The sequence below is a fragment of the Mytilus galloprovincialis genome, chromosome 11 (genome assembly GCF_965363235.1).
Source record: "Mytilus galloprovincialis chromosome 11, xbMytGall1.hap1.1, whole genome shotgun sequence".
Classification (NCBI taxonomy): Eukaryota; Metazoa; Mollusca; class Bivalvia; order Mytilida; family Mytilidae; genus Mytilus; species Mytilus galloprovincialis.
The window spans coordinates 80,415,612-80,487,700 of NC_134848.1; the positions used below are offsets into that span (position 1 = coordinate 80,415,612).

At 32.4% G+C, this 72,089-nt stretch overlaps 1 protein-coding gene across 1 annotated transcript; it reads left to right on the forward strand.

Moving 5' to 3' along the window:
- Positions 1-13,649: 13,649 nt before the first annotated feature.
- Positions 13,650-52,599, forward strand: LOC143052880 (uncharacterized). Its single transcript, XM_076226027.1, has 10 exons — positions 13,650-13,735; positions 18,043-19,260; positions 24,307-24,403; positions 25,697-27,200; positions 46,107-46,210; positions 46,853-48,085; positions 49,359-49,398; positions 49,840-50,129; positions 50,535-50,562; positions 51,638-52,599. Exons 4-10 carry the CDS (start codon positions 26,633-26,635, stop codon positions 51,922-51,924), a joined length of 2,550 nt encoding a protein of 849 aa, XP_076082142.1. The 5' UTR covers positions 13,650-13,735; positions 18,043-19,260; positions 24,307-24,403; positions 25,697-26,632; the 3' UTR covers positions 51,925-52,599.
- The last annotated feature ends 19,490 nt before the right edge of the window (positions 52,600-72,089 follow it).

Below are 72,089 nucleotides of genomic sequence, written 5' to 3' on the forward strand. Positions count from 1 at the left end.
ATAATACGGAAGATACTGCACAGAAATAATAAAAAAAATCTGTACAAAATACAAAAAAAAAATATAATAAAAAAATGTAAAAAATATTGCAAAGATTGGAAAGGGAAGCTTTGTTGCTGTGAGAAAAGCATCGGTGAATGTAGGGTTGATGATAATAATTGTGAGGATTCAAGTTTGTACTATGGTATATTGAACTGTTGTTCTTTTATGGGTGATATAGAACTTTTTGACAAGCAAAATTTAAACTACACATTAGAAAACAGAAGGAATTACATTGCCGCATAACAAGTAAGATTGTCTCTAGAAAGCAACATGTGCAATGCAAAGGAACATCCATGAACAAAACATGTAAATGTGAGAAATTTGATGTACCTTGTGGCAGCAAGTGTCACCCGGGTCGAAAGTGCCAGATAGGATTTAGATAGAAACTTAAGTACAGAATTATTTAATTCCAATTGCTTTAATGTTAACCTATTCACTTTATTCATCCTATTGTAATAATAATAATTTTTAATACTGAATACAAGATTTTTTATTAATATTTGTCTACAATAAACCCATATGGTCCAAATGTACGTACGGTCCACATACTCATATGGTCTAGAACAGTTGTTCTATCCGATTGCAATATTATCAGTTATTCATAATATTGTTTTACACAAAAATGTTTTATACACTTACGGTACAACCTGTGCTGTCCTCTGAATTATGTCCACCCTCCTGTATGGTCACCATCAAATGGTGGTCATCTATTGGGATATTCAATCTTGTGATGTCAGCCATTTATTAGGGTCATTAAACATAGGGTTATGTTTTATCTGATTATGTTACCTGTTGAAATCAATAGAGGTTAAAGCTTTCAGCATGCACTTTTCATTGAAATTTACCTGTACAGGTAACTCAGGTTTCTTCTAAAATTGACATTTCACCTTTTCCATGTTTTCTTGAAAAAGTAGATTAGTCTAAGATAAGTTATTAACTAGCATGTGAAAAAAAACATAGAATTTATTCAATAACTGCTTCATGGTTCCTTTAATCATATCATTATCATGATTATAACTTATAATTAATAATAATTAATTTAATGAACAATTGAATACAATGTACATAATGCACAATAACTTTTCATTTATTAAAAATAGTTATTAAATATATTCTATCATTTTTTTTTCACATGCTAGGCAATAACTTATCTTAGACTTTTCGTCATTTCTACTCAATATTATTATTAAGAAGCTGATCGATGAGTGATCGGTGATCGGTGACCCATAGAATCTGTCAAATAAGTCAAACAAGCTATGTGAGAGGTACTGTGACAACGGTCAGCGATCATTCAGTACATTAATTTTATGCACGGACCGGACGGATTCGTATATATTAAGAATTCTTATGCAAACCGAACTCCACAATGTTTACATTCGATGAACGCGGACCTCTACGAAGAGCAATGTTAATAACGTGCACCATGTTTTAGATTTTAATACAAAATATGTTACCGATAACAATCATAATTGTGAGTCTACAAAAGAGAAGACTTTATTGAGAGTTTTAGATTTGAATTGTAAAAGTATATTAACTCTGTGCCTCTTATACATGAGATTGAGAATAAGATTGATATAATGCTTATACAGGAATATTGGCTTTTTGATTGTCAAATACGTCTATTACAAGAACTGCATAAAAACTTCAATGTATCTGGTAAATCGGTTGATATGTATGATCCCATTCCACCAAGTCATATGCCTCGAGGTTACGGAGGAGTGGCTATTCTTTGGAAACGTGAATTAGACGATATAATTACTCCGCTGCATCTAGGAAATGAAAGAATTCAATGTGTAGAAATTAGAGGAAATCCCAATACTATATTTATATCTGTTTACCTGCCATGTAGGGGCTCTAATAACCACTTTACCGAACTCAATGAATGTCTGGACCACCTTCATGAAATTTTCGAAACCTTTAAAAACCCTCATCAATTGATAATAGGTGGAGATCTCAATTAAAACATATACAGTTCAACAAATTCCCAACTAAAACAGCCATATCTAATTTTATGCCAGAACATAAAATTTCAACAGTTGAATGTGGAATTACTTTCATACACCCAAGTGGCCAAGCCATGTCCGCAATAGACTACATTCTATTGCAAGATCACTATAAGGAAAATGTTGTCAAGATTGAAAAAACAGGAAATAAATAGCAACGTCTCTGACCATACACCACTGATGTTGTCATTGACATGTGATATATCCCTGAAGAAGATGAAAGAACATACTAATGCAAAAAGCTCCAAAGTTAACTGGACAAGAATGAATATAAAACTTTGATTAATGATAAATTAGAGAAAATAAAACCTATATCAGAAAAATTGAATTTAGATCAAGCTTTTGATGAACTATACAAAATTCTATCAGATACAATCTCAAAAGTTGCTCCTGGAAAACTAAAGGGTAAGAAAAAGAAGAAACTACCAGTAATGAATTATGACATTTTACAAGATGTGAAAAGAAAGAAAAATGCCTTTTATGTATGGAAACAACATGGTCGACCAAAAGAACCTGGTAACTTCTATCTGAAGGAAAAAAACAATCACCACATCTCAGGAAACTATGTAGAAAAGAGCAAGCGCTAGAAAGGATTAATGCTCGACAACAAATCGTGGATGCTAAATCCAGTGATACAGCATTATTTTATAAACTAATTAGAAAACAGAGGGGGAAATGAGTAAATTTATTGAAGAACTTATAGTAGAAAACGAAACATATCAAACATCTGACAGTGTATTGTTAGGGTGGACAAAACATTTTGGAGATCTTGCCAAAAAATCCAACTATCAGAACTTTGATCAGAATCATTTAGAAGCAGTAGAAGATGAAGCAAAACTAATATTAAAGATATGTAAGGAAAATTATTCACATGAAAAAGTCTCAATCCAAGAATTGAAAAATGCTGTCAAAAAATTAAATACAAATAAAGCTATGGACTATTGTGTAATCACTGCTGGAAATTTCATTTATGCAAACGAAACACTTCTAGAGTATCTTCAACTTCTAATTAACACAAGTTTTGAACACTGCTACATACCACACTTACTCAAAATTTGAACCTTTTTCCCTGTATTCAAAAACAAAGGTGACATAAAGAATGCTAAAAATTACCGTGGGATCACTGTAACGCAAACCTACTCGAAGATCATAGAGATTTTAATCAAAGGAAGAGAAAATAATATTTTGAAACATCAAAACCCACTTCAAGTTTCACGGCAAAATCCACTCCATTGCTTTGTGAACTGTTCATTGAGGAATTCGAAAGAGAAAATAAAGATCCCAAGTTACCAACCTATGTTCCATTACTGGATTGAAAATCTCATTCGATGTTGTAGTCCATAAAAACCTGATACGACGTCTTTTTCAAATTGGATTTTCACAGCAATCTATTCTACTGATCAGCAATTTATATGAAAATGCAACATCCTGTGTAAAATGGGGCAATACAATGTCAAATCGATTATTTAATATTAAACAAGGTGTAAGACAAGGTGGAGCGATTAGCCCTGACCTCTACAAAGTTTATATCAACCCTCTACCACCAATTCTTAGCAATTCAGGACTGGGAGCCAAAATTGGAAATATAAACTGTTGTGCCCCGACCTGTGCAGACGATATTGCCTTGATATCCAACAATCCCTTTGAACTCCAAAAGATGATAAATATAGCAGTGATTTCAGTCAAAGAGAGAGATATCTACTACAGCCTAAAAAAAGTGTAGTCTTGCCAATCAAAACATGTAATAAAATGCTAGATGTTGAACAAGGTTTTTGGAAACTTAAAAATATAGATATGCCCATTGTCTAAGACTCTTCACATATTGGAATAAACAAATCTCAAAAAGACTCTACTAATGCAACCATCACTGAAAATATAAAAAAAAGGCCATAAGATCTATGTACAGTACTATGGGTACATGATTACATGGGGAAAATAGATTAGACCCTGAAATAATAGTCTCCTTATTTAGAACATACATCTTACCATATTCAAATTTAAGATATCCTAGTGTTGAGTAACCCTTCATTTTGATCTTTCTGGCACCTTCCCAGTACTTGTGAATCTGTTTGGTTATAAACCTCTTCCATTCAAATTTTGTTAATGGCTTATCAAGATACTGTTCTAACTCTACGATGACATATTTGCCACATATCTTTTTCAGATCAATAAACCAGCTATTGCCTGAGTAGGTTTTAATTTGAAGTTGTCGTTCCGCTATTCTCCACTTTAAGGACGATCTTTCAGATCTGGTTATATTCCCAAATAGTGTGATAATTTCAATATGGATCTCTGTTTCAAGTTGGAGCAAACCTAATAATATATAGACAGCCGGGTCAGCAAAATTTAGTTTGAGAGATAAAATCTGTTTAATCCAGCTTTTATATTGCTGTTGTATAAGATTTAAATTTTTACCTGATGGTATCAAGACTTCTAGGCCGTAGGTCAAAACTGGTAAGATGTATGGAGACTATTATTTCAGGGTCTAATCTATTTTCCCCATGTAATCCTGTACCCATAATACTGTACATAGATCTTCTGGCCTTTTTTTATATTTTCAGTGATGGTTGCATTAGTAGAGTCTTTTTGAGATTTGTTTATTCCAATATGTGAAGAGTCTTAGACAATGGGCATATCTATATTTTTAAGTTTCCAAAAACCTTGTTCAACATCTAGCATTTTATTACATGTTTTGATTGGCAAGACTACACTTTTTTAGGCTGTAGTAGATATCTCTCTCTTTGACTGAAATCACTGCTATATTTATCATCTTTTGGAGTTCAAAGGGATTGTTGGATATCAAGGCAATATCGTCTGCACAGGTCGGGGCACAACAGTTTATATTTCCAATTTTGGCTCCCAGTCCTGAATTGCTAAGAATTGGTGGTAGAGGGTTGATATAAACTTTGTAGAGGTCAGGGCTAATCGCTCCACCTTGTCTTACACCTTGTTTAATATTAAATAATCGATTTGACATTGTATTGCCCCATTTTACACAGGATGTTGCATTTTCATATAAATTGCTGATCAGTAGAATAGATTGCTGTGAAAATCCAATTTGAAAAAGACGTCGTATCAGGTTTTTATGGACTACAACATCGAATGAGATTTTCAATCCAGTAATGGAACATAGGTTGGTAACTTGGGATCTTTATTTTCTCTTTCGAATTCCTCAATGAACAGTTCACAAGTCTTTATTTAGAATTAAGATAATTTCAGGTTTAAAATTCTCGAACTTTTGTTTTTGTGGAAAAAGAATGCTGCTATTGCCTTATTTTAATACAAACTATCAACCGCCATAAGATTTAGGCACTTTTTGTACATCAGGATTGGTTATTATTCACAAAATAGGTTAAATTTTAGGGAAAAGATTCAAATTTGTTGTACACTTTGCCTAAGATGCAAATATTTCTTCTCATATTTCACATAATGCAATATAAACTGCAATCAGTCATTAAAAATACCTTTTGATAAGTTATTTTGTATCAAATATGAATATTTGAATGATAAATATACAAAAACTTTTGTTTTTGTTGAATAAGAATACAATTATCTCTTCATTTAAATGGAAATCATTGACCACCATTGTTTTTCCTACTTTTTCTAGTTTAGGATTGGTTGCTTTTAATAAAAATAAAATATCATTTGAGAAATTATACTAAAATGTTGTTCACATTGTATAAAATTGTCAAAATTATTCTTCTTTTGGTAAAAAATTATGCTTTTTTATTTGTAATTTATTATTTTAAATGCCTAAAGATAAGTCTTTATTTAGAATTTAGATTATTTCAGGTTTAAAATACTCAAACTTTTGTTTTTGTTAAATAAGAATGCAATTATTGCCATATTTTAATACAAATTATAAACCGCCATAAGATTTCATTACTTTTTGTACATCAGGATTGGTTGTTATTCACAAAATATATTAAATTTCAGAGAAAAGATGCAAAATGTTTGTACGTGTTGCCCTGGGAACAGTATATCTAACGTTATTTTGCATCAATGTGAATATTGGAAGGATAAATATGCATTTATTTTTGTTTTTGTTAAATAAGGATGCAATTTTTTCTTTATTTGAATGGAAACTATAGACCGCCATAGGATTTTTGTACTTTTTATAGTTTTTAAGATTTGTTATTTTTCATTACAGCAACTGAATATCGAAAAAAAATTTGCTATTATGTTCTTTGCATTGTTTAAAATTACCATTTTTTTTCTCTTTTGAAAGATAATGCAGCAATTTTATTTGTAATTTGTTATTTTAATGGCCTCGATTGAGATACGTTTACTCTAAAAGAATTTCAAGATTATAAGGATACAAAACTTAAAACTATTGAAAAATAATACACCAACAGTTTTAAGAACTGCTCATTTATTCATTTTCCAATTTATTCACGGAGAAAAAAAAAATTAAAATCGCAATATGAACACCCTTTCTAGATCTGTCCGGGTTTGAAAATGTACGACATAAATAAAAACGAAAATGACCATTCTGTTACATGTATGATAATATTCAAATTTATATTTGATCTGTATATTTCTTTTCATTTAAATTCATTAAACTTTGCTGAATATTTTAATTAAACAGATGTTGATCAGTTTTAAATTGAACGTTTCTTACTTTACATGGCGCCATTTTAATTAAATAAAACGAAACTACGATTCCGTAATTTGTATTAGTTTATCATGTGACTTAGTAGAGTTCAATCCATCAGAAAGGTCGATCTGTCCTATCAGTCCGATCCGTCCGATCAGTCAATGACATTTACTATAAGTCTGACGGATTGGTGATCGACGTGAATTTGACGCGAACTTGACTGATCGGTGACTGATCGAGGACCGCTGATTGATCGCTAAAACAGTAACGCCTAAGGTTGAAAGTACTGTACCAGTCTTTTTTTTAACAGATAACTTAGTTATACCTACTGTTATTACTTTAACCTCAAGTCTAAGCGTGAAAAACACTACTGGGCTGCCATTGTGTTCTCTGCTCAACATGGACAATGTACATCTATATAGCTAGCATTGTATTTGCTAGCGATATTTCTATTTGAGACATTTTTAAGAACGCAAATAACGTCAATGCAGAATTTAGACTGACAGCTTGAAGATGACAGGCGATTAATACCAGTTCACGCCATTGCTTCAATTTTCGACAAATTTTGCAAATTGTCACCGGTATTCTGCCATTGGTTCATGCCTTGCGTGGGTGTGATTCCCCTTAATTATACCCCCGCTTTGAAAAAGAGGGTATACTGTTTTACCTCTGTCTGTCCGTCAGTCCGTCCGACAGTCCGTCCGTCCAATGAATATTTTTCGTCACATTTTTCTCAGGAACTACAATACAAGGATTTCTGAAATTTTGTTTCAAGGTTTATATAAGTCTTCTTTACCGTGTGATACGTTTTCAGGGTCATCACTTGACAACTTCCTGTTTACTAAACACTTGTATGATTTTACACATGATAGCCAAGTTGAAAATGTTCGTCACATTTTTCTCAGGAACTACAATACAAGGATTTTTGAAATTTGGTTTCAAGGTTTATATGTCTTCTATGCCGTGTGATGCGTTTTCAGGGTCATCACTTGACAACTTCCTGTTTACTTAACACTTGTATGATTGTACACATGTTAGCCAAGTTGAAAATGTTCGTCACATTTTTCTCAGGAACTACAATACAAGGATTTCTGAAATTTGGTTTCAAGGTTTATATAAGTCTTCTATACCGTGTGATGCGTTTTCAGATTCATCACTCAACAACTTCCTGTTTACCGAACACTTGCATATTTTTACACTATTAATTAAATTATCAAATTGCGGCGGGTGTATCATCAGTGAGCAGTAGCTCACAGTGTTACTTGTGTTATTATCAGAAAAAAGTCAGTATTCAACCTTCACAGGACGAAGCCGAGCCTCTCCATTAATCTTGTTGTCTTTTCAAAGAATGATATTGATAGTGCTGTAGTTGCTGTTGGGGTGTTTTTTACTGCTTTATACGACTCGAATTATAAATTGAAGAAATTGCACGACAATTTACTTATACATCGTTTGACTAAAGATTACAGTCGTATTCAGCTTCCGCCACGTGAATCAGTATTTTAACAACACGTTCTACGTGCGATATGGCAAGGCACAGATTTTGTGTTGGCAACTCAATTAATGGCTCACAATGTGCCTTTTGTAGGAAAAGTGTGCAAAATGACAAGCTGGAGCCAGTTTTTTTGAAGGGACAAACGGCTTCAGACATTCTACACGATCTTTTGTGTTCGTATAAGGAGAATAATCATGACAGGAAGCATATGTAAGGAGCAGGTTATCACTTGAACTGATTAGAATTTAGTTGCAAGAACAATATCCAGGTTGTATCGGCCTACATAGCTGATAACACAGATTAATTATCATGAAAATAGTTTTTTGGCATCTTTAGTAACTTTATTTTGATTTTTTCAACGTTTCATATTGTATAGAAACGGTCATGTCTCATTTTTTATATTTTTTATATGACACGCTTGCGCTCATTGCAGTAATGTCGAATGAACATTAGACTGGCAGCGAGCACCAGTTTTGTATTTTTATTGTTGATATTCACCCCACATGTACCAAGTTTTAGAATAGTTTTATTGCTATACAAGAAATTTCTTTAATTTGTGTTCCTAAACACAAGGTTATACAGATAGAAGCCGTATACCTTACAACACAATTATTTTCATTTACCTGTGTTCAAAATGAATGCAAATGGAAGATTTCTTTTTCAAGGGTTGGTGTTTTTCTGAAATTGTTTAACATTTCACAGCAGTATAATACTTTTACTTTTATTATTCATCCCTTATTTTTTTAAATTAATTTTGTATTTACATTGTATCATAAATCATTTTGTTTTCGTTCTGTTTATGTTCATTTGTGTTACCATGTCTTTTGATTAAGTTGAGCCATTTCAGTTGATAATTCATAGTGTGTCTTTCTATGGTGTCATGTTACATTGTTGTTTTAGATAAAGGTGAAGGTTTGGTACAATTGAAACGTTTAAACCCGCTGCAATTGTTTGCACCTATCCTTAGTCAGGAATCTGATGTTCCGTAGTTGTCGTTTGTTGATGTTGTTCTTTAGTGTTTCTCGTTTCTCATTTTTTAAAATATATGTATGACTCGGAGGTGCGATGGGATCGCTGATGTGCGATGGTCACGCTGAAGTGCGATGGTCTACGCCGAAGTGCGATGGTCCTTTCGCTGAAATGCGATGGTTTTGCATTACGTTTGCATGAACAATGTGAAGTTTTCAAATACAACGTTATTAAATCAAATTGCTCCGTGTTAAAGACCTTATTTTGACCTATAATGGTTTACTTTTACAAATTGTGACTTGGATGGAGAGTTTTCTGATTGGCACTCATACCACATCTAATATCTACAAAGGCAGGAGAATAATATTTTGTAGATGAAGGTTTCATACGTACAAAGGAAAGGAAACAGAATGAAACGAACGATTCAAATCCCGAACAGTTTTGATCATTAGAGGTGGGGTTACAAAAATATGTTAAACTAAGTCGAAAACAAACCATCGGAGACAGGCGACTAAAAGATGATCTTGGTCTGCAGATGTGCTAACCAGTGTTTGCGGAAGCATGTATAATGCATGCCGAAAACGTTTTGAAAGACAAGTAAAATGTATTGGTCTTGCTATTAAAGTATATATCACATAATTTTGTGTGAACAACTTAATAATAAACTAAAATTAATTAATAGCAATGCTTTCGTGATTTCAAGTAGCTACATTTTTGTTTTACTCTTGAAATGAAACCTGCTTTTTAAGAAAAAACGCAATCTTAACAATTCTATTTTGCGTATACATATATCATTTTCTGCAATTGGTTAGGCCAAAATAATCCCGAATGGGCCAAACTTGGTGTAGTTGGTGATGCTCAACAGAGAACCCGCTAATCGTTAAACTTTTTTAACATAAAAGGTGTCACGTCTCACTATATATATATGAGTCAAGCATGATTGTAATTAGAAGTTTATATTCCTTAAAAACTGTTACGAAATCAGATAAATAGATAAATGAGTGTTGTAGGCAATTTCTTCGCTATGGCATGACAAGAACAAGTTATTAGTATATTTGACAAAATTAAATGTGTCCTGCTTAGTTAGTACTATAGACGTTACAGTTAGACCCTCGCACTTCAGCGTACACACCAACGCAATTCATCGTATCTAACAACAAGTAAGCGTCACAATGTCACCATCGCACTTCAGTGTGTCAACCCTCGCACTTCAGCGTGAACCATCGTACTTCACTGTGACCATCGCGGTTCCGAGTCCTACATATATAAGACCGTTGGTTTCCCCGTTTGAATGGTTTTAGACTCTTGTATTTTGAGGCCATTTATAGCTTACTGTTTGGTGTGAGCCAAGGCTCCGTGTTGAAGGCCGAACTTTGACCTATAATGGTTTACTTAATTTATAAATTGTGACTTGGATGGATAGTTGTCTCATTGGCACTTATACCTCATCTTTTTATATCTATCATCTGAAAAGTTATCATTTATTTAAACAGTTGACATTCATTTAAAGAAAACTCAGTGACATGCCGAATCCTGGGAAAACTTAAACGAAAGTTAACATGACTGTAAATTTTGTTTGATTTATTAAAAAAAAAATAAACGTTGTTTTGACGTCATTTGCAAATATTGAAAAACATCTAGTATGAACTGAAATGTTGATACACAATACTAATTATATAGTTTACTTCATGGGTTTTTAATTTTGAAACATATCAATGGTTTGTTTCTCCAGATGAAAACAGAAAATCAAGTGATGACCTTCGAAACCTCCAAATTAGTTGTTCGTCCTATCTCTTCTACGGATGTAAAACAGGCAAATGTAACTGCAAAAGATTGAATTTATTGAATAATTCCAGATGTCATGCTTTAATTTCTTTTCTTGTACAAACGAATAGGTTATTCGATCTATTTGGCCTTAATTTTGTTCCAAATATAAGGTATTATATATGCAACTTTTTATCATGATTTCCGTTTGAAAATAGATGGTGGAAGGGTTAAAATTTATTTTTGCTTTTAATGACTGTAAACTGTAAACTTAAAACATTTAAAAATCCGTATTAAAAAATACTTGAAAACAAATATAATATAAATTTCCTTCTAATATGACATTAGTCTTTAGCTTTGGATACAAAACCAAGGTCTTATTCCAATAAAACATGGGCTGCACGCGATTGACGTCACAATTGAAATTGGACCGTCACATGAATTTAGAGCAACGCCAGAGATCAAATTTGACATTTGTGTTGGTGTTCCTCGCTATGAAATTAAACAAAAAACATTATAAAAAGTAAGTTTAAATATGTCTGTTTTTTTTATTGTTAAACTTTCGATTTTCTATAACGTTTTTGGTTCTTCAAATCAAAATGACGACATATATGTCCACTTCGAATCACAAAAGTTCAACATATTCCTATTATAAATGATTTTTTTTTTCATCATGCAATGCTAACGCTCGGTATTGAGATATTGATAAATGTAATGCCTACCCATGTTAAAATGAGAAAAGACTATGGCATGACAGAAAATTTCTTGATTAATAATGTATACGCTGTATGATATCTACTTAGAAAAATATAAACAAACAAAAAAGTAAAAAACAAATAGTAAGCAAAAAGGACACGACAAAATGCCAAAATCAAAAATTATATTTGCACAAGTAATAACACGTATGATGGCATCATATAAATAATTACTTGTACAACGTTTATATACAAGAAACAACCTGTACAAAATAATAAAATGTACACAACACTGCCTGGTCAAAATGCTCAAAATGTAATAAAGAACCACAACTTCACCTTTTATGGCATTAATGTATAACGGTTGTCCCTATTCATGGGAATATTCTTACAACTACGGTGTTAGCCCGGATGATTGTTTAATCTTTTTGTAAGTTTGCCGCCAAATGAAGTCAATCTAGTCCGCATTTCTTTTTTGGTCTCTCCAATGTAGAATTCGTCACAATTTAAACATATTAAAGACTAAATGAAGATTGAAATCTTGCGAGGCATATCTTTTCTAACATGTTTAACAGTGAAATTATTTAAAAACTTGTGTTTAGCTTGCCTAACCTCTTTAAAATTAACATAAGGAGCGGTTGGCAAATTGAACATTAGTAAAATTGTGTACGCAAATTACAAAGATCCATTGCTATATCACTGTAGTTTTTTACACTTAAATGCAATTATAAATTACTTAGACAGTTGAAACTCTAATTTGGATCCATGCAACTTATTTGAGAAGTATTTCATAAGCACATGCTTTATAGGTTTGATTAGGCGAGAATATTGTTAAAACACATTATTTTGAATATTCATCCAGGATTTGAAAGCGGCATGCCAATGTTTCTTTTATTTGTGGTTGATTATCCCTTCTGTTGCAAAAACTATAGTTTAAATGATTTTTTTTTAGTTTTTTTTAAGCGAAAACTGATATAATGTATTCTCATTTCCTTACTCTTTATCACATTATAAATTGGAGATAAACAATACACTTTGTTAATTTGATGCTTCCAACGTATGATATAAAACATGCCTGTGTCGAAGCATTGACTAATGTGTAGATTTGAAAGACTTTAATATTCATTGATTAAAAAGGTCTGATACAAAAATTGTTTTACGTATGGCCTATGCTAAGTCAGAGATACTATTTTTAAATATCTAACTTTATATTGCAGACAAAACAGAAATGGTAAAAATGATGGAACACCAGGCAATAAGTACAGAATCACCAGCTAAGAAAAAACCATCAATGATTGAAGAAAAAAAAGATAAGACAAACATAGTATTTGTTTCAGACAAAATGCATTATGAAACTAAATCTAAATTGAAGGTAGAAAACAAAAAAGATATCCAAGCCAATAAACAAATGTCCAAATTATCAAACCAGACACACGAGATGAATAAAATGATAATTGAAGAAATGGATAAAATATTTTCGGAAGTGAAAAAAAGAAAAGACGATGTATCATCTGACGATTTGGTAGAATGTGGTATTTGGGATTTTGCTGGTCAGAAGGACTACTATGTAACACATCAGACATTTTTAACGCCAAAAGCAATATACATTGTTGTTGCAGATTTGGAAAAAAATATTGAATCCAGAAAACACGATGAGAACTTTGATGAAATTGGAGGTGATCAACCTGTTAACAGTGAACCTATAAATATAGATATTAGCACTTATTAGAAAATTAGTAAAGATTTTTTCGTCGCATGTTTGCCATAACACTCCACCTATAGTGAAAATTGGGGAGGGTAATCAGGATGACATATCATTCGTACGATTGCCTCTGTTAGATATTCAATTTGACAACTGTTATAATGGGTTATAGGAAAGTTCAATTTAAGGAACGTCAATCTATTGATTACATACTGGGATGTTTTTAAATACCTATACACAAACTTGAAAGTTAATAATGATTTCCAGAATATTTTCTGAATTTAGTAGCCGAGCGTATAATGCACACCATAATTTGAACGTAGAACATACGTTATTTTCTATCTTTCAGAATACATTGATTTTTGGTTTGACAGTATTCACTGCCTCTGTGAAGATGTCCCAGCTGAAGAGAAATTAAATCCTCCAGTGATATTGGTTTGCACTGGTACCGACAAATATGCAACTGAGGTAAACAATTCTCAGATGACTAATATGTCTTATTTATGTGTGTATATGTTGCATTATAACTTTCTTTTATATGTATTTCTTGAAATTATTCCATGGGTCCATATATTTAAGATTTTTTCCGTTTTTTTCAAATGTTTCAGTGGATTATTTGTCCTTTATTTAGGTTTCCTGAATACAATGTTAACTATATACACGTACGTGCTATTAGTCAAAATTTTGCAGTTAATATACATTTTAAAACTTAAATAGAAGTAATGGTACAGCGCTATTCGAATGTTTGTCCGAAAGCTTTATTTTAGAGCCTAGGTGGTCGTGTGGTCAGGCTATTTGGTGCCACGGTATCTCAGTAGAATGAGTTCGAAATCCAGAGAGAGAATTATTGTAACTGCATCATGCATTTATTTGTAGAATCCTTTACAAAAGATAATTCAGCTGATCTGTAACATATATCATGTACTGTGTTACGATGCTATATTTAAACTGACAAGGAAAGGTAACAACCGGCCACCGAAAGCTTTATTTTTCAGCCTAGGTGGTCTAGTGGTCTATCAGCTCAGGCATAATGCAAGGCGCATTGGTACCACGATATCTCAGAAGCATGAGTTCGAATTCCGGCTGGAAAAGAACAAAACAATTGCGAAAGCAAATCTACAGATCTAACATTATCGGTCTGATGTTAAGACGAATACTATATATAAATAAAATGTATTTTCAGCGTTGGATCATCATCACTGCTGCTGATCCGATGGGTAAATCTATTGTAGTGTCATCACTGGTTCAGACGTACTTTTAAAATTAGGATTTCTGTTACTGCATCATACGTTAGTTTGTAGGATCCTTTACAATAGATAATTCAGCTGATCTGTAACCATTCATCTTCTTGCCTTATATATTATATACTGTGTAACGACTCTAGATTAAAAAGACTAGAAAAGGTAACATCCGGCCACATTAAGCTTTATTTTAGAACTTAGGTGGTCGGGTGGTCTAGAGCGGGGAATAGTGCAAGGCGATATGGTGCCACACTATCTCAGTAGCATGAGTTCGACTCCCGGCGAGGGAAGAACATCAAATTTTCGAAAGATTTTACAGGAGTAGATTACCTTAGTCGTATTTGGCACAACCTTTTTGGAATTATGGGTTCTCAATATTCTTCAACGTTGTACTCGTTTGGCTTTATAACTATTTTGATCTGAGCGTCACTAATGAGCCCTATGTAGACGAAACACGCGAAAGGCGAATTAAATTATAATCAGGTACTTTTGATAGCTATTTACATTTTTGGGCTGATGTAAAGAGGTATAACCTAGGTGGCCGAGTGATCTAGCGTGTCGGATACAATGCTAGGCGATATGATGTCACTATATCTCTGTAGCAAGAGTTCAATGCCCGACGAGGGCAGAACAAAAAAATTGCGTCAGCAAATTTACAGATCTAACATTATTGGACTGATGTGTAGACGAATTATATATACAGAATGTACACAGCCTTGTATCACCATCACTGCTGGTGATCCGATAAATAAATCTGTTGTAGAGTTGTCACTGGTTCAGAAATAATTATACATATATACAATAGATGATTTAGCTGATCTGTAACAATTCCATTCGCATGCCTTATATATCATGTACTGTACTACAACGCTCGATTAAAACTGACAAGGAAAGGTAACACCTGGCTACCGAAAACTTATTCAATTATAAGCCTAGGTGGTCGATTGGTCTAGCGCATCGGATACAGTGCAAATCGATTTGGTGCCCCGATATTCCAGTAACAGGAGTTCGAATACCGGCTAGGGAAGAAAAAAAAAATTGCGAAAGCAAATTTACAGATCTAACATTGTCGGGCTGATGTTTAGACGAATTATATATATATATATATTTAATATATACAAGTCTAAATTGAAAACTACGTTCAATCCTATGATTGCTTTGGATAAAAACCAATTTTTATACGTGTGCATGTGAATCAAATTTCGTTGTAGAAGGATCTTAATACAGATCAAACAACATTTTCGAAAAGACCAAAAAAGTGAAAAAGAATATTTAAACAAAACGTATTTGACTAACAGGTCGAACAACTGATGTTCTTAAACCCTGCTGACTGCCATTGGCGATTGCAAAATAAAATTGATCACGAGATGTAACAAAATGGATCCTAATATCAATTTAATACTAAACAGAAAACAATAAACTTGTGGCCAAGATGTTATGCCACAAACAGAAGGTGTCAATATTTTTTTGTACACCAGATCTAGATGTAGACAATATATGTCTCTTCAGTGATATAAGGGATCGAAACGGTATTTGGAAGGCCATATCATTTACCCTCAATTCCAGATAGACTCTTGAATTTTAAGAGTCAATATAGGATGAACGGATCATATAAACTGGAGGGAAAATATGATAACAGCCCAAACGAAAAAATATAAACGAGTATGAATTGAAAACTAGGTTCAAACCTATGATTTCGTTGGAAAAAAACCGCAATTTTTATACGTTTGCATGTAAAACAAATTTCGTTGTAGAAGGGTCTAAATACAGCACAAACGACATTTTCCAAAAGACCAAAAAAGTGAAAAAGTATATTTAAACAAAACGCATTTGACTATCAGGTCGAACAACGGATATTCTTAAACCCTGCTGATTGCCATTGGCGATTGCAAAATAAAATTGATCACGAGATGTAACAAAATGGATCTTATTATAAATTTAATACTAAACAGAAAACGATAAACTTGTGGCTAAGATGTTATGCCAAAAAAAAAAAGGTGTCAATATTTGGTTGTACACCAGATCAAGATTTCGACAATATATGTCTCTTCAGTGATGTTAGGGATCGATATGTAACATAATGGATCTCTATTTTAATTTAATACAAAGTAGATAAAAACAAACTTTGTAATCCACAACATGAGATGCTAAGTTTTTACACACGATCCGGATTTCGACAATTAATGTATTTGGAATGCCATTTGATGAACCTCAATTTAGGAAAGACTCTTGAACTTTAAAGAGTTAAAGTAGAATGAACGGATTATATAAGAGGGAAAATATAATACAAGTTCAAACGAAATAAATTTAAACCAGTCTAAATTGAAAACAACGTTCAAACCTATGTAAAACACCAAAAGAGTGAAAAAATATTTTTTAACAAAACGCATTTTAACTAACAAGTCGAACAACTGATGTTCTTAAACCCTGCCGACTGCCATGTATGCTTGCCAAATAAATGGATAACAAGGTGTAACAAATTGGATCTCTATATTAATTCAATACCAAGTAGAAAACAACAAACGTGCGGCAAAGATGGCAAACCACAACATCAGGTGCTTTAAATTTTACACCATATCCGGATTTCGACTATTAATGTCTCTTCAGTGATGTTAGGGATCGAAAACGGATCAACAGATAATATAAACCGGAGGAAAAATATATAATACAAGCCCAAACAAACTTAATATAAAACAGTCTAAATTGAAAACAACGTTCAAACCTATGATTGCGTTGGATAAAAACCGCATTTATTTTACGTGTGCATGTAACAAATGTTGTTGTGGAGGGTTCTAAATACAGCATGGATTTAGAATGCTTATGTGTTTGGTTTATTATTCTTTCAAGTTCCGTAAGCATGACATAAACAAACAATGTACACATGCACTATTGCATTTAACAATTTTGAATCATGACGACTGTCACATTCACACTAGAATATGCATACTCTATCGTAACTCATGCCAGTATTTGCGTTATTTTGGAAAACACTCGTATTGGGCGAGTACTGCATATCCATGATGTCTATTTCTTTTTCCTGACAGTCTTCACATACGTAGTTTGTTCTTACTGTTCTCTTATAATCTATCTTTGTTCTCATAGCTGACTCACATAACTGAAAACAAATCCAGCAATGTGTACCTACGAGTGCTTATATAGAGCTATATATGTCATTAACAATCACTCCGTAGATTGATTTTTCCTGTTGTTTTTTTTATTTAAACAGACTTAAGAGTTTTATGTAATGTCTTTGATGGACCGTTGTTCTGTTTATTCGTCGTTTCTTGTTTTTTATTAGTCATGCTGAATTGTTATTTTCCCCTAGAGTTTTGGTTGACCTCAAGGTGCTTTACGTGTTACTTATCATTACGTACTGAAACCTATTGATAGGGGATATACTTCACTTATAATTATTTCGATAGGCAACGAAAAAAAAAACAATTTGTAAAACAATTCTATTTCGTTATGGTAAAACATTAGAATAGCATGTAATGCATTGATATCAACTAACAATTTCACATAATATTATTGCAGGATGAAAGAAAAAAGAGGGAAGATAAATATAGAGACCAATTTACAAATATTATTGGAAATCACCCAAAGAGTAGACATAAAAGACACATATGCTTTATTTCGAACAGAAATGTGGTTGAAAAAGACCTACAGAGTTTAAAAGATAAAATAGCAAACATTGCAAGCGAAATGAACTATTTCGTCGAAAGACTTCCTACAAAGTGGATTCAACTGGAAAATGCACTTACAGTTTTAAAGAATTTAAAGATAAACATTTATTCATGGGAGGATTTTTATAATATAGCCAGAGAAAATTCCATTGAACAAAAAGGAGAACTCAATACATTCCTGAGGTACCAACACAACATTGGTAACATTATTTTTTTCAATGAAATATCTGACTATATCATTTTACAGCCACATTGGTTGGTAAAGTGTTTCAGATGCCTTGTATGTGATGAACATACTGACAAAAGAACAGATGAATTACTAACTTCCACTGATTTTCGAAAATTGAGAAATACTGGGGAGTTGTCGGAGAAACTAATTGATAAACTTTTTCAAAAGGAACCTAGCTTAGATTTTGGAACTTACAAAGATCATTTAGTTAAAGTGATGAACAAATTTGACATTATAATTAAACCAAAATTCAACAACAGGGATAACTGTCCGATATCAGAGTCATATTATATGCCATGCATGATTTCAGAATCAACTGACCTTGATTCCATAAAGAAAACTTTCATCGTAGAAAGACCCCATTGTATACCTACACCTTGGTTGGTATTTGAATTTACCTTTCTGCCATTGTCATATTTCAATCGTATTTATTTCCATTACATACGAAATTATAAATTATGTGAAGTCAGTAGAGAAAGGCTAGCTATTTATAGCGGTAAAGCGGTGTTCTGGTTAGACAAAACAGAGCTAAATAGGTTAATAATCTGTTTTTCACAAAATGCTATATCCATACAGATATGGAAATGGGATGTTGTAGAGGACAGTTCATACACACATGTTATCAAAGAACTTTGTAATATAATTGAATCGTTAGACAAGAATATATCGTACGAAGTAAAAGCAAAATGCAGTGCTGGGAATCACTCCACACATCTCGGTAGAATAAGCGATACAGAACTTAACGACCAAAGTAAAAACGGAAATTACCTATGTAAGGAGCACAATCGAAAGCACAAAACTGAAGATATAAAGACAACCTGGTTTAAAAATGCTATAACCGTAAGTAATGGTGTTTGAAAAGTGAATTAAAACTTTAAGTTGTCATCAAGATAAGTTCTACAAATATGTCAGTATGACTGCGATTGTCAGTGACATTAAAATATATATATATTCCAGTAACGATCATGATGATATTTGATAAATATTCCGTATCAACTTCACAAATAATACAAGATGGTCTTGAAGTATAGATTTTGCGTACTGACGTTTGTTATCATCTTAATTACTTATTATAGTATTCTTTTATATGTCTTTTTTAGATATTCATTTGAAGTGACTCTGTGGTTATGTAAAACCACATACTTTGAACGGCAAAATTATTTCATTTATTGATATTACTTTTACTTAAGGATCTTGACATACTATGAATGACAAAACTATTTTATTCAATAAGACTACTTTTTCTGTTTAGTCTGTTTTTTATGATATACATTTGACGTGAAACTGTACTTATGTATCCCGTCATACTTTGAACCACACCATTGTTTTATTTATTATTATTACTTTTACTGTTAAATCTGGTTTTTGTTATAACTACTTTACGTGAGTCTGCATTTATGTATGCCGTCATACCACAAAATTATTTTTATGTCTACCTGTGCGAATTTCAAACGCGCAATTTTACACCAGTAATGAAAACCTTCTATCATTTATGGGTAGACTTTACATAGATAAATTCAGCCGTATTTGACGTGAAACTGTACTTAAGTATCCCGTCATACTTTGAACCACACCATTATTTTATTTATTATTTTTACTGTAAGTCTTTTTTTGTTATATCTACTTTACGTGAGTCTGCATTTATGTATGCCGTCATACGACAAAATTATTTTTATGTCTACCTGTGCGAATTTCTAACGCGCAATTTTACACCAGTAATGAAAACCTTCTTTCATTTATGGGTAGACTTTACATAGATAAATTCAGCCGTATAGGAAAAGCAAAATGAGAATGTTGAATTTGATGTATGCCTTTTTGTGCTACTTTGTTACATTTGTTGTTTATGTAGTGATATTAAGATGATAACACAATATTGACTGTTGTACCCCTATTTTTGACATTTTTACTCTTTGAGTATGTTTGTTTTGTTCATGCATCGTTGACAATGTAATGGAATTTGATGCGACTGTCATACAAGTGAGAGGTTTAGCTAGCTATAAAACCAGGTTCAATCCACCATTTTCTACATTGGAAAATGCCTGTACCAAGTCAGGAATATGACAGTTGTTATCCATTCGTTTGATGTGCTTGGACTTTTGATTTTGCCTTTTGATTTTTGATTTTCCTTTTTGAATTTTCCTCGGAGTTCAGTATTTTTGTGTTTTTACATTTAACTAAATAAAATATGGTTGAAAATACAGGCTAGTGATATATAATGTAATGTAATGTGTAAACCGTGCGATTCATTTCTTTACATATTTTATGAACACTTTAACATTGATGAGGACTAGTTATTGATCAGTGTTTTTGTGACGTTTCTTATACATCATATCCCTTTTTTTCAACGTTGTACAATATTGATACTGAATCAGTCTGCAATTGTAATGCAGTCCTAATCGTTATAAATATTTTCAATTCTATTTCTTGGAAGTGAACAATTCGACGTCATTGAATCCGTATTCATGTGAACTTCAATTTAATTCCTTGGAAAGTTATTCAAAGGAAACGAATGTCAACATTGAAAGTGAAAAGGTGAATCATTTGATTGACCGATTCGATCCACCAAAATTGCATTCCTATACAGGCAAAAACGATGATATACATGCATTTTAATCTATAATATGAAATCAAGCAGACCCTGTAAACTCTAATTGTACGAGTTTTTTACTCTATTTATATCTTTATTTATGTTTATATCGCGTATATGGTCATCAGATTTGTTCGGGGTCAACTCGATAAATAATTAGATGGCGTCTAGACTAAAATACACACGAGCACAATACAAATACTATTTTCATCCCCAAACTTGAAACTAATGTAATTTCTTTCATCCACATTGATGTCCACAATTGAATGAAATTAGTTTCATTGTAACTCATAGTAGCGCAAAATATTTTTAGATTTTTGTACAACACAGTTCGAACAATAGTATATTACGTTTGACTTCATTTGACCTCCAAAACCATGTCTCCGACTTGTCCTATTGTATTTCATTCTCTCATATAACCTTCAGTGAAGCGTGTAACCTAAATTCATAAGAGATCACTAGATGTAATTGGGTATAACATTTGTTCTAATGACGTAATTTGACATCTTTGTTGTAAAAGCTATAATGATATGAGCGTCACTGGTGAGTCTTGTGTAGATGAAACGCGCGTCTGGCGTACTAAATTACAATCCTGTTACCTTTGATAACTATTTACCCCACTGGGTCGATGCCACTGCTGGTGGACGTTTCGTCCCCGAGGGTATCACCAGCCTAGTAGTCGGCACTTCGGTGTTGAAAAGAATATCAATTATGTATTCATTTTTATAAATTTCATGTTAACTAAACTTTCATTTTTTTGAAAAACTAATGATTTTCTAATCCCAGGAATAGATTACCTTACCAGTATTTGGCACAACTTTTTGGAATTTTGACTCCTCAATGCTTTTCAACTTTGTACTTGTTTGTCGTTATACAAATTTTGATATGAACGTCACTGATGAGTCTTGTTAAGACGAATCGGGCGTATGGATTACTAAATTGTAATCCTGACACTTTTGATAACTAACTACTATAACACCGAGATCATTTCTGAAATTTCAGAATTGTTCAAGCGTTGTTGTGCTAGGTTTTATTGTATAAATTTAAAGATTGATATAGGTACAACAACATAGATTGACATGATCCACTTGAAATCATAATGATACTGATGAAGGATATTTGTCATCCGAACTAGTTAAAGATACTTACATTTATTGTTTCTTTTTTAGATATGTGTGTTATTTTGTACACTTTTTAGGCGTTTATATTATACAATATATATATTCAAGGTACTTAGAGTAATTATAAATATATAAAATATATATTTATAATTACTCTAAGTATCTTGAATATATATATTGTATAATAACGTCTGAGTCAGTGTCAACTCTACAACAGATTTATCCATTGGATCACCAGCAATGATGGTGATACATGGCTATGTACATCATGTATATACAACTCGTCTGAACATCAACCCAACAATGTTAGATCTGTAAATTTGCTTTCTCAAACTTTTTGTTCTTCCCTCGCCGGATTTCGACAATAAATGTCTCTTAAGTGATGTTAGGGATCGAAACGGTATTTGGAAGGCCATATATTTTACCCTCAACTTAAGATAAACGCTTGAAATTTAAGAGTCAATATAGGATGAACGGATCATATAAACCGGAGGGAAAATATGATACAAGCACAAAGGAAAAAACATAAACAAGTTTAAATTGAAAACTACGATTAACCTATGATTGCGTTGGATAAAAACCGCAATTTTTATACGTGTGCATGTAAAACAAATTTCGTTGTTGAAGATTCTAAATAGAAAACAAACAACATTGTCCAAAAGACAAAAAATGAGAAAAACGTATATTTAAACAAAACGCATTTGACTAACAGGTCGAACAACTGATGTTCTTAAACCCTGCTGACTGCCATTGGCGATAGCCAAATAAAAAAAGATTACAATATGTAACAAAATGGATCTTAATATCAATGTAATACTAAACAGAAAACAATAAACGTGTGGCCAAGATGTTCTGCCACAAACATAAGGTGTCAATATTTTTTGGTACACCAGATCCGGATTTCGACAATAAATGTCTCTTCAATGATGTTAGGGATCGAAACGGTATTTGGAAGGCCATATAATTTACCCTCAATTTAAGATTAACTCTTGAATTTTAAGAGTCAATATAGGATAAACGGATCATATAAACCGGAGGGGAAATATGATACAAGCCCAAACGAAAAAATATAAACAAGTTTAAATTGAAAACTACGATTAACCTATGATTGCGTTGGATAAAAACCGCAATTTTTATATTAGTGCAAGTAAAACAAATTTCGTTGTAGAAGGGTCTAAATACAACACAAACAACATTGTCCAAAAGACAAAAAAAAGTGAAAAAGTATATTTAAACAAAACGCATTTGACTAACAGGTATATTGAAACTCAGTATGTTGTTACTTTTTGTTCATAATACTGAACCGTCACTGAGAATCGGTGGTTTGATTTATACGGATGGTTTGTAGTACAAAACTAGCAAGCATTAACCCAATATAGCATTACTATATTTATGATGTTTGCACTTTATTATGAAATTTATATAGCTGCATCATAAATGAGATAAAAATGACTAAAACATGTTGTATGCACCGATCTTGAATACAAGCATGTCCATTTTTCTTCCAAAATAGTGAACCGTCACTACATATAAGTAGTGTGTATAAAAAAGTATTGCCATCATGATCCAACACTCACCATTTGTGTACTTATTAATGAGTAGATAACGGTAGCTTGTATCATTTGGGCCAATAAACTGACTGACTAACCGACGAAAGTTTGTATCGGTTGCTTGAGTGTTTAATGATTGTTTACAGTTCAATCGCAAATATTGCATGCATATTCTGCGCGAGTTGATTTTGTCGGATGTCCGAGGTATCAGTTTTTCGTTAAGTATTACTCTGCCGCCCTTGAAGCGAAGGTTCAATAGTATATAACACCTTATATATTCGGGAACTATGCAACGCGGTAACTCTGTGGTAGACTATCAGTCCTCGAAGGTATCATCAGCCACGTAACCCTAACTTATGTACATGTTTCAAAATAAGTTATTAGAAATCTTTCAAAAATTAACGTTAATAAATTCTTATACTATAAAGAGAGTAAGTTTTCAAAAGTTGATATATTATTTTTGTTATTTATTTATGACCTTTTTTGGAAGTATTTCTTTTCGAACTGTTTCGGTTCTTATATACCCTTGCCTTTCAAATATTCAATTTTCAACATTCCTGATGAAAGCGTTTAAAGACTCGCTTTGGACGTGTGGTGTTCATTTATTTTTTATGCTTATACATTACAGAAAAATACTGAATACCCTTGGCTGGTTGATGCTGACGAATTCCAACGAATGCTTTCACAAGGAACCTTTGTATCTTACGAGAACCGTTTGAGTCTAGGTACTTCAGTTATCAAAGACAAATTAGGGAGCTACCATTTGATTTTTATGGGGGGAGGGGGGGGGGGGGGGGGCGGCTAGGATGAAATTAAAAAAAAAATAGACAGGACAGGAGTTTTGAGTAGAAAAAGGCAGGATGAGACAATTGCCAAAAAAAAAAAAGTCAGGACGACAATTTAGGTAAAAAAAAGTCAGAATAAACTAAAAAAAAAGGCAGGACCGTACAGAGTGAAAAATAAAAAAGGCAGGACAGAGATTACAGCTAACAACATTGCAGGACAAATTTTTTTATCCTAGCCCCCCCCCCCTCCCCATAAAAATCAAAGGGTAGCTCCCTTATATTATATATATGCACATATGTACGTAGCGATTATAAAGGAATATACAACAAGAACAAAATACAAAACTACAAACATTTCGTAGATGCAAATGTTTCTTGCAATGGAGCAACAGTTATTTGTGTATATCAGATAAATTGTATGTTCTAAACTAGACAACATTATTTTCAATTTTCTAACAAAAAAATTCACAGCTTGGACATTACATGTTGATTTCCAGAAAACCAGTATTTGTTTTGGCTGAAAACTGATGTCCTCTTAGAAATGACAGGCAATAAGAGTAGACCGGTGTTCTATACGTATTAATGTTTTCTTAATATTGAAATGAAGCTGAACAAGACAGCATACCCGCTAATGCACTGCAACCTGTGCGACGACAGGGTTGTTATCGGTGCCTACTTTGTAGGCACCACCCATCGAGGAAATTCATTAAATGTAGTCAAATTTTCACAATAAAATAAAAAAAAATCACATCTAGTATTTTGAAGAGCGCATAAAATATGTATACTGTATACAAACACCCCGAAACAGCATTTAACTATCAGAGTCTAGTTTAATAAACACAGTAGCAGCTGCCTAATTTTAAAAAAAGTTGTAGAATTATAGAACCTTATGGTAGCAAAAAAGGGAAATTGGATATTGATTACGCTTCTTAGAAATTGACGGTAAAAATCCGCAGGAATGCACATGCAACATAATTACGGAAGGAAAATCTTCTGAGATTGTGTACTTATATAATAACAATACACTGTATATGTAACCCTAAGAATGTCCACCTGTATGAAACCCTCAAGTAATACTGAATGTGAGTGTGTTGATTTATCATTTCGAGTATTGCTTTCAATTATAATATGAGTTATGTTGTATAGAAATAGCGTATTCAAAAACTACATTCTTATAAACAAGTATTTTATTTCTTAAATAAGTTGTTTAATTAGTCGTGATTTTTACTATAGGTGGCACCTGTAAGGCAGGAAAGAGTACCCTTGCAAGTGTGCTTATTGGTAAGCCAATTCCATTACAATGGAACTCTACAGACGGACTTGTCATGTATTACGGCAGGAATGGCATTGATATTGACAAGAAGAACATGGTTCCAATTACAGAGGGTATGTTTGAGAAAACGTTACATATTAGGTATTGTTTCTTGTTGTAAACTCAAAGTGCACGCTGTTTTCAGTTGGATTGACTTAATTGTTCAGTTTAGTATTTTAAAATGTTGGCTGTTTTTGCGCAATGGATTGAGTAGAATTACATGTAGTTCAGTAAAAATAAAACAAATAATATCAACATGTGATCTATACGTCTAATTAGTTTAGTATGAAACGACCCTAAATAAGAATTGCAAATGCGACCTAAATTTTCAAGATACATAACCAAAGCACAAAATTATACACATATTTTCTTCCTGATATATACATGATATAGACTGCAATTGAAACAAAATGAACCTCTCAATTCGAAAAAGGAGAGGATATCGTGTCAATCGATTTTTAGATGGTGTTTAGAGAGAACTTTATTTGGCGTTACGACTGTTTTAAATATTTAATTAGAGTTTCGCTGATTAGTCTTCATATGTAAATTAAACGCGAGTGTTGTGTGATTGTTTACCCCAGGAATATTTAACTTAACTTTATTTGACAAAACTTTTCAGAATTCATGTTTCTCAATGCTATTTGACTCCGAATTTAACTTTCTTGATACGGAGTCACTGTTTTGTCTTTTCGGACAAAGCACGCAGTTAACGAACGCGATTATGGCCTAGTATCATAGATACTATTTATATTTACGGTTAAGGAGGATACTTGGTGGATTGAAGTGTTAAGTGTTCTTGTTAAAGTAGTTTATTGGTATATTGATACATCACTATATGTATATTTTAGTATTTATAAATGTCTGTTCTTATATATTATATACAAGGGGATATGGACCATGAGGTTGTGGCAAAAATTCTTAGAGGAAAACCACATGTTTATGATAAATCAGACTGCATATCAGAAGAGCAAACGACAGATAATGCCATTGGAAACATTCCAAAAAATCAAACGGACAACAACACATTCGAATCATCGACCAAATCTATGTCCTTAATGGATACACTCACCAAAACATCAACTGGCGAGCTTCAAAATCACACTAAAGGTTCAATGAATAAGTCAGATCAAAAACATGAGAGAGAAATAATGTCTGCCAAATACTCATCTCCAGGATTGGTTAATATGGAAATGTTAGATTTCCAGCAGCTGAAACTTCAATCAGATATTTTGGATACAGTTAAGAAAGGAAATTATAGCATCGACATAGTACCATCTGACTTGATTGATTTTGGTGGACAAAAATCATATGATATGACCCATCAACTGTTCATACAAAGCAAGGGGTCATTTTTGCTGATGTTTGATGGTAGATTTGGTTTGCATAATCAGTTGAACGAATATCCAGAGGGAGTTACTGCTGCGTGTAAGTACAATTAAAACAATAGAGTATGCCGGGTATATTTTATCCACAAGACAAATATTTTCTACATTTAAGGTGGCTCGGGACTATTCGACTGCGCATAATTTCACGCATGAATTGCAAAAGTATTTGTCGTAAATTCGACATAATTTTTCTAAATATTTTGATTGATTAGAAATGTTAAATCATTGTTGTTATGTGACTAAAAGAATATTTTCGTTATTATCCGTATTTTTTAAAGGGTCAAAGTGACATTTCACCCATTTTCACCAATTTCTCGCCGAAATTTGGGTTTTAAGGCAAAATATTTTTTTTTGCTTATCGGTGACCTATGTTTTTTATTGGCTCATTCTTTGAAGCTATATTCCAGCTTTTCATATTGCAGTTTTGGACCAATTGTCATAGAACGTTTTTTTGATATTCCGATAAAAATATGTCAACACCTCCATTTTCCCTATCATTTCATTGAAAAATGGTCCCTTTAACATACCTGTTTAAAAGTAAAATTTTGAGCTTAAATGGTCCGTGACCCCCTATTTTTTTTCGACCAATTTGATTCATTTTGTTTAAAGAATAAAATAACCAAAAATACGGCACTTCTGATAGAAACTTCGAATAGGCCCGAGCCACCTTAAGAAGAACGAAAAAAAAAACAGTTCTTAAATATCGTACGTTCAAAGTGCTTGTCTGTATTGACCTTAATCATAAACGCAAAAACAAAAACAACAACTGGACAGTGAAGAATGTATCAGCTTGTATATTTTTTTTTTTTTGGTTTTAGATTGCCTAAAACGATCAGAACATGCGTTTGTCGGCGTTTCAACGGACAGACAATTTATAAATGCGTACCGATATGATCCTTGCAAATACTTCATAATAGTGTTGTTATCGACTACTGTTGTAATTTAAAAAAAAAATATTACAAAAACAAGGCAAAACGACAGAAAATTTACATGTAGGTATACTGTGGGATAACTTTAAATCTGAAGTTCGGAACAGCAGTCTAGATTTTTGCAAACGAAAAGCAAGAGATAAAATTCAAACTTATAAAAGCGACCTTAATAAGCTAAATACTAAATTAGACCAAAGTGAAAGTACTAATAATTCTGAACTACTTGCGCAAATAAATAATATATCCTACCATTTAGATCCAATATACCTTGAAAAATCTAAAGGAGCTAAAATAAGGGTCAAGAGCGAAATGGATAGAAGAAAGTGAAAAAAATACTGTTTTTTTTTCTTGAATTTAGACAAATCAAGACAAATAGATAAAACAATAATAGAACTGTATGACAATAAAGGCAATATTATAACAGACCAAATAGAAATTTTAAAGGAGGAAGTAAAATATTATGAAAAACTATATAAATCATCAAATCCAGATAAATTACCTACTAAAAAGTATATTCAAAATACTAAAAAAGAAAAAAAAAACACTCTCAGATAAAGATAGTTATAGTTTAGAAGGGCTAGTGACATCATAAGAAATTACAGAAGCAGTGTTTAAAATGAAACTAAATAAAGTACCAGGTTTAGATGGACTTAATGTAGAATTCTATAGAAAATTTTGTCCCCAAATTCAACAGATACTAACCAAAGTATCTAATGAGTCATATAACAAGAACAGTTTGACAAATTTGCAAAAAAAAATGGGCAAGTTCATTGATCCTTAAAAAGAATGATCTAAAGTCTCTGGATAACTATAGGCCAATAACTTTATTAAATGTAGATGTTAAAATTCTTGCTTATACACTTGCACAAATACTAAAAAAAGTTCTATCCAATATTATCAATGCCGACCAAAAGGGCTATGTAAAAAATAGATACATTGGTTTTAATATAAGACAAATACAATATGTCATTGACTATGCTGAAAACTTCAATGTAGATGGAGCAATTTTATTTCTAGATTTTTCAAAAGCTTTTGATTCATATGAATGGTTTTTCATGATACAAACATTAAACAAAATTGAATTTAAAAAAGATTGTATGCACTGGTATATCAGGGTGGATTGTAAATATTGGGTGGATATCAAACCCCTTTCAGATCAGTCATGGAATTCGACAAGGATGTATGTTGTCCGCTTTGATTTTTATACTAGCGGTGAAGATACAAGCATGCATAATTAGATCTTAGAAAAATATCAAAGGGTTACAAATTAAATTAAATGGAAAAGACTGTAATAAAATAATATGTCAATTGGCTGGCGACACAACCTTATTTTTAAAATCCAAAAAACGAAATATCTTTAGTCATGAACTTAATAGAAACATTTGGCTCATTATCAGGATCAAAATTAAATAGAACTACATTGAAGGCTTTTGGCTAGGCAGACTTAAACATACTAAAGATAATTTCGAAAAAATCAATTTGACGAAAGAACCTATAATTAGTTTGGGCATTTATTTTGGCTATAATGAAGAAAACTGTGAAAAACTTAATTGTCAAAAACAAGCTAATAAAATTGAAAAAAATATAAACATGTGGTCAAAAAGAAAGCTAAGCATGCTAGGAAGAATAACTGTAGTCAAGTTTCTAATACTGCCAAATATAACATATATAGCAAGCAATATAATATTACCAAAAGATTTTATACAAAACATTAAAACTATGATATATAACTATATATGGAATGGGAAAAGAGATATGATTAAAAGAGATACTTTGTCGCAAAACTTTACGGAAGGGGGATTAAAAAATGATTTGTATACTAGATACTTATTTTTCATTGATTCAACTAAAATGGATAAAACAATTATTGTCTGAAGAAAATGATGATCAACATTGGAAAATAATTCCAAAATATTTTTTGAATAAGTTAGGAGATAATTTTTTAATATTCAAGATGAATATAACCAAATTATAAATATTATTGAAAACAAATATTATAAAACAAATCCCAGAGTTTTATCTGCAGTTAATAAAGACTTGAAAAGAAGAAAAGGAAAAAAAATGTTTTGGGAAATAAGGAAACAAATAATATGGGGCAATACATATATTAACATCAACAATAAATGTTAACTTTTTAACAACTGGATACAAAGCAACATTCTGGTTATAAATGATAGACACTCGTGATACAGAGGCACGATTGTCTCACGAATACCAGATTTCGCATGATGCGCACACAACATTGATTGCCTGTCGTACGACAGTGGTTTGTTCGTCGTGCAACATATTTTTGTTTTAATTAGAAGAATACATTTAATTCGGCAGGAATGAATGTTTGGAAAAACACATCGTCTGCCATTTAAAGAGAATGACTATTCCAGAACGATAACACTTGGCCCTGCTGAACAGGCGCCTTGCCGGACTCCAACAAGAGCAAACTATTGTCCTGTAAGCGATGATTCGAGCCCGTGAGAAGTACTGTAAACCAACTTATTTTTGCAGATATGTTATTTTGCGTTTAGCTAATTCTAGTCCACTACGCGACGATTTAATATCGCGATTTTTAAACGTACTTGATGTAGTTAAAACATAAAAGATTCTTTTTTTACATATTCGCGGCGATTAATTTTCGCGTTATTTATTCACTCGCGAAAGTCGGGAAAATAAATCGCTCGCGAAAGTTGGTTGGTTTACAGTATGTGTGTTAGGCCATGGATCGAATTGCGTCTGATGTTTGGGCAGTATAGTACACTGATGCAAGAGTTTGAGCGGGAATCTGCCAGTGATTTCGTTGGATCCATGCGGATGGATTCTGGCATGTTTCAAGAGCTTTTGCTGATAGTCGCCCCTCGCATCAGTAATGGTCGATTGCGAGGCTGCCACAACCCTCTTGAGCCTGAACTGAAGCTGGCCATGACCCTGCGCTATATGGCCACAGGAAACAGTTACCGCAGCCTAGAATACTTCTCCGTGCCCCCCACAACAACATCGCAGGGGTCGTTCCAGAGGTTGTGCAGGCCATCGTTGATGAATATCTTAGCAAAACGATGCAGACCCAAAGCAAACCAGATGTATGGCGCCAAGTAGTTGACATATTCTGAGCGCTTTGGAATTATCACCATTGCTGTGGGGCCATCGATGGCAAATATGTGCACGTGGCTATCAAGGTATCAAAGAACACCAGAACCAAACACTGCACGGGCTTCTTTTGTATAGTCCTGGTTAGAGTGACCGACGGTTACTACAAATTTCTGTGGGCAGACGTTGGCGTAGAGGGATCTGCATCGGATGTCGGCATTTTCAACAACTGCCCACTAAGAGGTGACCTTAAAGAAAAACGAATTGGCTTTTTCGAGCCTGAATTTCTTCCTGGTGATGACCACAATATCCCATACTTTCTCGTTGGGGACGACGCGTTTCCATTTCGGCCCTGGATGATGAAGCAGTACGGGAGAAGGGTGCTTGACCATGACCAACCGTTTATATAAGTACAGAACCTTAAGGGCCCGCCGAGTCGTGGAAAACGCATTTGGAATCCTGGTTCACCGTTGTCGTTTTCTACTCACCACCATTCAGTTGTTACCAAGAAGTGCACAGAAGGTCACATGTGGATGCATAGTGTTGCATAACCTTACACGTGATAGTTATCCCGGTCTCCACTCGCTTGATCTTGAACAAGATTATGGGTATGTAAATATCATTTCGGATGCATGGCGTTTTGATGCATGAAAGTAACATGGTGATCGGGCCTCACGTGACAAAAGAAGGGAAACAGATTCGTGTTTATTTGAAAAACGTTTATAACAGTTAGCAAGTAAGACTTCCATGGCAGACTACTATAATCTGAACTATGAAATGTTAACTGTACTTGTCAACTTTGAACTTATTACCGTATTTGATTGTATTCGAAAACTTACATGTTTGCAATACATTAAATATTTTGATATCTTTAGAAAGAGTTTTATGTCTTTGATATGAAGAATAATGATCAACAATGCCGATTGCTAATGATTCATTTACACTGTGGTGCCTACAACACCTGTTACAAAAAGGGACCGTTTAATATAACGGTTTTAAATGCAAGAATAGACAACCGAATCGCAAGTCAAACAGAAGGACAACAAAAAACTAAAGACAAACCCAGAAACAACAAAGAGTCAACAACAAAAACAATAGACACTCAATACTGAAAACAAAGACAAAAATCATAAAAACGAACCTCAGGAGTTCCAGACGTGTGAGCAGATTCTGAAATGTACAAAACACCCGCTGTTCAAGTTCTACAAGTTGGCAATTATTCGTAAAACTGTAGCAGATAAATTTGATATGCATTGTATCAATGCGATTTCTGTGAAAATAGCAGTAAAAAAGCCTACCAAGACACCAGGCGAGTTATATTTAGGCTCTTTGGAGGCCTGTTGATGTAACATACATGATGTTTAAAAAAAAAATGTTCACAATTTAATGAAACTTTTTTTATAAGAAACAATTACATGTATTATTATTAATTACTAAAAACAGGGAACTCATACTACAGAGGGGTGCGGTCCTAACCTTGACAAAAGTTAAATTAGAGCAGACGTGTTGACTGCTTTCTAAGTTAACTTAATAGTTTTTAAGCAAGCAAGTTAACTTCGTCGTTGGTAGACCAGACCTACGGTCTGCTTTTTTAGGACCGCTGCAGACCAATCGACAGGTCTGCTCAAGACCAGACCTGATGACAAGTCTGCTTAGGACTGGTCTGCTCCAGACCAGACCTGCGGACAAGTCTGCTTTTGACCAGTCCTGAGGACAGGTCTGCCCCAGACCAGACCTGTGGACAGGTCTGCTTCTGACCAGACCTGTTGACAAGTCTGCTATTGGCCAGACCTGAGGACAGGTCTGCTTATGACAGATTATTGTGTTTAAGAGTTGTCATATCAGACTTCAGCTTTAATTAAAATATGTCAACAACATTCGAATTGTTTTTCCCCAGACAGCAAATTTCTTTACTCGTTTAGACTCTACTAGTCTAAGATATTATACATATCAACAAAATTCCTGTTTTTTATTCTATATATTCTTATAAAATACATAAATCAATGGCTATACATCACATAGAGCTATCATAAAGGAAATGAGAGTTTTTCTTTTTTTTTTTATTATAATGCGGATAGAAAGGTTATCCAACAAAGGTTATAACAACAATTTTTCGTTCGCATAAATTTGGGGTGCCAGAATGTCCTCCTTTTATTCAAAATATTGATACGTAACTTCTTCCGATGCGGAAGAAGTTACGTATCAATATTTTGAATAAAAGGAGGACATTCTGGCACCCCAAATTTATGCGAACAAAAAATTGTTGTTATTGTATTGCAATATTGCTGTCCATTGTATTATACATTGAATTCTGACATAAAAATATGGCTGATTTACTATGTGGGTATACATGGTATATAGATTTACAAAGTAAAGTGCACATGGTCAGTTTTAGTTGATGCAGTAAAATAATTTTATTGTCCAAGTCAGCATGAGATATCAAAACTACGGAAATTTTGTTACCTATATCAATATTTTGAATAAAAGGAGGAGATGCTGGCACCCTCAATTTATGCGAACAAAAATTTGTTGTTATTGTTTTGCATTATTGCTGTCCATTGTATTATACATTGAGTCCTGACATAAAAACATATGGCTGATTTACTATGCAGGTAAATATATTTACAAATTAAAGTTCACGTGTGGTCAGTTTTGGTGGACGCGGTCAAATAATTTTGTTGTATAAGTCAGCATGAGATATTAAACTACTGAAATTTTGTTAGGTATCAATATTTTGAATAAAATGAGGATATAATGGCACCCTAAATTTATGCAAACAAAAATGTGTTGTTATTGTATTGCAATATTGCTGTCTATTGATTATAAATTGAATCCTCACATAAAAGATATGGCTGATTTACTATGCTGGTATATAGATTTACAAATTAAGGTGCATATATGGTCAGTTTTGGTGGACACAGTCAAATAATTTTGTTGTTCAAGTCAGCATGAGGTATCAAAACTACTGAAACTTTGTTACGTATCAATATTTTGAATAAAAGGAGAACATGCTGGCACCATTAATTTATGCAAACAATTTTTTTTTTGTTATCGTATTGCAATATTGCTGTCCATTGTATTATACATTGAATCCTAGCATAACAAATATGGCTGATTTACAATACTGGTATATAGATTTACGAATTAAGGTGCACATATGGTCAGTATTGGTGAAGACAGTCAAATAATGTTGTTGTACAAGTCAGCATGGGGTATCAAAACTACTGAAATTTTGTTACGTGTCAATATTTTGAATAAAAGGAGGACATGCTGGCACCCTAAATTTATGCAAACAAAAATTTGTTATTATTGAATTGCAATATTGCTGTCTACTGTATTATATATTGAATCCTGACATAAAAGATATGACTGATTTACTATGGTGGTATATAGATTTACAAATTAAGGTGCATATATGGTCAGTTTTGGTGGACACGGTCAAATAATTTTGTTGTACAAGTCAGCATGAGGTATCAAAACTACTGAAATTTTGTTACGTATTAATATTTTGAATAAAAGGACATGATGGCACCTTTAATTTATGCGAACAAAAATTTGTTGTTATTGTATAGCAATATTGCTGTCCATTGTATTATACATTGAATTCTAACATAAAAAATATGGCTGATTTACTATACTGGTAAATAGATTTACAAATTAAAGTTCACATATGGTCAGTTTTAGTTGATGTACATTTAGTCAAATAATTGTGTTGTACAAGTCAGCATGAGGTATCAAAACTACTGACATTTTGTTACGTATCAACATTTTTTAATAAAAGGAGGACATGCTGGCACCCTTAATTTATACGAAACAAAAATTTGAAAAAAAGATTGCTGATTTACTATGCGGGTATATAGATTTACAAATGAAATTGCACAAATGGTCAGTTTTGGTAAACGCGGTCAAATAATTTTGTTGCACAAGTCAGCAAGAGGTATCAAAACTACTAAAATTTGGTTACATATCAAAATTTTGAATAAAAGTAGGACATGCTTGCACCCTAAATTTATACGAACAAAAAATTGTTGTTATGTATTGCTGTCCATTGTATTATACATTGAATCCTGACATAACAAATATGACTGATTTACTATGAGGGTATATACATTTACAAATTAAAGTGCATATATGGTCAGTTCTGGTCAATGCGGTCAAACAATTTTGTTGTACAAGTCAGCATGAGGTATCAAAACTACTGAAATGTTGTTACGTATCAATATTTTGAATACAAGGAGGATATGCTGGCACCCTAAATTTATGCGAACACAAATTTGTAGTCATGTGTTAAAGTTATGCTTTAATTTTGTATAGTAAATTCTATCCTGAAATTAAAATATTGCTGATAGCGGCTACATAGATCAAGGACATATAACTAACAAGGACGTATAACTAACATCTAAAATACGTCCTTTCATAGATATAGATATAAATAAATTTGATAGGTATTAGAACATATATTCAGTGCCCGTTATCATTGTTATCAAGATCGTTTTTAATATATAGATTTGCAGATCACAGATAAATTTGTGTTACAAGCAACGTTTAAATGCGTACTTTATTTTCAAATATTTATATTAAATCCTGTTTATATAACGGAAGTATTAATTTTACTTTGTTTATACTACGAAACACAGATATTAAAAAATATTTTAAAAAAATCGATGTAGAGCGGTCCTGGTTACAAGTTAACTTAGTGTTGAGCAGACCAGTCAAAAGTTAATTTAAGGACAGGTCTGGTTGCGATCGGATTTGTCAAAGCAAAAGTTAACTTATGCTAACTTTGTGGCTAGACTGGTTTCGAAGTTAACTTATGTTAACTTTACGACAGGACTGGTTTCGAAGTTAACTTATGTTAACTTTACGGCAGGAGTGGTTCGAAGTTATTTTATATCAATAGCGGACCTGTTTCGAAGTTAACTTTTTGGCAGACATAAAAACAGTCCTAGGACCAAGTCCGCTTTTTGAGTGAACTAGATTTTGGTCCTAGGTCTGGTCAGAGCAGTCCTAAATCCGGTCACAGGTTAACTTTGACCAGTCCAAATGACTGGTTATCAAGTTAACTTGCTGTACAGGTTAGGACTGCACCCATCTGTAGATTTAAATCTTATTCACACATAGAAACATATTCAAATATATTATAGCTCACACTCCCAGTTCCGCCGAAGAGGAAAGTATTGCCTGACTATGTATTAATACTGATATGCTATGAAACACTGTCTTTTATTCAATATCACCCTGTCTATGCATCGGCCTATCCTGTGAGAATGGAGAGTCTACCATGATGTTAATAAAGGAGCTGATGTTGAGCGAGGAATCTCATGATGAGGTCACGCTGCTTGGGTGTGCGCCAAGACTGGATAATGTTGATGACGTACTGTTATGTTGGTGTTGAGCTGCCTGGTCTCACGGTATCGTATGCTCGAACACAATGGGAATGTGTGATTCTTATTGCAAGGTGGACGTGAAACACGGGGTGCCCTGACTCATCTGCAACACAATTTATTATGAATTAGTATGTAATAAAATTCATACAAAAACATCCAGACCATACAGGCGCGTGGTCCAACCAAATAAGTATACCAAAAATTATCAAGATCACATACTTATGGTCCAAATGTTGTCGGGGACATTTATATAACAAATATATATATAAATAAACAAGTCTAAATTTAAAACATATACATAATTACGTTAAACCTCAGACTTATAAATTTGAGGCATTTAACTTAAAATAATATTTAAATTATTGAAGTAATTGAATAAAAAATAAAGCTCACTATGGACGACTGCAGCAGTATAGGGCCTGGGGCCATATTTGTGTAGAACGGCCAGCTAATGTCGTGCTGTGGGTACTGCTGTTTATACTGATGCTGAGGTTGTGCCATCTGCATCTGATGAATGAAACACTGTGACTGGATCTGCTTGGGGTCCCCTCCCCTTTCTGCCATTCCTAAATAGTGGTTCATGAGAGTGCTAACGAGTCCATTTGGAATCGCTGAAAGAGATTGAACGGAAGTCTACGAGCACTGATTGAGAGGGACTCACCCCATATGGCTGCATGATCCCTCTGTTGTGTCAAAGCAGCCAGGAAGTCTTGCATCTGTAAAATGTATACTACCTCTTTGTGCATGTTAGCCGTTTCAGGTGCTGTTTTCCTGAGGTCCTCTGACAGTGCGGGATCTAGCGTCGACTTGGCAACCTTGCTGTTGCTAGCCTGAACCTTCGTGAAAAAACAAGGTGCCTTGCCGTTCCCAAAAGCCATTGTCTGGATATCCGCACTGTCTCTGTGAGAACTCTATTGAAGCCCCGTCATCATCGTCTTCCAGGACTTCTATCTCCTCTTCTTCGTCATCTCCCCCTTCTTGTACTGTTGACACACCCTGTAACAAAGACAAAAAGCAATGTATTGAATGGAGCATGGAAGATAATAAGAAATGAACAGAAAGGACATTTAATATTTTGTTTTACATATAACGAAATCGAGAGAAAATGGCGAGGTAGTATTGCACTCACATTTAGTCATTCATTCTTGTAAATACTCACCCTGTCGAATGATGTCCTTGTACCTATGATATAATTTAGTAATAACGTGAAACAAGAATTATGCTTGTAAGTTTGATGTCATGGTTTGTCATGTTTTTTATTTAAGTTTAGATAACTGTCAAATATAATTTTGATATTCGAAAAATCACGCAACTAGCGTTGCTATAGTGAAAAAAAGTCGGTGACCCTCAATGATTTCATCATATATCTTCCTCAAATAATAAAATACCTTCACACCAAATTTTGATAAAAAATCACTGATAGAACTGAATAATCTGTTTGGTCTTTCAAATACATTTAATATTTTAAACACATTATCTTACCATAAACAGAAATAGCCATTTTGGTGTTTGATGACACAGTACAACACTGTCGCATTTCAAAATGTGAGACCAAAGGCTGCAAAACTTGTGCTATTTTAATTACAAATGCTGAATTCACTAGCACTTTGACCAAGAAGTCATATTTTACCAGAAGTTACGATGATCTGAATTGTAAATCGATAAATGTCGTCTACGGATTAGAATGCATCCTTTGCGGATTGGTATACGTCGGTGAAACGAAAGGAAGGCTTAACAAACGTATGTGCGGTCATAGATCAGACATTAACCTTAATGCTAACGACATTCTATACCAGCATTTCAATCAGCCCGATCATTCCATCGTTTCTATGACAGTTCGCATTATCGAAAAGATATACCATAGCTCTAACAATCCTAATCTTTCAACGACTCTCCGTAAACAAAAAGAAGACTACTGGATTAGACAATTGGGAACTGCAACACCTTATGGCTGCAATGACAAAATTGATGGTATAGGTATTATATCTAGTCCTGCGTGTAACTCGGTGAATGTGATGAATATTTTCAACTCGACTCCTCGACGTAGACGCAGTCATGGTCATCGTCATTATACATCACCTTCTCTGCATGATGTCTCTATTAATGACTTGCTATCATTCATACAAAAGCCGTTAGGTATTCATCACATTCGCACGAAACTTTATTCATTACCCCTTTCAAAACTTCATTCTCTGTTCAATTTATGTTTGGAATCCACTGTTACAAACCCTCATTCAAACCAATACAAACTGGAAGCTATAATTTCGGATATTGCAAGTCACAGACTTTTTAAGCCAGTTCGCATTGGAAAAGATGAAAAAGAGAAAAGATTTTTTCTTAATCTTTCCTTTGCCAACAAAGGTCTTGATGGCGTCAACCTAAGCAATATCCTTCATCATAAATTAGTGCAATCGAAAATACCTCCTTATTTCAAAGACCAGTCTGTACCAATAATTTCTTATACCTATACCAAACCTATTGCAACTAAAATTTTCAATTACATACAAACGCGTTTTGCAGGATCTCGATAATGACGACTTCAAGTCTAAACCTCCTGATTGCACTTGTGCTAGTTCCAAATTCACATATAATCCTGCTGGACACGTTATTACCGGTGACCTTAACATTGTTAATAACACTTCTCTACTACGAAATGTGTTATCGAAAGGTCCCAAATATCGTGAGCCTAAATCCATCAATTGGAAATACAACTTTAAAATTTTGATGGATTCAGTCGAGAATTATGCCAGGCAATGGGCTAAGCGCGAGAAGGAAGACGTAGACACTCTTTCCGAATGGATTAAGGCAGTGAGGTCGTTGATACAAATCAGAATTAAGAAACTGAATGGGTTCATCAATGCCCATGCTACGTCAATTTTTAAAGACCCAAATGTTGCAAAACACCTATCCGACCTCCATGACAAATATATTGTTGTCCCCGCAGATAAAGCCCCAAATAACATCGTTTTTGTGTGTAAAAGTCACTACATCAACTGCTTGATAAACGAATTAGGTATTGACAATTCACTTGGAAACTCAACATATACCCTCACGACACTTACCAAAGAGGAAATCCTGGATAATCATAGGTCTGTTCTATGTTCCTTTGGAATTTCAACCAAAGATGAAGAACTGGATCTTCCATCACTGTATTGGATACCTAAACTACATAAGTGTCCTTACAAACAACGGTATATTGCTGGGTCTTCCAAGTGCTCCACGAAACCTCTTTCTAAATTATTAACATCTATTTTATCAGCAATCAAAGACGGGCTTCAAAGTTATTGTGAAACTGCCTATTCTAGAGGTGGCGTTAATCAGATGTGGATACTTAAAAATTCAAAAGAACTTTTAGAGTACATACAATCTAACTCTCTTTCATCTTGTAACAGTATTAAAACATTTGACTTTTCTACTCTGTACACAAGTATTCCACATTCCAAACTAAAAGACAAATTGAAAGAGTTGATATTAGTTTGATTCATAAAAAAGAATGGCCAACGTAGATACAAGTATCTTGTCTTATTGAGGGATAAATCCTACTTTGTAAAAAATCACTCTGATTCAAACAAAAAATTCTCTGAAACTGATATTATCAAGATGCTTGATTTCTTGATTGACAACATATGTGTTACGTTCGGAGGACGTGCTTTTCAACAGACTGTCGGCATTCCAATGGGAACAAACTGTTCCCCTCTACTCGCCAACTTGTTTCTTTATTATTATGAGGCTGACTTCATGCAGGAACTTCTTAGGAAGAAAGATAAGAAGTTAGCAATATCCTTTAACTCTACTTTCCGCTATAAAGATGGTGTTCTTTCACTAAACAATTCAAAATTTGGTGACTATGTGGAACGCATCTATCCAATCGAACTAGAGATAAAGGATACTACATATACAGTTAAGTCGGCTTCATATCTTGACTTGCATCTAGAAATTGACAATGAGGGTCTGTTGAAAACAAACCTTTACGACAAAAGAGACGATTTCAGCTTTCCAATTGTGAGGGACTTTCCATCTCTAAGTAGCAACATTCCAGCAGCACCTGCATACGGGGTATATATCTCCCAATTGATACGATATTCCCGTGCTTGCATTTCCTATCATGATTTTCTTGATAGAGGTTTGCTGCTTACAAGGAAGCTATTAAACCAAGAGTTCCAAATGGTGAAGTTGAAATCATCCCTTCGTAAATTTTACGGACGCCATCACGAGTTGGTTGACCGTTATGGAATAACCGTTTCACAAATGATATCGGATATGTTCCTTACGTCGTAACTACAATCCCCTTCCCTTTCATGAATATGACCTACCGAATTAGACTATTTACCGGATTTGTAATCACATAAGCAACACGACGGGTGCCTCATGTGGAGCAGGATCTGCTTACCCTTCCGGAGCACCTGAGATCACCCCTAGTTTTTGGTGGGGTTCGTGTTGTTTATTCTTTAGTTTTCTATGTTGTGTCGTGTGTACTATTGTTTTTCTTTTTTTCTTTTTCATTTTTAGCCATGGCGTTATCAGTTTGTTTTAGATTTATGAGTTTGACTGTCCCTTTGGTATCTTTCGTCCCTCTTTTATGAATCTCGTGCGTTTAGAAAGCAAAACATTCGATCTTATTTATATCCATAGTAAGCGTCACAAGAAGAGTTAAAACGACCGAAACATATTGTATTTGCTTGTGGTGAAGCTAACAGACACTTTCCTAATGTAAAGACAGATATGTCTGAGATCTAACATTCGAATATGTAAAAAAAATACGGGGAAGAAAAAAGAGACAAAACATTTCTATAAGGGAGTTTTTTTAAAGAATAATATTTGTTTGCAATGCACTACTACAATATATGATTTTACTTTTCTGTTTCCAATTATTGTTTAATGTACCCATGAACAAACCTGTGCTAAAAATTTGCATTTGCAATGTCATATTTGCTACATGCATTAAATTAGAAAAAAAAAAATTAAAAATAGAATGTTTAAGACCAACACAGATATTGTCAAAAAACAATTAAATCATAACACTTATTCCTTTCGAGACTAAACAGCCTATTCATTTCTACCAATGAGTTTTCCTTAAAATTTTGAGAGAAGGTATTTTATGATTTGAGGAACAAAATATGATGAAAAAAATTCGGGGTCACCGACTTTGTTTTGTCAATATAGCAACCTCAGTCTCGTGTTTTCCGGAATATTAACAAAATATTTACTTGTTATCTAAACTCTTTAAAAAATCCTTTATATCAAACCCACAAGCATAAATCTTGTTTCACGTTAAAACGTAGATTTGTATCTATCAAATACAGGTTCAAGAGTTTAAGACTCATATTGTTTTGATCTTATAAAAATATGATTTACTTCATTCCCGCCAAAAATAAAATGTAAAAATGAAAAATGTTTCAAGTACTAAAAAAAATCTACCAGTGATTTCTTCATAAAAATTTCAAAAAGGATAGTGCTATGTGTATTCTTCAAAATTAAGCAAACACAGTGTATGTCACCGACCTTTCAAAAAAGTTATGAATAATTTTCATGTTTTTTTCGTGTTCGTTTTGAAGAAAAGAGTTGTCTTTTTTTCAGAATATTACATCTGACGTCATAGTACAAACTTTCCTTGCTGGGGCACTATTCAAAACAAAATCGCAAATAAAACGTTTGAAACCAAAATTTAAATTTCCAAGAATAACAACTATATTCACCTACTTTATTATCCGGTAATACAAGAGATTAAATGCATCTATCAGTATCAGATATTATGATGTTGTTGCAGCACAATATTTACCTTGAGAAACACCATCCGTCGGAATGGAAAATTGTTTGAATTAACCTTAAGCGCTGCTTTTGTGAGGAAAGTCTGTTTTTGTCCTCTGTCCCTCATTAGAAAAATTATGGATAGTAAAAAAAGAAATGAAAAATGGCACTGGCTAACTTGCAGAGTATTTGACTATATCAGACTAGATATATGTTTTTTTCCGAGTCAATTTCAGAAGTTTGCCGTAACGAACTTATTCACGATTTTTGACAGACGGACACACAAAAGCATGGTTGGATTTATACCATTATTTCTCTCAACTAAGACGAACGTATAGAAATTATTCCATCTAGTTTGTGAATTCATTATTTCTGAATATTTAAGATTAAGGAAATTAAAATTATAGGTATAATATATGAATTAAAGTTTTTGGATCTAAAACGTTATACATATATCATAGAATACAATCCCCGTTATTATACCCTCACGTGTTTCGAATAAGCCAGATTAGTAAATATAAATACAAAAAGTTTATAATTCAAAAATTAATTTAGAAATAATCCCGTTGAAAACTACAAAGAAAGATTTCTCAAACAGGATAGAATAGTATCAATCTAAATTGCTCAATTTGAAAATTGAAACAAAGAATAGGTTGTTGTCGGCATTGAACATCGAAATTTGTTTTCAATCCTTCCGGTCATAGTTGTAGGTAAACGAAAGGGAGAGGTGTTATGTTGGATATTATTCTTGGAGCAATTATTTTTGTCATAAGTTAAGTTTACAACAATTTTGTTTTTAACACAGAAAATTTTGATTATAATTCACATTCGCTGAGAATTAATTTCATTAATATGTTTTGCCTTACAGCTAATTTCCTAATGCATGTAGGGTAAAACTTTGGCTGGCTTCCTTGCTTTGTTAGTATTAAGTTTTATTCGAGTTTTGTAATTAAGATTGACACCTTCATATATAGGTATGTCAACCTGTATATATGATATTTAAATTCAATTGGACGTTATCAAAATATAAGTATACAAAATATACAAACAAAACTAGCAAGCTTACCAAAGTGTTCATATATATACATTAGGAAATTAGCTGTAAGATTCATAAAATCAGGCGAAATGTTTATCATTTCTCCTTCAGACAATTTGAAATGAAACAAATGACAAACGACAATGACCCTTTGCCACTGTTGGTGAAGATTTATATCCACGAGGGTATCACCAGGCCAGTAGTCAGCACTTTTTGTGCTGACATGTTATCATTGATATACAGTTGGGTGCAGACCAAGCATTACATAAAGTAAACGCAAGTTAACGCGGCGTGCACATTTTTCGTTAGTTAACTATAAATTGCGCGTTTACTAGTAAACGCCCGTTTACTTCATTTACGTTAACGCGGTCAAAACGGAAATTTCTAATGTCTACTCGAGTAAACGCGCGTTTACTATGTGTCCGTTTAGTCAGTAGTAAACGTCCGTTTACTTCAGATTTCACAAGTTTAATTTTACGTGCACGTAAAGTAAACGGGCGTTTACTACAGATTTCTCAATTGTATTTTTATGCGCACTTGAAAGTAAACAGGCGTTTACTTTTCGCGTTAACTAATTGTGTATATTATAAAATAATCGCCGTGTGCATTTGTACATTTATTTATGTTGTTAAAATGACTTAATATTTTACGTATATGGGTTTTGAACCCTAACATTAAAAAACACTTTTTATTAGAAATATAAACATTTATTAATTGCAAAAATAGTCAGTTCCAAAAATTTTCAACAGCGGATTTTCTATTTTTTCTGTTCAAAATTTACATGTACAAATATCGACTCACAGTTAAACCGGCATATTTAAAAATAAATATGCCAAAATTAAATATTCCAAAACTTAATATCCTCTCACGAATGTAAACTGAAAGTCTTGTAGGTTTTACAGTTCCAGGAAGAATTTCCATTTTGTTCTTATATGCAATGATTAATTTTCAATAAATTAATTAAAGAGGTCTAATTTCATTAAATGCAATTGCCAATATGTTGATCGAAAATGGACAGATGGATATTTTAATGTACCTTATCATGTAATATATTAGGTCAGTGTATCCAGGATACGAGGACAATCTGCGTTAACGCGCGTTTACAACAAACAGTAAACGGGCGATTACTTTTTTTAAAAGATAGAAGACACGCCTTTTTCGCGTTAACGCGAAGTAAACGCGAAAGTAAACGCCCGTTTACTCTTTACAAGATTAGAAGACGCGCGGTTCTCGCGTTAACGCGGAGGTAAACGCGAAAGTAAACGCCCGTTTACTATTGATGTCTACTAAAATTTCGGAGTTAACGCAGAGTTAACGTGACGTTTACATGAAGTGCACGCGAGTAAACGCCGCGTTCACTTTTTAGGCCCGTTTACATGTAATGCTTGGTCTGCACCCAACTGTAGTTATATTTATAAATTAACTGATTATAAAATTTTAAATTTTTTAAAAAACTAAGGCATTTCTACCTCAGGCATAGATTACCTTAGCTGTATTTGGCAAAACTTTTAGGAATTTAGGTCCTTAATGCTCTTCAACTTCGTATTTTATTTGGCCTTTTGATTTTTGTTGGATTCGAACGTCACTGGTGAGTCTTTTGTAGACGAAACGCGCGTCTGGCGTAAATACAAAATTTAGTCCTGGTATCTATGATGAGTTGATTTGTCTTAATTTTATTTTTACTATTAGATTTTGTCAAATAAGTAGTATAGATAAATATTAACTTCATTGGAAGATCGGATATTATTTTACAAGAATCATTAACATCCGTTACATGCATATGTTGCCAGTATGTCAAAGCTTCTAGGAACAATTGTTAATCGGCCTGACTTTCTGAATACTCAACTTTTGAAAATTGACATTAAAATAGAATAATCATATCATAAGGTACATGTGTACTAAGTTTTTTTTTTTTAAGTTGATAAGACTTCAACTTCATCAAAGACTACCTTGACCGAAAACTTGAATCTGAAACGGGACGGACGGACGAATGAACGGACGCACAGACCAGAAAACATAATGCCAATAAATTGGGCATGAAAATAACGTTCACCTATCTAGTTAACCTGTACACAATCGGCGCAAATGAAAGACAAAATCTACGCAAATGAAATAATAAAAAAAACCCAGATCGGCGCAAATGCCAAAACTCGAGATCAAAATTTATGTATCATTATTTTTATTAGAATGAAGGTTAAATATAATGTAGTATCTTTTGTGGCCATTTGTGCTAAATTTCAACAAGATATCAGCGTGACGCTTAATTCCTATTTTCTTGAATACCGTAATTTTTTTAAAGCGTACACCCTGTTTGAATCCGTGAAAAACGCGAAATAGAACGTTATAATTTGACGGTTTTTTGTTGTTGCTAGAAACAACGTCATAGAGTTTTTATGTCACTACCAAGTTGCGTTAGTTGATGCGCATAAACAATAGGCTGTTTGGTCTTTAATGATTAAATGGTGTTAAGTCGTCAATACTTATAAATTTCCAATCGTTGTAATGTTTTCTATTTTACATTATTAATTTTGCTATTTTATAAAATGATATATATTTATCCTTAGATATTACGTAGAGTATATTATAATTTGGTTTTGAATCCAATTCCAACAAATGGTGATACAGCTTTTTTTATTATTCTACTTGGTTACATTTAAACCTATTGAAAAGTAACAATTTGATTGACTTTTGAGAAAACGTGGACAATATACATAATATAGCAATTGTGAATTTTGTAAATCATACAAAAACATACTTACTTTTTTCAGCTATACTTAAACACTGGGTTGATTCAATTTTGACGTACACTGCAGATACGGATGACATTATGCCAATGATTTTGTTTGCAGCAACACATAGGGATATGTGCGGGGTAGATATATATTAAACAAGAGAGACACCAGGCACAGCTCATATTTGATATATATATTGAAAGAATAGGTCCAACTTGTGTCATAGATCAAAATAACAAACGTAGATACAACTATCTCTGGATAGGGAAAGAACGTCATAATTTTATTTAAAAAAAATACTTTACATTATCAAGATGCTCTATGTCTTGATTAACATCATATTTGTTACATTTTAAACCCATGATTTAGACAGAAAATATATATTGTCATGGTCCTTAGAGCTACGGTTAAAGGTAAGGTTATATAGTAGAAATAATACTGTCATTGACTGACTATTCGTTATGGTATATATATTTAACATCTGATGGAAGATATGTCTTATTGTCGTATTCCAAATCACGTGTTAATTTTTGAAATGTGAACTCACCAATCGAGACACATTACACATGTATGAACACCATTAATGATTAATATCCCGTTTAACTTCTGTCTTCAAACACCACAATAACGAATTAACGCACTGATTTCTAAAACCTAATAAATATTCAATGAAATTAATCAGTCATGTCGTTCTCTCAAGTTAAAACGTTCTTCCAAGTCACATTAAAGAGCCAATGCCTTTCCATTATCTAATATTTAAAATCAGTAGTTCCAATTTTTAGGGAGATACAACAAAGATGAAGGAATGCTTTCTAGCAGATATCAAAGAAATGTTTTCCAGTCACGAGAAAAAGAATCAAATACATCTGGAGACGATATACTTTATTAACGGGGTAGATAAAAACGATGTCGAAATACAAAGAATGACTGATCAAATTGTCATTTTTGCGATGAGGCAGACATCTTGGGGTCAAAGAAGAACCATGCTATGGGTTCCTTTAGAGCTACAAATCTCCAACATGAAACGGAAGAACCTTTACATCTTAACAAAGGAAAACCTCCAACAAGTTAATGAGCTTAATGCAGACCTAGCTTTGAATGACCATCAAATGGATGACTTTCTTTTAGTTCAGCACTCACTCGGTAAGCTGATGTATTACAACCTTCCTGGATTGGACAAGTTCATCATAATCCATCCTCCTGCATTGGTGAATATACTTAGGTCCTTCGTGACAGACGAACAATTTTGGCCGTCAGATACGGATCTGAGATACATACTTGAAACAATGACCAAAACGGGAAGAATCTTCAAGAGAGATCTTTTAAAGATTTGGAAACAACCCAAATTCAATCAGTATATGCAAGAAGATGCAATCAAAGAATTCGTCTTAAAGCTTCTTGTCCACTTGGACATACTTATAGTTCCTAAGGCGTTTAAACAATCGTCTACAGATGTGTACCTCGTACCATGCTTGATCAAAGCAATACGACCGGATTTCAACAACCTGGGAAGTCAAAGAGATAAAACGATTTGCCTGCAATACATTCTATCTGATAGTTCGATACCTAGTGCACTAGCTTACAAAGTTATTGGAGCTGCAGTTATCGCTTGGCCATTAAAGGAGGAAAATAACAAACCGTGTCTTTATCACAAGGCTGCAGTGTTGAACGTAAGTGAAGATGATGAACTCCGAATCTGGGTAGACGACAATCGCGTGAATGTATATATGACAAACAAGAAATCATTACTTTATATCTCACCTGATGTTGCAGCAAGCATACAAGAATGTTTGACCAAGAATATTGAATCATCTTTATTATTTTACCATAACAGCTTCGGTAATAAAATCAAACCAACAAATGTTTTAGAACTGTACTCGTTTACAGTAGGCATCCCATGTGGCAACGACGTTTGCTTTACGTCTCTAGAAAAGATCAAAAATGAAAAGAGCTGGAAATGTGACAAGGACAATATACATGACACAAAATATTTATTGTACTGGATCTTTGATAAGGTAAGATAATTTAAATGTATAACTGTTATACACACTTTATTTGCTTGTATTAAAAAAAAAACAAAAACAAACAAACATTTGCTATTGTATCAAACTCGTAAAGGTGTCGACAATTATTCAGAACATCAGTTAAGGTGGCTCGGGCCTATTCGAAGTTTCTATCAGAAGTGCCGTATTTTTTGCTATTTTAATCTTAATAGAGAGTGAATCAATTTGGTCGAAAAACAATAGGGGTCAAGGAACATTTAAGCTCAAAATTTGACTTTTAAAGAGGTATAAAAGGGACATTTTTGCAATGAAATAATAGTGACAATAGAGGTGTTGACATATTTTATCGAAATATAAAAAAACCGTTTTATGACACTTGGTCCAAAACTGTAATATAGAAAGCTTTAAAAAGAATGAGCAAATAAAACACATAGGTCGCCGATAAGGAAAAACAAATATTTGGCCTTAAACCCGAAATTTTGGCGGGAAAATGATGAAATTAGGTAAAATGCCATTTTGAGTCTTTCGCAGATACACATAATTACGATAATAAATTGTTAGGGACAAAAGTATATTAATTACATTTTTTAAAACAATCAAAAATTTTACAAAATGATAGTGAATTTACAACAACTTTTCGTGCGCATGCGTGAAATTATGCGCAGTCGAATAGTCTCGAGCAACCTTAACCTTGTGATAATACATAGAAGGGATATGTATAATGATGTCACGCGTTGTCCATTGAATTAACACATGATTAAGAAATTAAAAAAAAGGACACAACAACCAAATATTTAGTTTCAACCTAAATTTGTTCATAAGTTTATTTTAGAAATTTGCGTTTTTATTCACTGAATATGTACATATTGACAATAAGCATGCTAAGGCTAAAAATACTTGCGTTTTGTGCATACATTCATATTGTTATTAACCTTATACTATCTGTCATCAACTTCGAGTAATCAGGAGTCTGTTTTTCAGTTTTTGTCGTTGGTTCGTAGCTGTCATAAATGTTTTTTTTTCTTCTAAAATTGTATTTGTTATAGATAAATCCATTAAAAAAAGGCCTTTTGATAACTGACTACATGGTTTGGATTTTCCTTTATGATTGTTTGTACTCGCATCCTTTGTTATTTTGCTTTTTGTTATACTTTAAAGCTTTTGATTTTGCCATTTGATTATTGACTTTGAACTTTGAATTTTTCTCGGCGTCTGGTATTGGCGTTGTTTTATTTTTTTGTATTCTTCGTTAAATCTAATTCACATATCTTATGTATGCTCACAGAATCAACAGATGTGTGACGTTGGTGAAGATGGATGTACAGGTAACTTAAACAAGTACAGATATATGTATGTGTTTGCGTTTAAAGAGCTATGCAACTTTTTTATAAATTTGTTTAAAAAAGAAGTCAATACGAATGTAGACAATAATTAATGAATAAAGGAATACATATCAATTGAAACAACAATTGAATACAATTTGTATAACAGAGATACATTTGTAACTATTGTTAAAATGGATAGTATATGCTACATAGATATTTGGTAGTACAAAAAGAATATTCCAAATTTTAATTTAAAACAAATATCTCTCAGTAGTTTATTATGTTCCGTGTATTTAATCATCACAATTGTGAATTATTGATTTTTGTGTCATCATATCCCACTTGTCTTTTAAATAGGTTTTTATCCATGATTATTTTTACTTGCTTTTACTAATGAATGACTAGTGTAAGTACTTAAACCAATGCAAATACTTTTTGTAGGTCTCAGTAGCGACGATTTGGGAACAGAGCCAAGTGATAAACATCTGGTAAGACTGTGTAGTCAGATTGGAATACATAGCTTTAAACAGTTTTTCGTACGATTGGGAATGACACCAAGGCAATGGGAGAACACTGAAGATATGTATTGCAGTCACAGTCGTGAAGGAATAATGTCAATGGCATTAGGTAAATGGAAAGAGTCTAAACTTTCAAACCAGGAGAAACCTACATTGAATGACCTAGCAGAAGCCTTGACTGCAGCGAATTTGAATACCCATTTTATTTGCCAGGTACATACTATTTTGAAGATTGGTTACTCATATCGTCACATTGTTTGACTAAATCAAGTTTAACTAATTTAATACTGAACTTGTTTTTCTATGTTTCATGTAGCAACCAATTCAGGTTAACGTGTGATTCCAGTGTATTTGGATATGTGAGAATTACTTGTTGATCCTGAACAACAGCTGATATTAAGATGTAAGACTAATATGTCATTGCCATCTAATGACTTGTCACAAAAGTCTTTTTGAACATAAGTCATTACGACAGGAACAGTTCAGATGCAGTAAATTTGTGATGATTGCCTTAATGAACTGAAGTGGTGTCTAATTACTTGAAAATGAAAAAAATAAAAAAATAAATTGCGAGATCTTCTTATAATTTGATTTTATAATAAGTTTCTACTGTTTCAGGTTTTCAGAGAGAACACGAAGTTGTTTGGTAAGAACAATCACGATTTAAGTCAAATATTGACACACTCACATTTACTTTAATACATTAATCCTTAAAGAAAGGCAACAGAGGAATACCGGTGTTGTCATAAATCGATTGGAGAAAACAAATCCGGCTAAGAAAATGTCACCTAATAACTAATAGGAGAAAAAAACAACCAAACAGCAGGAACACTTAAGTGCAACAAAAACAAACGACAACATCCATAGCAACGGACTTATTGAAAAAAAAATGCCATATTTCTGACTTGGTACATGAACTTTTTAGAAAAAATGAGGGGTTTGAACTTGGTCATATGACTAGCCAAAACACCCTGCTCTATGACAATGTTAAAAATCATCGCGAAATAAAACCAACACTAAACAGAAATACAGCGCAAACACAAGAACATTCATCTCATAGAAACGCAAAATCTAATGATATACATGTCATAGTCGACACAACATGCAAAATGCAACAACAACGAACATAGTTCATCAATGACAAACATCACAGGCTATAAAAAACCTTAATGCGCGTACGCAACAAATATGTTAAGATTACTTGTTCAAAGAATATTTAAGGCAGTAATGTTATTGTAAGGCAATGTTATTGCTAAGATACCAATGTATACGATAAGCAACTCAACTAAAGAGGTTTTTCTGCGGTTTGTTAGTTGAATGTTTAATCCAATCGTGTCCGTCTTCTTTTATAAATGAACACATGGTGTTAACTACACATTAAAGTACCCACATTTTGTTATCATGTGATTTGAAACCTAAAATCTTATCAAATAATGAATAATATATGAGATTTATGCTATCGAGAGTAAAAAACATATACATTCGATCCTATGAAATCTCAAGATATTGTAATATTGATTTACGAGTTTCTAATTCGTCTTTTTCAAGTGACGCTGATCAAAATTGTGGAGATGACATACGATTGTGACGCATACAGATAATGTGATTGAGTTTTAATAAATCGCTTTAATGTAAATATATCATTTTGAGTCATATGGCCATTTAGAATAAAAATATATATTTATATGCACATGCGTTCATTAAAACAAATATTCTATTAGACATTGCAGATTTAAAACTACAGGAACCCCCAAGTGACGACGTTTTGAAGACGTTATCAAACCAAATAGGAAATTGTGCATTACAGTTAGGAATAGAACTAGGTATTAGTTTCTATGAAGTTGAGAAAAGTGTTGTCAAGTTTCCAAAAGATTTATCTGGTTTGATAGAAGATATATTGAAGAAATGGAAAGCAACCTCAAAAATAAAGACAACCCATAGTCTGATGATGGCACTTTTACGAGTAGATGGAGGTGGAGTACAGTACTTACACAAAATTACAAAATGACATGCTCAATGAATGTTCCATATCAGTAGGATGTGAAACAATTCGTCGACTTGGGCGTGTTTGCTGACTGTATAGGAGCTACCTTATGTTTGACTGTATTGATAACGGGACACTGATTTTGGAACATTCATTAAAGAAATGTATATGATTGTATAGTCCTAACAATGACACAATCATTATAGACTATTGATTATCAGCCTTCCAAATATTTTCCATACTTCGCGAATCCCTTTGCAACTTACTTCTAAAGTATAATTCAATAACATTAAGATTTTTACAATTTTCAGGATTTTTTTGTTCTGAATTATTATTGAAATATTAATAATCTGTTTTTGTAGCATTCTATTAAAAAGTCGGAAGTCGTTACTTTTAAAGTTATAATATTTAAGGCACCATTTTAATCAAATTTTGTAAGTATTGTCCGAAAAGGAAAACCCCCCCCAAAAAAAAAAAAAATTTGTACCTAAAGTATTTTATCCAAAAACAAACATGCATGTGCGAATCACAGAATTCCACTTCGGAAGACGTCAGTGGGACATGATATCGAAAAATCAATTAATTACGGAGGCTCCAGGGTACAAACATTTCAACAAAAATTAAAACATTGTTTTGTTCATTACACACTTTATTTATAACATTGTTTGCTGTTACTCTATTACATGTTACAAAAATAAACCAAAAAACAATCAATTCGTTTTTGCCAGAATGACGTTTAAATTGTTAATATCATTGACAAAGCTCCAAATTATCATCCTTTGGTGCAAACATGCCATTATTTTTGCATTAAATCTTAATTTTGTCTTTTTTTACTCATCGGTGACCTATAATTTTTTAATATTTTTAAATAAGCTGTATTGTAACTAAACAAATTTCAAATTCACGCAATTTCTGTAATTCGGTTATTTTTTTTGTATTTCCATATTACCTCTTGTTCTCCTATTTGACAGTTCCTTAAAAAAATACATGATTTTTTCGAAGGCAAATTATGAGTTTAAATGAAAAGTGACCCCATTTTAAAGAAATTATTCTATTAAGTATATGATAAAGTTAATTTAAAGAAACAAATACCGGAATCTTATATTTAAAAAAAATAGATTTATACCCTCGAGCCCCCTTAAGCATATGATTTTGTTAATTCATTTTCTTTTCGTGATATGACCATCTTTAATCATTTTCTCTCTCTGAACTAAGTCCCAATTTCTACGCTAAGATCAAGTTTATGTCCAATTATAGCAAGTTACAATTATGTCATTGATTAAAATAATTTTTTTTTAAAGTTCATATACAAATATGCTTTTTTAATTGAATTGAATATATTTGACATGAGATGCCAAGTCGATAGACAATTAACCCTGTTATGATTTTTTGTACATATTAAATGGTAAATGGCTGATTTGAAACATTTTTTTCTCTATGAGACTAAGTATACAGACGTCTTAAATGTTTACTGTACATAAGCCATGTCTTTTGTGTAAATAGATATAAGCAGCTTGATTCAGTATATTTTCAGTATCATTTGACATTTAAAAATAAAAAAAAAAAAGATGATAGCATTTTAGTAATACGTAAAATAAAGTATAGTTATATATATATATAATATTTTGATGAACTGTTTTTATCTAAAACATAAATAATAATAAAAAGAAGAGTCCATTAAACGAATATTTGAGATGAAAAGTTAGAACTTATATAAATATATTTTTTAACACCATACATACAACCAATACTTAACATATAACGTTACAAAAAGATACAATAAAAAAAAAAGATGTAATGGGGACCATACAGTGTTAAATATGTAGGGTTCGACATCTCTTTGACCATGATTCATCTGCATGTGTATGATGTAAATTTTCGACTTTACTGAAGTTTATAGGATGCCATCATTATATTTGAAGTTATTGTTTTAGAAGATCGATAAACATATTTTTTTACATTAAAAGTGTTGGTACTTTGTATGTCTTTTTTTATTTTACAATCAATACCATAAAATGTCAGGTTAACATTGACTGTCAGATCTCACAAACCTGACATTTTATGGTCATTATTTTTTCATCTAATTGCACCAATGTATTAAAAGAAGTAGGAATTCCGAAATGTGATTGAATGTTCTAAATCGTAGTGTATTTCTGATATATGATTGTACAGACTCAAAAATTTCTTTGTTTTGCTGAAATGAAAGGTCACCGTCACCAGCCAAAACAATATTTATCTTGCTTCGTTGATAAAAGGGCACTTAAAAATAGTGAATACTATCCTCAACAGGATGACCACAGCTGCATGCAGGACTTAATAAGGTTTAAATCTGCATTTGAATAACTGCACAATATTTCTCAACTGTGTATCAATGATATTAAGATATCACCATAAATAAAATATGAAGTGCGTACTGTGAATAAATACTCAGTTTACTATTATTTACAGCAAGGTATCACATAAAATACCACGCTAGCAATTAGAGTGACAGTGTTTGGTAGTCTGAAGGAGACAACATCAAAAATTTGATAAGGCAAAACTTTTGTTGTACTCAATCTTACTAAAGTTTTCTTTATTATATTTAATAGATATGTATCAGAGATACGAGAATGCAGTTTTCCTTTTTATATCACACCTGCTCATCAATGATGGGATAATGTCTACTTAGAGAATTTAACCATAGACCATGTGTACCCGGGTTTGTTTTTTTGTTCATTTATTGTCCTACTTAATGACTAGTCTAAGTGTTGTATTGTATTTGTAAATGTGTGTGGAAATGATTCATGTCCACCGATGTCCAGATTTTGCGCGAGAAAATATTTTAAGAAGATACGCCTCTACTGGACAGAAGAATTTGTCGTTTTGTTGTGGAGAATTGAAATTATTATCAAAGAGTACAAAACTGGCTCTTTTTTGTAGATAAAACTAGATAGCTCACATGGTTTAAATCAAGTAAGACCACCCTCCAATTGTCTGGCTTCAAATCTGATTGAAAAAACTACGATGTATTGCCATCAGACCTTTTACATTAAAGGGTTCAACGTGCATTATGTCGTGTTCATACCCTGTAATAGACAATAAAGAAATATCGATACGTGCAAGGGAAATAATCGCACACGATGGCAATACATAGAACAAATACAAATTAACAATGGTCAGGACTTTTATTCCTATTTTTAATCTTGATAGTCGCTAGAAGGTCTTCAACAATGAAGGAATCAATAATACTAGTACCATAAAACAGGATCATGATGGTCCCTAGCAGTAGACTTAAGCAGTACTCAAGTATAATACTGCACTGTCACTTTATTTAAATCAAGTCCTAAAAAAATCACCAAAGTCTAAACACAATACAAGAAAAGAACAGAACATACATATCCCGTATTAATGATTATGAGAACAACGATGTTTTCTGTATCCTGCATATAGGTCTTGCTATGTTGTGCCTAAAACCTAAAAGTCGTAAATTACAATGAGTCTATGTTTTATCTTTGAGACAAGAAGATTGTCGAAAAAAGTAGCGTTTCAATTTAAGAAAGAGTCCTAAAAACGCTCAGAATGCACGATATTGAGTTATTTTTCACATAGCTTCTGGGTGCCTTGAGCGGACACCAGGCCCCTCGCCGAAAGTCACAGGACAAAAAGTCACGGCCAAAAATTCACAGAAAAAAAGCCACAGGACAAAAAGTCACAATTTAGTTTTTAGATTACTTTTCTTTGAACAAAAAACACTTATTTGAAAATATTATTTTGGTATGTTTCTTAAAGTTTTATATGTGAAGCAACTTTGTAATTATTTTTTTCCAATAAATATCAGTCATGATCAAATAATTGATATGAAAACAAAATGTCAAAGTATCTTGGTACACAAATGGCTTAATTTTGTCATTAAACATATCCTTTGCATGATTACAATTTAATACATTTTCATTTATCAAGGTTTATGAGCAATTTCCTTGACTTAAAAATGAAATATGTCATAAAAACTTTTTGTCCTGTGACTTTTTGTGACTTTATGTCATGTGACTTTTTGTCCTGTGACTTTCTATCCGTTTATCTTTTATAGCTGACTATGCAGTATTGGCTTTGCTCATTGTTGACGGCCGTACGATGACCTATAGTTGGCTTTGAGCGTTCCTGATGAAGGTAATCCAGAAATCCGCTTTGGACGCAATAAATTATTAAACGTGTTGTTTTCCATTTTTTGTTAATTCCTGTGTCATTTTCGTCTCCTGTGGACAGTTGTGTCATTGGCAATCATACAATATTTTCTTTTTTATATTAGATATTTTATGTATGTCATTGGATATTTTCCGAGTATCATAATCCAGTCCAGCTAATAAGTAGTGTGAAACTAGCACTAATAATCTATATTATTTACGTGTCTGAATTTTTTTAAAAAGAAACAAAACTCTAGAACAGACCTTTTATGAACGTCAGGTTGGGACTTTATCGTTTGTGTGGATTTGGGATTTACACGTAGTTAGCTCTTCACTTTTCGGGGTTCGAGGAAAAACATATTTAGAAAACACTGTTGAGGAACACAAATACAAAAAATAATTCAAATTAATATTTGCAACTCTTAAAAAATTTCAAAACCAGCTTATTTTTTTTTATTTCATCATGTTGAATAACTTAAAAATGGGGGTATGTACACGACTTCACAAATGTAATCTAAAATTCAACTACGTTACTAAATACTCTGGTCAAGACTTTTAACATTGAAACAATGCGAGATATATTTTTTAATTATTTTTTTTTTATCAAAATCGAATACTGGGAGCTATTTGAAGTTTATTCATAGGATCTCAATTTTAATATAGGCGTGGTTATCCATCACTTTTATCAAATCAACTGTCCCTAATAATAAAGATTGGCGTGCAATTGTGTCTGTGTCAAGTTAGATAAATATTTTCATATTTCTAGACGTACATATGTCGGGGTTGAGGCTATTTCATTCGATAGTACATTTTTGTAGTAGATAAATTCTATCTATAACTGAAAAAAGAGGTATTAAATCGTAAAGGCAGTCCCATTTTAATTTTTTGACAGTCCCTTTGGTATCTTTCGTCCCTCTTTAATGTGAAGAATAGAACATATTGAGCTTTCTGTATGTTTTGTATATTGTATAGAATTTACCATTGGAATCAAAAGTAATATGTAAGTGTTTATGACAGGAGACAATTCTACTACTTGATTTTGAGGTTCTATTTTAATATCATCTGGAGAAGAATTACAGACGAATAGCATAGTTATTGTCTTGTTACGATCAAAATCAATAGACCAATCCTCAGACCATGCTAACATTTGTTCTAAATCGCTATTTAAGACATCCTCAGTTGTGTAAGGACTATTACTTGAAAAAGAAAGGGATGTTTAATCAGCACACAATCGAGTTAGACTTATCAAATTACCAGCTATGTCATATACATGAATAAGGAATAGTAGGGAACCTAATACAAAGCCTTGTAGAACTCCTGCATTAGTATTCTGAAACAAAAACGCTTTTTGTATATTTAAAATATAACTAATTAAGTGATTAAATACATTTTTAAATACAGCCGTTTTCAAATACTTTGCCCACTGCTGATAATAATGAGATTGGTCTATAATTGAAAATCAGTGATTTGTCTCTGGTTATGAAAATAAATATATGCTCAACGTCAACTCATTTTAAAGAAGTTTTGAAAATAAAATGGTTAAATGCATTTATTTTTTTACATAAAGCACAAATAAATTTACATACATTATCAGATCAAAATATTTTAAAAACCCCATTCCAGAGATACCGTGTATATTCGACTGAATATGCCATATCGATAAATTTACATTTGTACTTGTTACGTAACAAGATCTGTGTCCAGGTAAAATGATCCTTCAGGTGGTGTGTATTCTAAATTGTTTATCGCCTTCCATTATACATATGACGATGACATTTAACTTTAGAACCATTTTGTTACGCAAAGAAAAACATTTTTTTTTATAAATAATATTCTGTTCAAAAATCATTTCAAGGTACATTTATTGTAAACTGATAAGCATAACGTCTTCGCAATTTCTAGTTCAGATCAAGGGACACAGATGTCAGAATGTATAAGAACACACTAAATTCTTAAACAATATATTATAAAATGGACACCACATTTTGACCGGTACGTCTAAACACTGCTAAGGACTCCTTAGTGCACTAAGGACTACACAAAGCCACTAAGGACTAGAAGGAGTGATGTTATGTGTATTATTTTTATATATTATGTTAGAGATTGATATTTAATGCATAAATATAAAATTTTATAGAAAAATAATCATAAATAAACGAGATATAAAACATTATTTAGACACATGCCAAATGACATAACAACAGATTAAATAAGCATAATCTTTTTTTATTTTAAGTAATAAACAATTGTATCGAAACTATTTATGATTAAAAATGATTAATAGGTAAAATACTTTTGTTTTTGTTAATATATTTCTTTCCCGAGAAAGTTATTTGCCATAGGTGCACGACTTAGATGTGCGCCAACTAAATGACTAATAATTTAAGAGTCTGGTCAGCTTGTTATGTAAGAGATACGAAGACCAACTGAATGAATATATTTATAAGTGTTTTGTTGAAAAAATCATTTCCCGATGTTTAGTCAGATTACGTTTCATTTTTAAATATATAAAAGAGACATGATGTGTAAACAATATTTTTTGTAATCTGATTATTTAAACCTAAATATATCACGTGAAAAAAATGAATAAGCCTATACTTTGTTATATGTTGAAGGCCTAAAATATATTGCTCAAACGCTTTCTTCATATGATATTTTTTTTGAAAATGAACCACAGCAAACGCAATTATGAGATAGTCTCTGCCCAAAGAGGTCATATATGTTATATTAGTGTGGTTGCATGTAGTACAAATGTATTATCTTATTGGTTTCGTTTTGTCCAGGAATACTTTGCTTAACGTCTTAATAAATAAAAATAAATATTGCAAGACTAGAAACAAAATAAAGTGTTCCAGCTCCATATATACCTGTCTATAGTTCGAAGGCATGTCCGTCGTCGCTTGTCACCACATTAAAACACGGCTGCAAGAAATAGTAAACAGTAAAGAGATACGAGTACAAAACACATTATAGATAATGTATCCGACCACCGGAACAATAAAATTGGTTCCAACGACAAACAACGCTTCAAAATATTAGATTCAATTTTCGGTTCTACCGGACTTATCACAGCCCAAGATCAAGATGAGTTTAATGAAACAGCAAGAAATACACACTTGAGAAAATACTTCTTCATAAATAAAATTTCAACAACAATTAATTTAGTATCCAACTTTACCAAACTTGTCGATTAAACACAACAGATAGCAGGATTCCTGTGTAATCAGTTATGTCATTTGACACGTGTCAAACGGTTCATCGATTTTCGGCATATTAAAGAAAAACAAGCACGTGTCTAAATAAAAGTTGAATATCTCGTTTATTTATGACTATTTTTCTATAAAATTTGAAATTCAAGCATTAAATATCAATTTCTACCATAATATGAAAAGAAATTACATGTAACAGCACCCCATCTAGTCCTTAGTGGCATGTTATCAGTCCTTAGTGCACTAAGGACTACTTAGCAGTGTTTAGACACACCCCATTTTGACTAGTGTACTGATAGATTTTCTTGTGTATTTTCCATGTTCTGGAAACTTCAACAGCCCATCAACAATACTTACATTAAAGAAAAAAAAAATCAAAACAGATACATGACATAAAGTAATAACATTAGTTTACAAATACGTAGCGCATTTAACAAAGCAACATTTGAACGTATTATTGCAACCTTCTTTCAATTGTAATTGTATGTTTATGTATATTTAATGTTACCCAATAAGGAGTTCTTCTAATAGATAAAAATTAGTTAAATGGGTATTTTGGGTGAAAATACATGTATCACAGGTGCTATCTACATGTCCAATATACGGAAATGACACGGCTGGGTATTATAAAGTTACTGAAGGAAAATAAATGTCAGATGCATATCCCCGGACGAAGAATTAACTGGTTTGTCAAAACGATTAGGTGTAATTTGTACAAATTACCATCATATTGAAAAGGGTTGAATCGCGCCCATCTTTAATTTTTTTCTTATAATATGAATTACGCCAATAAATGGAACTTAATTGTGCCGTATTTATCTCGAAACGATTAACATATTTACACGTACATGTAACATTAGAATACTGACTTCAACTGTTAAATTACTTCATAATTACTAAAGATATGATTATAAAATTTGAAATTATGTACTTTTAGAAAGTCTCCTTCTATAAGCCATGTGGTTTTGTGTCAATTCTATCATTCCATCAGTTCCTTAGTGCAATATTTTGTTCTAAGTGCAGTAAGGAGGCCCTTTGTGGTATTTCTACTTGTACCTGTAAGTAACGGATAAGACCTCCTCAGTGCACTAAGAACAAACATTTCCAAACAAGTCTAACATTTGCGCAATTAAATGAGTGTTTTATTGGCGCAAATGAATGGAACAGTTTTTAAAATAAAGTGATGCAAAAAAAAAAAAAAAAGAATTGGCGTAATTTAGTTGTGGCGCAAATTAATTCTTCTTCAGTGAAACTGGATATCGGCCTTCAAAACACGTTGTGTACACAAACAAACCAGCAGTACTCATTTTTTACGCAGTCTAGTCTGAGAATAAAAGTTTTTGGCAATTTGTGTAGGAATTTAATTTTAGAATTTAATGAATAAGTGAAAAGATCGTTAGAAGCCTTAAGTGAATCGGAAAATGAGATATTATCCACAATTTGAAAAGGACATTTAAAATAAAAAAAATTAAAGGAAAAAGTTTATGGCGTCGATAAAAAATTGCATAGAGGCAAGTGATATTTGTAAAATGTCAAGTCTTTCACTAACAACCATTTGTAGTACTGATTATTCCGATCTTTCAAATATGTGTAAAATAATAAAAAAAAAATATTATATTTAGTCTCTTTCATATATACAATTGCAGTACTATGTTTATAAATACTGCAGATTTGTCTATGATCATTAATTCTATGCATAATGTCCAGTGGCAAGTATTTCATGTATTTGTACAAAGAACAAATAAACACATTTTAGAATATAATTGATTGGTTATTCAAGGTAAATGATTTGCTTTATAAGAGGTGAAACTTGGCCAGAAGCTTACCTCTAATGTAAAGAAATATAAAAAAGGTAGAGTTATTTTTTAATTCTGTATTTTACTCATACATGCACTTTTTACCGTTAAAATTACAGTTTTAACACAGAATTAATTAGTATTAATTTGCGCCACAACTAAATTACGCCAATTCTTTTTTTTTTTTTTTTTGCATCACTTTATTTTAAAAACTTTACCATTCATTTGCGCCAATAAAACACTCATTTAATTGCGCAAATGTTAGACTTGTTTGGAAATGTTTGTTCTTAGTGCACTGAGGAGGTCTTGTCCGTTACTTACAGGTACAAGTAGAAATACCACAAAGGGCCTCCTTACTGCACTTAGAACAAAATATTGCACTAAGGAACTGATTACGATAAGACGTGTCACGGTACTTGTTTATCCAAAATTCATGTATTTGGTTTTGATGTTATATATATATGTTATATTTGTTATTCTCGTGGGATTTTGTCTATGTGTGTTACATTTTAGTGTTATGTCGTTGTTCTCCTCTTATATTTAATGCGTTTCCCTCGGTTTTAGTTTGTTACCCCGATTTTGCTTTTTGTCCATGGATTTATGAGTTTTGAACAGCGGTATACTACTGTTGCCTTTATTTAACACAAACAGCAGGAATCACAAGCGACGCTGGTTCCATATATGTCTACAACGAATTTTTATATATCCCTGGCAATTTACGGTTTATATCAGACTCTGACATTGAGGGGAACAAAAGCCATGGATGTCTTGTCTTTTTTTTTAAATACATTTAGATATAAAACGTGTATCTCATATAAAGCCTCATTTATAGAACATTATATAAAATTAATTGTGTCAAGGAAATATTTGGATCAGAGAAATATTTGGTGGAGGAGAGATAGAGACAAAGAGAAAGACTTATATCACGGTATTTGGTCTCACGTTATTCATGTCAAAATGTGATGGGAGGAAACGTTTCCCCTTTGTTTTATAAACATTCCATAATGATATTACTTGGAGATTTAATCTAATCCAAAATAACAATTGTTTTTTTTATCCTGCATCTTTTTATATTAAATCATTTGAACTCAAAATAATAGTTAAAAAAACATTCTGAAATAAAAAAAAATAACTCTAACATATCTCAGACGCTTAACAAAACGATATACCATACGTTTGATGAAACGCTAAACGATATCACATACCATACGATAAAACCATACCATGTACCGTACGACAAATAACACGCTTAACGATACCATGAATCATACGATATACAAAACCCTAAACGGTGACATTTACCATTCGATGAACGAACGCTGATCGAACGTTGTACGGACGCTATACGAATGATGTACGTACGATGACCGAACTCCATACGAATGATTCCCGAACGCTGAACGTAAGATTCCCGAACAAAAAAGTGTTAACTTTTACGTTACAGGGACTGTAGTTTCTAGTTACTTTTCGTGTTTCATTTCTTACTGGTTAAATGTGAAAAAAAAAGTTTACGTTGAACCATATCGAGTGCACCGAAGTCGATATTATTTCAAATATATAATTTATATGAACAAATAGAGAGATAACAGCGTGATATAGTTTTAAATTCTTTTGTTATTCTTCGGAATTGTCAAGAGAATATTAATTTTACACAAAAGTTACCACCTGATTATTCCCTTCCCCTGTTATATCTATTATTTTCCTGGAAGGCATTTTTTTCTCGTTTATATTTGTATTGATGTCCAATGCGGTTTTTTTAAATGTTAACGAAACATAGTTGTGTCTCCCGATTCCTTTTGACAAAATTGTTTTTCTTATGTTATTGAATAACATACAACGATCACTGCAGACACAGTGCGAATTGAACACACGGTTGGTTTGTTTAACAGAAAACCTGCAGTAACATTTTCCTTTATTCTGCCTTAGTTTCCATATTCATCGTCGTTCAATCGCAGAATGTTGCCCTATATTCTTATTTAAGCAATAATATAAGACTGAAAAAACAACAACTTGTAAAATATAAAAAAAAAATCTTAATTTTTTCTAAAAACATTTAATATCAATTTCACACATCCCTTCATGTTTAGGAAACATAATTAAAGTCACCAGTGAAGTATTTAAAAACGATTTCCATATGTTTATTTGTTTGTTTGTTTTTGAACTTTCTACGAAGTTGCTAGAGTATGTTCCTGAACCATTCAAACATGCATAGTACTGAATCAACAAGTTATCTGTTGAGACTTGGTGATAATGTGCGAAATTTTCAATTTCTTTGTTCAATTACATCTTCCCCTTGACAAACCTGAAAAATTGCAGTAATTCTTATAACAGTGCACTAATATATTACAATGTATTGTTGCATTAGATGTCAGTAGTTTTTGTCACAAAGAGAAGTTACGGGGGTACAGTAAAACATGTGTATACAGAGCAACAACATAAACGGTTGCCCCGTTTCCCTTATGCAAATACTATTCATGATGTTTGTTTTAATTAGTTAATGAAAGCGCATATTATTAACGAACTTGATAACTTTTGGTCATACAGTTCATTAACTGTTTTGTGTTTTTCACATTCGTCCCATTCAAGTTGTCGGCTCTGCGCGTTCCTTAACAAGGTAAATCGAGAAAATTGTTTCAGACACAAAATTTACAACGCATTTTTTTCTTCATTTTAACAACACTTAGACGATACCTTCGCTGTCTCCGATAGAATTACAGCTCAATTGTTAGTACTTCGGTATGATATGATTTTTTAACAAACCTTTAAAACGTATTATGCAAAGGTTTTTGATAGGTTGCAATATCTCAAATTAATCTAATAAGAAGATGAACTATCTGTGGTTTCTCCCGTTTGAACACATACCTCAAAATCAGTTCTTAACACACTGTAATGTGTTTAATACGTATTATTAAAACACCTTGATACTTTTAAGTACATGTATGTTGTGACTTAAGTCCTTAAGCTGTTTAAGACGCTGTATTTTAACAATTTGGAGTTATTGAGGTGTTGTTTTGTCCTGATTTGACATAATGTGCCAGTGTAATTTGAACTTTATGTTTTTTCTCGACAAACATTGTATATAGGGTCACTGAAAGTGAGTTTGTGGTAAGAAAATAATGCATATCCCCTATAAAGTATATGGTAGATGCATCTAGTGGGAAAGGGTATGTTCAAATAAAACTTTCTAAGGGATTAACTGAGCCTTTACAAAAAAAAGGTAGCAAATAGCCTGTTATTACAACGCTCAAACCATTACCTTTTCATGTTCTTAATTATAGAAGTTTACTTCACATCATGCCTATTGTATGCTGATGTGGTATCCAATTATATTCTCTGGTCATACGTACATACAACGATAATATAATAAATTACATTAATTATTTTTTACAATTTTGTTTATAAACATCAGAATAAAACTTCACTTAAAAAAATTGAAATAAATGTGATTCATAAATTGAATGTAAACAATTATTCGGAAATATAGAATATAAACAATATGTAAATAAACAAGGTTTAAAAAGTTTGTCCGTTGCTTTAATATAGGCTTGAATAATAAGAAAAATATTTCCGTGAAGAAAAACTTCATACTATATAATATTGCTAAAAATACATTATATGATCGATGTTTGAAAAGTAGCATGCATTAGAAATTTTAAGGAAAACAAGTTACAGCTAAGTTAACAATTCAAATTAAACAAATCATCAAAAGAAGGTAAACTAGAAATATGGATCATTAAATAATTCATAAATTGAAAATATATTATTGTTTATTCAATCGATGAATTTCTTTTGTGTAAAATATTAACAATTCTCTTTTGACAAAAAAGCAAAAGTGCTTCTTAATCATCAAATCATTGTTTAATATCTATGTAAAATATGATTTTAAATTTCTGTAACAACAATTTCTTTAGTGAAAAAAACATTAAACATTTTTTTTTTATTTCGATCACATTTCTAATATAATATCCTAATAGTATTAAACAATTCATTCCTACAAACATGCAATCTGTTATTCTAACATAAAAAGCTAGTACTGTTAGTATGCATTGAAATGTTGAGAATATTGATTGATGATTAAACTGAAAAGATATAATTCAGGATATATTTTAAAGCACACAATGCATAAACATATGAATACAAGCGATTATCGGAATATTTGGTACTGACAACATGCATAATAAATTCATGAAGTATGACTATTAACACATCCAAATATTGTGTATCGTCATTATTTTGAATAAGAACATACTGGTGGATGATATTGATGGGACATGACATAATATTGTCCAAAATCTTACTATAAATGCATAATTGATGTAATAAAGCACATGCAAACCAATAATTATGTAACAGTTATTGTCTTTTAAATGAATTGCAGATGAAAACAGTTTATGTTCGCTTAATTATTTTAGAACACTTAGTTTCGATTTAAAACATTGTTTATATTACTTTTAATGAAAGTAACTCAACTTACCTGGACAAAAGTTCATATAATTGTCGTCACACATACACTGAGCTGTACCATTAACTGGGTCTATATGACAGTCACCAAAACCACAGTTATAAGAGGTACACTGACTTTCTGTTGTTGAAATGTTGTAAAATCAAATTAATGATAACATATTCAATATGGAACCGAATAATTCACTTCCTTTATTTTCGTGCCAAATGCAGAAAACTGTTCTTTGAGGTTAAATGTTGATAAATTGTTAGGTGGACTGAATGTATCAGTGCTATACCTTCCGCGACACATTACTAGCCTTTTCGTCAAAACCCCTAGGTATTACTGAAGGCTAAACATAGCATAGGTGCCAGCATGATTGCGTGAAACGATATCAGTAATGAAATGCGTTCTTTTTAGATGTTTCACTTTGTTTGCGAATTAATTCAGGATATATGGGAGCTTCATTGCTACGATTATTAGTTAATTCCTTTTTAAAATATATTACTACTCTGGAAAACAGTTGTTCTCAAATATGTACGTCATTTGGGGCTTTATATGACATTTTTTGCATAAAATCAAAATGATCTCTCCACATTTGATTTAAATCATGCGTGATTGTTCTTCTTGTTCAATCTGTGTCGAGTTTTACATGTGTTCAGAATCGAAAGATACACATAAATCAATAATTGATTTCCGTTATCTAAATCAACATTTTATCTGTTGTTTAAGAAATTCAAACACGAAGGTTTCTCTGAGGTAAACAAAATGATAAAGGTAAATTCAGAAAACTGGATTTGAACGATCTATTTAAATGTTGACCTTTTGATTACCTTACTTACTTGATCAGCGCTACGGTGTATACTACTTCAATAATCAATGCATTTTAATGATTTATCATAAAATAAACGTCAGAACTATCATAGGTTAACATCATGTTAAATGGCCATTGTCACATTTAAACTAACACATCCATTATTTCGTTATCTTAAAAATAACACAATACATACCTTGACAAAATTCGCCGGTCCAATTTCAAATGCATTCACAAACCACTTGTCCGTTGCTCCTTGTCATATGTTTTCCTCCATTAAAGCACTGGCAGTTCTTAGCTGAAATGAATAAATGATACCACGAATCGTTTATGCCATAATTTGCATACCTACCCACGTCAACGTGTTTTGTTATATGCATTTCCATCAGTGTCCATCTGATGAGTTAAACCTTTTTCAACTTATTTGTATAGTTCGATTTTATATTTGAACTGTTACATCACTGCCCCATGTTCGAGGGAGGGTCAGGATCACACTAACATGTTTAACTTCGTCACAATCTGTTTGTATATGTCTATCCCTAGCCAGGAGCCTGTAATTCAGTCTTTGTTTATTTTTTGTACATTAATTAGACCGTTTGATTTTTTAAACATTTACTGTTTATGAACCTTTTATCGTTGCCACTGCTGATCAAATAGTGCAATAAATGTTTTGCACTTGACGTTATGTCTCTTGAGTACGTGTCTATAGTGATGGTCGAAACCTAAAATATATTAAAAACAATAAAAACCAGTTTATGATTTGAAGAAAATAGAACTGTTGAAAAAAGGGAGTCAATTCTGCTCAAAGCCTACTGTGCAATATTCGATTTAATATTAAAGGCATCATCGGAGTGTATTCGTACCAAATAATTCATTTAGTAAACGATTAATATAACTGTTCTAAAATCAAATTGAATGTTCGTTCTAAACAAACAAAACATACTTAAATAATTCATATGTTACGTTGCCGATGCTGGTGGACGTTTCGTATCTGAGGGTATCACCAACCCAGTAGACAGCACTTCAGTGTTTACATGAATATCAATTATATGGCCTTTCTTTTTATAAATTTCCTGTTACTAAACTTTGAATTTTCGAAAAAACTAAGGATTCTCCAACCCAGGAATACCTTAGCCGTATTTGGCATAACATTTATTTTCCTAACAACATACTATTTATTCTTCATATCAACTGATTATCCATGGAAATAATCAGCTGATCCAACTTATTGGATGAAGTTTTTACAGCATTTCCCTTTTGAATAACTTGGGTCCTTTCTGGTTGTAAAGATGTATTTTTAATTGTGAAATTCAGCGATCCAGTTTATTTTAAACTTTTATTTATTTAGAATGTAGATTTCCGATAATGACATTTTATCATCTAAGATTTAATTTATGTAAACCAGATCACTCCTAATCCAATTCTTAAATATAATTGTTTTATTACCAAATTTTATAAATTTATTTTCCAATATTACTAGTTTTCTTATATCGACAAATGTGTATAATTGTTTTGTTTGCCTTCGCTAGTCAAATTCCAAGACTGTATTACTTCTTTATAAAACGCAGGAATGTCTCTGAAATATTTTTAAAATTTTATATTACTAAAATTCATATTAGATTTTTATAGAATATTGTTTGAAACATTTCAGTATTGAAATGGCATAAGCTTCCACATCGCAAGTTTACTATTTACCAATCTATTTACCCATAATAATTTTAAAGCCAAAATTAACTTTTAAAGTCTACCATTTGTAACCCCCTTCTCATATGGACCAATCGGCATGTTTCTTTTAACCTTGTCAGGTTTCCCATCCTAAATATACTTATAGCTACTGTTTCTTGTAGATAATTTTCTGAAGTTAGAAAGTTCAGTGCAGTTACCACATCGTTTTTATCCTTTCAAAAAGTGTTGTGTCGCCTCCAAAATGTGAAATCTTAATACTTTTACTTTTACAAACTAATTTCTCTTTATTCACATTACATTTTTATTATTCCTTAATCTCTTGGAATTTTTGGTCCTCATTGAACTTCAATTTTGTACTTGTTCTTTATATCTATTTCGATCTGAGCATCACCGATAATTGTAATCCTGTTACCTTTGATAACTATTTACACCACAGGGTCTATACTGGTGGACGTTTCATCCCCGAAAGTATCACAAGCCCAGTAGTCAGCATTTCAGTGTTGACATGAACATTAATTAAGTGGTCATTTATATCAATGTCCTGTTGCTCAACTTTAAATTTTTTGAAGAACTAAAGACTTAATAGAGAATAGATTACTTTAGCCGCACTTTTCACATTTTGGAATTTGTGGTCCTCAATGCTCTTCACATTTGTACTTGTTTGGCTTTATAAACATTTTGATCTGAGCGTAACTGATGAGTCTTCTGTAGATGAAACGCGCTTTAGGCGATTTAAATTATAATCCTGGTACTTATGATAACTATTTACAGATTGAATTTGCAATTATGATATCATAATAATTACCAAAACCGACATTGAACAAGCTAATGATAATAAATGACCACTTCATCAACTAAGCCCCCCCTTCCCTACTCATCATATAATTGCCATGAATATTATCGATGTCATTTAGGACATACCTGTACATGTATTAGCGCTAAACAACGTGAAACGTTTTAGCGTTTAGCATGCACACGTTTTATCGAATGACAATTATTCCTAATACGTTCTGCTATTTATTTGTATTGTAGTCCTGTATTATTATGTTGTCATTTTAATGTTATATTTTACGGTGCCATCAAAGTGCGAGGTTTGGCATGTCACAAAACCAGGTTTTTTCTTTAAAAATGTCCTGTACCAAGTCAGGAAAATGGCCATTGTTATATCATAGTTCGTTTATGTGTGTGTAACATTTTTACGTTGTGTTTCTGTTGTGTCGTTTGTTTTCTCCTATTTTTGAGTGTGAATTCACATTACTATAAGACGTGTCACGGTACTTTTCTATCCCAAATTCATGTATTTGGTTTTGATGTTATCTTGGTTATTCTCATCGGATGTCTAATGCTTAGTCCGTTGCTGTGTGTGTTACATTTTAATGCTTTGTCGTTGTTCTCCTCTAATATTTAATGCGTTTCCCTCAGTTTTAGTTTGTTACCCCGATTTTGTTTTTTGTCAATAGATTTATGAGTCTTGAACAGCGGTATACTACTGTTGCCTTTTTTTTTGAGTTTTGAAATCGGACACGTTTGGGCAGTATTGAATATTACAGACAACTTTGAGGGAATCTGACACGTTGTCTGGATGTTACACATATTGTATGCATATAGGCTTATGCAAATGTCTCTTCACACCGTGCAATGCAATTTGGGTAGTCGGTTATTTTAACTTTCTTTCATTTGAATCATTTATTTATTTAAAGAAAGAAATAGCGCGGCTAATGGCGTGCATCATACTATTTTTAGAGAACACTAGCTGTTGATTGGTCTTACTTACGATGACATTTTTGGAATGCAGCCTCTTGCAGTGATATGACAAATGAGCCAGTACTACATCGAGCACCTGACTCTATGCTTGTTCTTTCAATTAACCATGACCAAAATGGATAAATGCTACATTCACAGTTGAGTGGATTTGATTTCAGTGCTCTAAAAAGAAATTACTGATCTTTGTCAGTCACTGTTATTTCGACACAAATGGACAACACATATTTTGTATAGGTTACCTTTATGCGTAAACCGGAAAATCGAAACATTGAGAATTACAAAATTAAAATCGTTATGGTTATTCTATAAATCATTGGATTAGATATGACCACGCAACTAGTTCAACAAAATAAAGGTTATTTCTGATCTGTACGATACTGTCACAATGATTAAAGTAAAATGTATACGCAAACAGTGATAATTAAACATCCATGAATAATAACACATTTAAAAGTATCAGGCATTACAAACAATCATTTATCGAAATGATGCAGTTAGTGCACAATATGGCAATAGTACATCATTTTTAGTTGCAACATGTAGTTTATAAGCTTATATTTAGAGTTTTAATTTTAATATACAATTGTAGAACACACATGGCCGCGGATGTCACTTGACTATATTTACAAATATTAAACATGGTTATATGTTTTCTATATTCGCAAACACTAATTATAAACTTACAACACAGACAAAATCTTTAAGTTCTCAAAAGCGTGTTCTTCGATATGACTGATATTATTTCCATATAAGTTTCTGTAATATTAGTAATAAATATTTATTATCTACACAGGCACATTTCACACACATCAATATCACGTGAATATAAATTCATGTGAATTTCACCTCAAACGAGCTTATACATGAATCTCACGTGAAATCAAGTTTTGTGAGTTTCATGTGAATCTCATGTGAAACTCATTTAAAATTCACATGAAAAGCATGTAAATTTCTTTCATGTGACATTCACATGCATTTTTTAAAAAGAGTATTTCAAATAACTAAATAATCTAATTTTCAAATTTATTAAAATCATGAAAATTATCAATTTTTGTTGTTGTCAAGTTCACATGAAATTCATGTGACAAATTTCACATCAGATTCATGTGAATCTCAATTCAGGCGAAATTCACATAAAAGTATTTACGCGAGTTTCATGTATAAATGTAAACTCGATTGAGGTGAATCTCACATGAAATTGTTCATGTGAATTTCATGTGAGATTGATGTGAAATTCATGTAAGCAAATTTTTCCTGTGTAACATGTTAAGATAAAGAGAGTGTTGCAACGTATAAAACGACACACATCTAGTATACAGTTTGGTGCAGACCAAGCATGACATAAGTTAACTCAAACGTTTTAACTACAGCTGCATTAACGCAGTCTGATTATAAATTTCTAATATATTCTTAACGCGCGTTAACTTTGTGTCCGTTTAGTCAGATATAAATTGGCGTCTACATCAGATGTAACATCTTCACCTACATTACCGATACCCATTTTTAGAAAACACGTGTTTACTATGTCCGTAAACAATATTGGAAATAACAAATTTACATTATGTGTTTAATTCCTATATTGCAAATAATAGATAAAGTATCGCTAAAAAGATATTTGCAGAAATCATTGGAAAAGATAATTTTGCGAAACCATCAACAACAAGGGAATTGTATACGTACCGTTATGAACTATTCGTTTCACAGATGATATCGGATATGTTCCGTTTTTCGTAACTACAATCCCGTTCTCTTTCCACGGATGTGTCCTACCGAATTAGACTATTAACCGACTTTGTAATAATACAAGTAAAATGACGGGTGAAACATGGGAAGCATTGTCTGCTTATCCATCCGGACCACATGAGATCACCTCCAGGTTTTGGTGGGGTTTTTGTAACTGTTCCCCAATTTGTGATGATTTAACATATTGTATCTGCTTGTTTAGTTCACACATCGTGGTCAATATATTGGAATTTGATGCGACTGTCATACAAGTTAGATGTTTAGGTCATACGATACGGTAACAGGGGAGGTAATGACGTTGTTAACGTAAAATGTTATTTTCGCGACGTAAAATTCTGACTGATCGTGAAAAGATGCAGTTTTTGACTGATTTTTATCATTCAAACTGATTTTACTTGAAAACGAGTTCATGGACCCCTCGTTTTAAAAATGACATTTGGTTTGATTACGTAAGAAGATTATGTGTACCAATTTGCATGAAAACGTATATAGTGCATTTTTTTTTAAATTTGATAAATATTCAGCAAAAAATGACGTTTGTTTTCTACATTTACGAACAATTGATAAATTTAAGTT

Excerpts from the sequence above, each read along its gene's own strand:
- LOC143052880 (XM_076226027.1), top strand. The coding sequence starts at position 26,633 with ATGTCTGTTCTTATATATTATATACAAGGGGATATGGACCATGAGGTT. Across the intron at positions 27,201-46,106 it reads AGAGGGAGTTACTGCTGCGT|CTATACTTAAACACTGGGTT; the intron begins GTAAGTACAATT and ends TACTTTTTTCAG. Across the intron at positions 48,086-49,358 it reads TGTACTGGATCTTTGATAAG|AATCAACAGATGTGTGACGT; the intron begins GTAAGATAATTT and ends GTATGCTCACAG.